The 71,567-nt window shown below is 36.1% G+C and overlaps 6 protein-coding genes, 3 long non-coding RNA genes and 1 pseudogene across 18 annotated transcripts; 4 read left to right on the top strand and 6 right to left on the bottom strand.

Annotated features, from left to right (window-relative positions):
* Window positions 1-15,457: 15,457 nt before the first annotated feature.
* On the bottom strand, window positions 15,458-19,813 carry LOC121788305. The gene is made up of 2 exons (XR_006047710.1): window positions 19,680-19,813; window positions 15,458-18,195 (listed from the first exon to the last, which is right to left on the bottom strand). It is a non-coding gene; the product is annotated as an uncharacterized LOC121788305 (long non-coding RNA).
* A 470-nt stretch (window positions 19,814-20,283) lies between these two features.
* LOC121788313 lies at window positions 20,284-21,162 on the top strand. The gene is made up of 2 exons (XR_006047714.1): window positions 20,284-20,418; window positions 20,537-21,162. It is a non-coding gene; the product is annotated as an uncharacterized LOC121788313 (long non-coding RNA).
* A 4,359-nt stretch (window positions 21,163-25,521) lies between these two features.
* On the bottom strand, window positions 25,522-27,485 carry LOC121788290 (annotated as a pseudogene).
* Window positions 27,486-31,282: 3,797 nt separating this feature from the next.
* On the top strand, window positions 31,283-34,428 carry LOC121769097 (guanosine nucleotide diphosphate dissociation inhibitor At5g09550-like). Its single transcript, XM_042165788.1, has 13 exons — window positions 31,283-31,391; window positions 31,741-31,803; window positions 31,884-31,967; window positions 32,076-32,183; window positions 32,257-32,429; window positions 32,632-32,743; window positions 32,857-32,937; window positions 33,019-33,081; window positions 33,226-33,324; window positions 33,407-33,531; window positions 33,610-33,820; window positions 33,893-33,967; window positions 34,054-34,428. The coding sequence occupies exons 1-13, from the start codon at window positions 31,305-31,307 to the stop codon at window positions 34,102-34,104; spliced, it is 1,332 nt and encodes a 443-aa protein (XP_042021722.1). The 5' UTR covers window positions 31,283-31,304; the 3' UTR covers window positions 34,105-34,428.
* A 976-nt stretch (window positions 34,429-35,404) lies between these two features.
* On the bottom strand, window positions 35,405-36,003 carry LOC121771796 (UDP-glycosyltransferase 91C1-like). Its single transcript, XM_042168684.1, has one exon. The coding sequence runs from the start codon at window positions 35,929-35,931 to the stop codon at window positions 35,422-35,424; it is 510 nt and encodes a 169-aa protein (XP_042024618.1). The 5' UTR covers window positions 35,932-36,003; the 3' UTR covers window positions 35,405-35,421.
* A 2,134-nt stretch (window positions 36,004-38,137) lies between these two features.
* LOC121788233 (GATA transcription factor 19-like) lies at window positions 38,138-42,096 on the top strand. Of its 8 annotated transcripts, none has more exons than XR_006047679.1 (10): window positions 38,139-38,621; window positions 38,863-38,946; window positions 39,056-39,189; window positions 39,551-39,649; window positions 39,881-39,995; window positions 40,148-40,219; window positions 40,386-40,448; window positions 40,563-41,273; window positions 41,820-41,862; window positions 41,934-42,096. XR_006047679.1 is itself a non-coding variant. In XM_042186999.1 (10 exons), the coding sequence occupies exons 1-9, from the start codon at window positions 38,406-38,408 to the stop codon at window positions 41,847-41,849; spliced, it is 894 nt and encodes a 297-aa protein (XP_042042933.1). In that variant the 5' UTR covers window positions 38,140-38,405; the 3' UTR covers window positions 41,850-41,862; window positions 41,934-42,096. The 8 variants fall into 8 exon arrangements, 3 of the variants coding, with proteins under 3 accessions (XP_042042938.1, XP_042042933.1, XP_042042932.1); XM_042186999.1 differs by having other exon boundaries at window positions 38,140-38,621; window positions 41,193-41,273; XR_006047680.1 differs by having other exon boundaries at window positions 38,138-38,621; window positions 40,148-40,204; window positions 41,820-42,096.
* Window positions 42,063-43,620, bottom strand: LOC121788274 (dynamin-related protein 3A-like). The gene is made up of 2 exons (XM_042187017.1): window positions 43,046-43,620; window positions 42,063-42,183 (listed from the first exon to the last, which is right to left on the bottom strand). The coding sequence occupies exons 1-2, from the start codon at window positions 43,406-43,408 to the stop codon at window positions 42,106-42,108; spliced, it is 441 nt and encodes a 146-aa protein (XP_042042951.1). The 5' UTR covers window positions 43,409-43,620; the 3' UTR covers window positions 42,063-42,105.
* A 1,760-nt stretch (window positions 43,621-45,380) lies between these two features.
* LOC121773767 (protein FLOURY 1-like) lies at window positions 45,381-45,875 on the bottom strand. The gene has a single exon (XM_042170687.1). It carries the CDS (start codon window positions 45,873-45,875, stop codon window positions 45,381-45,383), a length of 495 nt encoding a protein of 164 aa, XP_042026621.1.
* A 7,942-nt stretch (window positions 45,876-53,817) lies between these two features.
* LOC121788186 (MADS-box transcription factor 23-like) lies at window positions 53,818-63,977 on the top strand. Of its 3 annotated transcripts, XM_042186996.1 has the most exons (9): window positions 53,818-54,075; window positions 54,324-54,515; window positions 57,077-57,155; window positions 61,814-61,875; window positions 62,352-62,451; window positions 62,532-62,573; window positions 62,660-62,743; window positions 62,869-63,020; window positions 63,121-63,977. In XM_042186996.1, exons 2-8 carry the CDS (start codon window positions 54,334-54,336, stop codon window positions 63,016-63,018), a joined length of 699 nt encoding a protein of 232 aa, XP_042042930.1. In that variant the 5' UTR covers window positions 53,818-54,075; window positions 54,324-54,333; the 3' UTR covers window positions 63,019-63,020; window positions 63,121-63,977. The 3 variants fall into 3 exon arrangements, with proteins under 3 accessions (XP_042042930.1, XP_042042931.1, XP_042042929.1); XM_042186995.1 differs by having other exon boundaries at window positions 53,841-54,075; window positions 62,869-63,977; XM_042186997.1 differs by lacking the exon at window positions 62,532-62,573 and having other exon boundaries at window positions 53,837-54,075; window positions 62,869-63,977.
* On the bottom strand, window positions 59,510-66,263 carry LOC121788222. Its single transcript, XR_006047659.1, has 4 exons — window positions 65,682-66,263; window positions 63,630-65,604; window positions 62,304-62,403; window positions 59,510-59,736 (listed from the first exon to the last, which is right to left on the bottom strand). It is a non-coding gene; the product is annotated as an uncharacterized LOC121788222 (long non-coding RNA).
* Between the last annotated feature and the right edge of the window lie 5,304 nt (window positions 66,264-71,567).

The following is a 71,567-nucleotide window of genomic DNA, read 5'->3' as shown; positions in this document are numbered from 1 at the left end:
AGCAATGGCAGCAGCAACATTTGGAATAAGCAAAAGCACTGTTTCTCACATTTAGGCAGCAGCTGTTGAACAAGTTAGAAAGGGAGAGCCAATACATTTCAAGTCAAAGAAGAAATGAGTACTACATGATGATCGAAGTGGACAAGGATTTGGTTAAGGACATCTTAAAGTATCTACAACTGCCTGAAAATGATGCTGGTCCCCTTATAGAGTTTGCATCATTGAATGAATATTTCCAGACAGACAGCATTAGAAGTGTCTGCTTTTGTACATTTTGAAAAGAATGTGAAGTGACAGTGTTTTGTAAACTTTAGTATAGATGTAATGTCTCATCCTTTTGTAAACTTTGATATGGGTGTAGGGTCTCAACTTTTTCGTAAACTTTGGTATGAATGTAAGGTCTCAGCTTTTTGTAAATGTTAGCTTCATCAACTATTGTGCTACCTAATTGCAAACCTTAGTATGCTTTGAATTTGTTTCCTAATTGGGATAAGATTATGTTTCCTAATTAGAATAAGATCTCATGTGTACCTATTTATATGTGAGTAGAGCACATAATTCTAAGTTCTTAGATCGTGATCTTAGATCCAATCTGAAATCTGTAGCCATAATCTGAAAACACTCAGATTAAAAATTTTCTCCGTTCCTGCCCGTGGATGTAGCCAATTGGCGAACCACGTAAATTTTGTATCCCCTTATGTTCTTTCGTTTGTCGATTACAGAATTACTCTATTCTGTCACAACAAACTGGTATCAGAGCCTGGTTTTTGGACTAGGGTTTTGAATTCCGCATCTGTTAGGGTTTATGTGTTAATCGATCAAGATGTCTGCTCTAAACGTGAAGGTCGACAAATTCACCGGGAGAAATAGTTTTGGCTTATGGCAGATCAAGATGCGATCCCTGCTGAAGCAGCAGGGTTTGTGGGCGCCGCTCAAAACAAAAAAGGCAATGGAGGATGATGAGGAGTGGACAACCTTAGACGAAAAGGCACACTCGATCATCATGTTGTGCCTGTCTGACGATGTTATCATCGAAGTTGCTGATCAGGAGACTGTTGTTGCCCTTGAGACGAAGTTGGAAAGTCTATACATGACGAAGTCTCTAACCAACAAGTTGCTCCTGAAGCAACGTTTGTTTCGATTACGCATGCAGGAAGATATGCCCCTTCGGGATCATCTGGAAAATCTGAACAAAATTTTGCTGGATTTGCGTAATGTTGATGTTAAAGTAGAAGACGAGGATGCTACTTTTATTCTGCTAGTTTCTTTGCCTAAGTCGTACGAGAATTTCGTTGAGTCTTTTATGACTGGGAAAGAAACTCTATCTTTGGAGGATGTTCGATCTGCTCTTCACATCAGAGAGGATCGTCAACATGCAACGAGTTCAGCCAAGGAAAATCTGGCATCGGGATTATCTCTTATAGGTAAGGGACAGAAGAAATTCAGACAGAAGAAGCAGAACTCCAAAAGTTCAAAAGGTCCTAAAGCCCCCAAGTCATATGACATTTGCAGATATTGTAAAGAACCATGGCATTGGAAGGTTGATTGTCCAAAGATAGAGAATAAATTGGGTAAGAAAGAGGATGCTAACGGTTCTGCGACTGTGGCAGAGGCTGATGACGCAAACTCGAAAGAAGAACTGGCCTTGGTTGCGGATGAACAGCCATACTGTAATGATGTGTGGATTTTGGATTCTGGAGCATCATATCATCTCTATCCTCACATAGAGTATTTCACCACTTATGAGCAGATAGATGGAGGCAATGTTACCATGGCCAACAGTGCTGTCTGCAAGGTGGTTGGCATCGGCTCAATCAAGATTAGGACGCATGATGGGGTCTTATGCACCTTGAACGATGTTAGGCATGTTCCACAAATGACGAAGAATCTGATATCACTGAGTACTTTTAACAGTAAGGGTCTCAGTTTCAAAGGTGAATGTGGAGTAATGCGTATTCTGAAAGGTTCGAAGGTGGTTCTGACAGCTCTGAAACGAGGTACCTTGTATGTTCTGAGAGGTTCCATCGTGGCAAATTCTGTTGATATTGCATCATCTGAGGTTGCAACCAAGGATATGACCAAGCTGTGGCATATGAGGCTCGGTCATATGGGAGAACGTGGCATGAGAATCATGTCAAATCGTGATTTTCTTTCTGGGCATAAAGTGCATAAACTTAATTTCAGCGAACACTATGTATTTGGAAAGCTTCATCACAACAAGTTTCCAAAGAAGAGTGTTCATCGAACGAAGGGGACACTTGACTACATTCATATGGATTGTTGGGGTCCCTCACGTGTTGAATCTGTTGGAGGACACAAGTATTTTGTGTCGATGATTGATGACTATTCGAGGATGACTTGGGTGATTATGATAAAACATATAGGTGAAGCATTCAAGAAGTTCAAATAGTGGAAGACTCTGATTGAAAACCAGACAGTTAAGAAGATCAAGCGATTGAGAACAGATAATAGACTGGAATTTTGTTCGTCTGAGTTCAATGAGTTCTGCAGGAGTGAAGGGATCATTCGACATCACACCGTTAGACATACACCACAGTAGAATGGTGTGGCAGAACACATGAATCAGACATTGTTGGAGAGAGCAAGATGCATGCTCTTTCATGCTGGTTTGACTAGGAAGTTTTGGGCAGAGGCAGTAAACACGGCTTGTTATCTGATCAACTGTGGTCCTCACACTGGCATTGACTGTAAGATACCTTACGAGGTATGGTCAAATGATATGCCTGCAGATTATTCTTCGTTTAGAGTTTTTGGTTGTACTGTTTATTATCATGTCAGTGAGGGTAAACTAGAACCGAGAGCTAAGAAGAGTATATTTGTTGGTTATGGGAATGGAGTTAAGGGATACAGAATCTGGTCGCCTTAAGAGGATAGAATTATTCTCAGTAGGAATGTGGTGTTTGATGAAAATTCTATGCTTAACTCTACTGTGAAGTCTATTGCTGTAGAGGATTTGGAAGGTGTAGATAAACAGGTGGAGCTGCAAGTCACTCACGATGAGAGTGAATCACAACTCCAAGGTGGAGAAGATCAACACACTACTGCTGAAGCTACTATTGATACTACTAGTTCTGATGTTCATCCAGGAGCTCGTCAGAGAAGCATTGCTATTGACAGATCTAGGAGGACATGTGTGAAATCTCTGTTGAAGTACGGCTTTGAGGACATGATGGCATATGCACTACAAGTTGCCAGTGAGGTGGAAGATGAACCATCTACTGAAGAACACCTATAAGGAAGTTGTTTCGAGCAGTGAGCGTGCTAAATGGCTCGTTGCAATGGAAGAAGAGATGGAATCACTATGGAAGAATCTGACATGGGAGCTAGTCAAACGGCCTAAGGGAAGAAAGATTGTTACTTGCAAATGGATCTTCAAGAAGAAGGAAGGGACCACAGTAGATGAGGGTATTAGATACAAAACTCGGCTAGTTGCAATAAGGTTCACGCAGAAGGAGGGGGTTGACTACAATGAGATTTTCTCGCCAGTGGTCAGACACACTTCCATCAGAGTGTTACTAGCAATAGTTACACATTATGATCTGGAGCTTGAGCAACTAGACGTGAAGACAGCTTTTCGACACGGATTGCTTGAAGAAGATATTTACATGACTCAGCCAGAGGGATTCATGGTTCCTGGCAAGGAGGATTATGTTTGCAAGCTGAAGAAGTCCTTGTATGGACTAAAGCAGTCTCCGAGGCAATGGTATAAGAGATTTGACAGCTACATGGTCCAGCTGGGATACAGCAGGAGTCCGTATGATTGTTGTGTGTATCACAACAAAACTGATGATGATTCCGTAATCTATCTCGTTCTGTATGTAGATGATATGCTTATAGCTGCAAAGTCGAAGTCCGAAATTCAGAAGTTGAAAAGTCATCTCACTGCTGAATTTGATATGAAGGATTTGGGTGCTGCGAAGAAAATTCTGGGCAGGGAGATATTTAGGGAAAGAGCAAAAAAGAAGCTCTGTTTGTCACAGAAGAGCTACATTGAGAAGATTCTGTCAAGATTTGGCATGTCTGGAACTAAACATATTGATACTCCAAGTGCTACAAATATTCATCTGTCATCGGATAATGCACCGAAATCTGAAGTTGAGGAGGAGTACATGTCTCGAGTCCCGTACTCTAATGCCATAGGGAGTTTGATGTATACGATATGGTCTGTACTAGACCAGACATAGCACATGCTGTTAGTTTTGTCAGCAGGTTCATGGGACATCCGGGAAAGGAGCACTGGCAAGCAGTGAAGAGAATTTTTCGCTACTAGAGAGGTGTGTCTGATGTTAGTCTCATTTATGGAGGTGATACTCATTGTTCAGTGACTGGTTATTCTGATTATAACTATGTTGGAGATGTCGATAGTAGAAAATCTATGATCGGTTGTGTTTTCACTCTTGGTGGTTCTGTTGTTAGTTGGAAAGTAACTTTGCAGGCTGCTGTTACTTTGTCTACGACTGAAGCAGAGTATATAGCGTTGACAGGAGCTGCTGAAGAGGGAATATGGTTGAAAGGGCTAGTTGGTGATCTTGGTTTAAATCAAGATCAAGCTGTTGTGTTCTGCGATAGTCAGAGTGCTATTTGTTTACCCAAAGATCAAGTCCACCATGAGAGGACTAAACATATTGATGTGAGATATCATTTTCTGAAGAATGAGAAAAGAATAGAGGTGAAGAAAGTTGGCACTACTGATAATCCTGCTGATATGTTCACCAAGCCGGTCCCGCAGAGCAAGTTTCAACATTGTTTGGGCTTGCTTAATGTCATGAGCTGTTAGTTGCCCGTGGAGGGCAAATTTGAAGCAAGGATGAAGAAGTTTGTTTGTTTGTTTGGTATTATGATGATGCATTTGGAAGGAGGATTCAAGTCAAGGTGGAGATTTGTTAGTATGCCTTGAATTTGTTCCCTAATTGGGATAGGATTATGTTTCCTAATTAGAATAGGATCTCATGTGTGCCTATTTATATGTGACTAGAGCACATAATTCTGAAGTCTTAGATCGTGATCTTAGATCCAATCTAAAATTTGTTCTTCGGTCCTGTCCGTGGATGTAGCCAATTGGTGAACCACGTAAATTCTGTGTCCCCTTATGTTCTTTCATTTGTCGATTACACAATTACTCTATTCTGTCACAACATGGTGGCTTTAATTTAGACAACATTACAGCCTCAACTTAATCATACAGGTTTGCATGACATGCCCATTGACATTCTTAAGCTCAACAGATTCAACACATTCAACAACATGAACAAGTATTGAACAGATTATCAGATTCAACAGGCCCAAGCTTTTTTAAACAACCCCAGGCATTCATACTCAACAACAACATACTTACCTGATTTGGGTAGTGTCAACAACCCGGGCAAAAGTATCGCTAGAATTTCTTGCATAAATTTCTCTGAATTATAAGGCAGCAGTCTTTCAATTACAAGATCACCAGATTGAGGAATCTGCAACGAGATTCAAAGAAACACTCATTCAATAAAACAACAAAACTGAATACTCCATTGAAACAAGAAACTAAAATACCTTTGACGATGTGGACCAAAATGCCTTAGAGTCGTCAAACAGGAGTGCCGTCTCCGGAACCACACGTCAAAGTCTTCACACAATCGAAGTATCTCTGGCACCACCATGTCAGATTCATCACACGGACGAATCATCTTCGGCACTACCGCATTCGAGTCGTCGAACGGAAGAACGATCTCCAACACCTGCGTCTCAAAGTCGTCAAACATTGTCTCCTGCACCACCATTTCTGATTCATTCACTGAAACAACTGGATCGGACCTCAAACTTTCAAAATCAGAAATTGGGGCTACAATAGCTCTTCTGAAAAGAGATCGATTCACGTTATGACGGTATCTAAGTGGAGGGCTACGACTGTGGTAACAGGAGGGGGGAGTGTTAGGAACGATGGTGTCCGTCTCATACACCATTGAGAGAAGAGATGGGGGACGATATTGTTGCAATCACAAATTATCATATGCAATTAGCAAGCTGAGGTGGAGAGGAATAAGCCACGCCGACAAGTGAGTGCAATCGTCTAATAAGAGCTGGCGGAATTGAGCTGACTCAGCGAGAGTGTGTAGCTATCAATAGAAGGTAAAGGGTAGTCGTTATTCAGTCATGAAAATTGTGTGAATGTGTGCGTGAACACCTTGGGCTGAGGATCCAGGATCCGAAGTATTTTATCGGTTCTCTTTATCGTGTTGCTTTCGATATCATTTACTTATCACATTGTTTCTCTGATCTCATTATCAATCTACATTCAGTGTTTATCTCGTTCCATTGCTGCGTTCAATTGTTCATTGTGTTGATTGTGTGGTTGGTTGTTGTGTCGATTGGTTGTGCGTTGCGATCTTAGCTGGATCGGGCTGGAATCGCAACAAGTGGTATCCAAAGTTGTTCATCCTCGGACAGAACGGCGACGCAAGCTACAGAGGTGAAATCCTAGGGCGATGGAAGCTGAGAGGAGGAAAGGTTGATGGAGGAGGTTGAGAGGCGAATTAGGTAAAGGTTGATTGAGCTTGTCCAACGGCAGGAGAAGATCAATGCTCGATGGGACGAGATGTTGAAGGCAGTCACGTCTATAAAAGATCGATTACATGGGAGCGGTGGGGCAACTGCCATGGTAGATGTCGAATCTAACCGTGAATCACTTGTGGAAGAATATGATCTGATCGTTCAATTGCGGAGTCTAAAATAGGTATCACATATTCGAAGTTATATTGAAGCTTTTGATGAGCTAAATTCTAGGGCTGGTATAGAAGAGGATCAAGCATTGAGTATATTTTTGTTGGGGTTAGTAGATGAAATACGGGTACCGGTTTGTATGTTTGAACTAAAAACATTAGCTGATGATTATGCTCTCTAAGCTTCAAGAACTTATAATAACTGGTGTTTTCTAGTGTGTCCGTAAAGAGCGACATGAGGATGAAGTAGATTATTCTACGAAGAATCCAGCTCTTACAACTGAATGGAAATTGGATAGTTAAATGGAAGATGAAACATATGCAGATGAGGAGATTGACCCAGATGCTGAAATTGATGTATTTGAAGAGGAAGAAGCTGACTGGGATTATTAGACGATTGACCCAGTGTGTAGCAATTTCTGCAGTAGTTACATCAGTATCAGAAGCACTGCTTTGGGCCTGGTATATGATGATAGCAACAACAAACAGTGGCTGGATGGAAGCTGCAAAGAATGCCATGTGACTGTGGCTGCTAAGGTTAAGGAGATTGTTGTTGCGGTTGTTGTTCGGTAAAGACGAAGCTTTTGCAAATCGTAGCTAATAGGGTCTTCAACGGTGGCGGCATGGATGGGCCATTCATATGTATGCTCCACATGGGAATTTTTTGTTATATGATACTCCACACTCTGAGCGTAGCTCGTATGAGTTCACAGTCGTGCAACGATGCAACATGGCATCGCCAAGCGCTTTGGTGGAATTCACGGATGAGATCAACACTCGATTTTCATTGTTCCTTGAGGACAAGGAATTCTATGGGGGGAGTATTGACAGCAACTAAATGGAATATGCAATGGAAATCTTATGGAAAGAGTATGGATGTGGAGGGAGAGCCGATTATGTATGTGAATGATACTTTTGCAATTTATGAAGAGGAGCTTGGCAATTCCAGAAATTTGTTCTTATATTTTGGTGTTGATGCAAGGACTGGGAAGAGGCTCGATAATGGTAAGGTGAAGGGAAATGAATCGGAACAGTACGTTGCTGCATTTTCAAATTACAAGACTTGTTTACAAGCAAAGAAGCTTATGGAAACTGAATGTCTAGCAAATGCTAGCCAAAATGCCCAATTGAGGAAGCTTGCTACCATTTTGAGTGTGATAAGGAATCTAAAGAGGTTTGTTAGATTTCCTAAGCCAATGGTGAAGATGAAATTAGTATTAATTTGGTTTTGTGAGTTGTTGAGAGAAGCTGGTATGCTGGGAGTTTCTAGGATTAAAGTTGTCTGCCAAGGCGCTCATGCTTGGGGTTTGGAGCAAGGACTTCGAGTGAATGCATCTAAGGCTCTTCCTTCTTCAACAAAGGAGACGATGGCAGTTCGTGATGTTCTAAACTCATCACTTGATGAAGAGATAGTCCCTGATTCAAAAGTCTTGGTAAAGGGTGAAGAGGTTGGCAAGTACCACGATGCATATAAACTTACAAAAGGGCTTCTCGACAAGTTTGGTTCAGATGAGAGGGGGTGCTGGATACAACTGCCACTAAGGCTGGATTTCTGGAATACAAGTTGTTGCAGTAGATTACAGGTCAAGGCCGGTAATTGAGCCTATGATATTCCCCTTCTCAATGCAGGCTATTGATCACCTTAGTTATTCTGTTGGTAAGATTAAGCACTCGAACTTATCCTTGTGATTCCTTGAGGACATGGAGTCTTAAGGGGGGTGGATTGTTGCAGTCACAAATAATCATATGCAATGAGCAAGTTGAGGTGGAGAAGAATAAGCCACGTCGACAAGTGAGTGTAATCGTCTAATATGAGCTGGCGGAATTGAGCTGACTCAGCGGGAGTGTGTAGCTATAAATAGAAGGCAAAGGGCAGTTGTTATTCAATCAGGAAAATTGTGTGAATGTGTGTGTGAGCACCTTGGGCTGAGGATCCAGGATCCGAAGCATTTTATCAGTTCTCTTTGTCGTGTTGCTTTCGTTATCATTTACTTATCGCATTGTTTCTCTGATCCCATTATCAATCTACATTCAGTGTTTATCTCGTTCCATTGCTGCGTTCAATTGTTTGTTGTGTTGATTGTGTGGTTGGTTGTTGTGTCGATTGGTTGTGCGTTGCGATCTTGGCTAGATCGGGCTGGAATCGAAACAGATATGAACAAGAGAAGAACGATGATTTAGGCCCCAGATTTAGGGTTTTAGTTTTAATTTTGGGTTGGAATATGTTTCGTCTGATTTAGGTTTTAATTTTGGGTTGGAATATGTTTGGATAAAAAAATGACCTTAAAGCTCATTCCTAAAACATCTAGTCAGTTCACCTACTTTATTAGTCATTCTACTTAAAACACTAATCACTCATTCCTTAATCTTCGTGCCCAAAAGGAAATGTGCAACTAACCCGGGACGGAGGGAGTACTATTTTATAACTCCATATATGAATAGTCTCTCCAATCCTACTTGTCCAATTTTACTATTTTTGTTGGGTCCCTAATAATTGCCCCATCCTACTTAAAGTTATTACAATAAATGTGACACACATTTCACTTACTTTATTTCATTTTACTTAATAAAAATAAACAATTTCTTCAAAATCTGCATTTGTGAACTATGAGACGATTAATGGGATCGGATAGAGTAGTTATTAACGTAGTGCATCAAATTTTTGCGTCTTAAATTGCTTAAATTTTTACAGATCTTATTGTGATTGTTTGTTTGAAAATGTTTGTTTTTATGTGATTTATTTTATTTATGTGCAATTGTATTTTGTAGATTAAAATATTTTTGGTGGAAAAAAAATGAGTGTGTTTAATCAAGTGGGTCCCTACTAATATTTCTACCATATTTCTCCTTATTATTTTCGACCCCTTTTACTATTAGAGAAGACTTATTTTTCTTGGATTTAATAAATTTCCTTGTGAGTATTATCCAAATCAAATCTTCTCTATTTTTCTATACCCAAATTTTCTACACCCTCTCTTTTCTTGGAGGACATTAAAAAATCTCCTAATTTCTCGAGATAATTTTATTTTATGGATTTAATTAATATCTTGTGCATATCTTTTCTAATTAAATCTAATTAATTCGTACCATATTTTAGCAAAACATAACATATCTAATTCTTTCGTTATCCTATTTAAGTATATATAATGATATCTAATTCTTTCATTATCCTATTTAAGTATATATAATGAGTTCATATTAGAATTGATTTAGGTTGCCCCATTGGAGTCAGCTTTTGTATAGCTCAATTTATACCTACTGAAATAGTAATGCACTAAATATGCAAATCTAAGACCATCCAAGCACATAAATGATAATGGAAACAATCACCGCAACATTTCAAAATTAACATTAATTTAAATAAATGAAGGTTATGACATTAAAATTTTATTGCAATCATAACAAAACCTGAAATAAAAAAAATCAAACAAAACACTGAAATGGCCATGCTTGTGCCAAGTTATTCTTACTGAAGTACAGCTGACAATAACATATATAGTTCCTCATAGCGCTTGCATAGGAGATTGAGCTTTGGGAGCAAAAGTATTTTTGTAGAACCAATGTGTATTCGGAGTTGGATGAAATGGATTTACAAAAGACGGAGGAGAATGGGTAAACCACTAATAAGGTTATGGAAAGAATGGAATATGAGGATAGTGTGTTCCATACCACGGAAAGAAGTCAGTCGGAGGCCGAGTCGCCTCATGCGCGGCTACCTGGATGAGAAGGACTAGAACACAAACATGGAGCCAACGAGAATCCATTTTCATGATACTCATGTTTTTTTTTATTTTTGTAATACATGCACCATATGATTTTTAATATATATATATACAATGCAACTAGCTCTTACCAATAAAAAAACACTCTAGATTATTTATGATATTATTTATGATATCAAGATAGGTTTGATTTAATTAGGTTCTTCCACTCGTTGAAGCCTCATTCCACAATAGGGGTCACATTTTGACATTTTGGTCCGTTCCATAATAAAAGTCAAATTTCACTTACCATAAATGGTAAGTAGACCCTCACATTCCATCAACTTATTCCACTCACATTTTATTATAGAACTAATATATACAAGTGGGACATATAGTCGACTAACTTATTCAACCCACTTTTTTTTACATTTCTTAAAACATGTGTCACACCAAATGTGACTCATATATGTTAGCCAGCAGTAAGTTATAATTACTCTAACTATCCAGATATTTGTCCAAACTATACCTAGGCTAGGATTGATTATTATGCCCAAACAATTCATTCATGTAATTGTAAAATTGCATCTTTATTACTTAATTATTAATTATTAATATGATGCAATTATATCACAAGAAACATCAAACTGTAACTAATGATATAAAAATAAAAAAGGAATATAAGACTTGTGAATATTTTCTTAAACTTAAACACTAAATCAATGTGGATGGATTTAGAGTTTCTACATTTTATAGTATGTATGTATTGAATATACACTATTTACTAGTGTGGCAACTGGTAACTTGTCGTCCTTATTAGCAGTTGACTTTTACATTGTTGTTTTTTCTCATTTTATAAATTATGAATATAACAAATCAAAATTTAATTTATCAATATTCTCTTTAATTTTAAATAGATAATAAAATTATAATTAAAATTTTATTACGTATTTCAAAATTTAATGGCCTCAATCATAATTTATACTTACAAAAAAAATGTAATATATAGTGCTCATATGAAATATTTGTTAATGATGCCCACAAATGATGTACGTGCATAAATATATAGTATTGTATTAAATAAGATGACAATAAATTACCTCGATTGCCTCATTTGTATGGCAATGTTTTACTCGACTTAAGTCAAAGTCAAATCAAATCAAACAATAAATAAGAGTTTGATTGAATGTCACTATCTACACAAATCTCTACTTATAGATATATTTAAAAACGTGCTACATACAAGTAGATAGCCGATGATTAATTTTCTGACCAAATTCACTATTTGTATAATGTCACTAGTTTACACAACATCTCTACTTATAAATATATTTAAAACAAGCTAAATAACAATGTTAAATTTTCTGCCCAAATTCACTTTTTTATATTGAGAAAACATATTGCTATTTTACAACGCCACTATTTATCTAATGTTAATAGTGTACACAACATCTCGGCTTATAGATATATTTAAAAACGCGCTAAATAGTAGATAGTCGATGTTACACTCTTTACCGAAATTCACTCTTTATGTAGAGGAAACAATATCGCTATTTTACAACTTCATATATAAATACTCTCTTCGATCCTATTAATTTTCTCATTCTGCTATTTTTGTTGAGTCCCTAATAATTGCCTCATCCCACTCAGAATTATTACAATAAATCTAATATAAAAGTAACACACAAATTCCACTAACTTTATTCCATTTTTCTTAACAAAATTAAACAATTTTTTAAAATCTGCATCGGTCAATGAGAGAGCTTCAATCGCGTCGGACTTGAGTGTCCTAACTTGATAGAATGGGCATCGCGTTCCCACTCTCCAAGTACCCAGTCAAAGACATTTATAAGTTCCCTTATGAAAAGCCTTCCTACATACTATTGGTTAGTATAAGACAAGCCAGGATGTCAACCCCACAGAAAACCGTAAATGTAGAATATGAGGATTTGATCGCCGACGGTGATTGGTTGTGCAGCCACGCTTTACATTTTGGGTTGGTTGCTAACTAACTACTCTAGACGGGAACTTAATTAAAGGTAAACACGTTGGGCAAATAAACTAACTAGGCATGAAACATAAAGAAAGCAGTCTCACTTAGAAATAAATAAAGCAATAAACTAACCTAGGAAAACAAGTGAATTGGGCATGTACATGCGAGTAGATATGTAGTCACATGCATTTGCAGACATTGGAAGAAAATAAGGAAAAGTTAAACTAATCTATCTTAGAAAGAACAGACTGAAGCTCGCAGTATACCATGAGGTACGAAAGGAATAAAAGGCAAAAAAGGAAAGTACTACGCTGCAGTGGGCGGTGGGTGCAAAGTTACACGTCAAGCAGCGACTAATGTTGTCCTTTACATGCATAAATTAAGGAAAACCTACTTAACAGTAACACATGGGAAAACACAAATAAAAGCAAATAAAAATCTAAACACCTAAATTAACCAGAAAATAAAGAACACTGCATCAAGATCTTCGTCCCTTAAGCTATGCAGCTTGAAGAAGCGAAGCTCTAAACACGTAGTTAGATACCAAATGATGGCCAACTTAACAAAAGCAAAAGCAACTAACAGTAATCTAAGTTGTCTGGTGCAAGAAAAACATAAACTAACCTAAACATGCATGACAAAACGCGAAGTAAATGCTGAAACAAAAAAAATAACTACCAAACCTTCGAGCATTTAAAACTTAAATCGGTCATCTCACGAAATCTTTTAAGATCTACAACTAGAAAGCATCATAAAACAGTTAGCACGAAAACATAACAAAGAATTGAAACATAAACGCAAGTTGCATGAGCTTGCCAAAACTTGTAAACTTGAGTTCTTGAGGTCGGTCATGAAAGTGAAGAGAAAACTTGTAGATTACTTGAAAGCGAATAACAAAGCTTGTAAATCTAACTAGGAAAGCATGATGAAAGTTTAAAGCATATAAAGCAAGCTCGTAAATTAACTAAGATAACTAAACTACAGCTAAAACATTTTTCCTCAAGAGCACAAGTCGCTCTTATATAGCATTCATCCAATAGGTAAAGAGTCCGGATCACGTGCGTTGCACATGCAGTAGATAGCACAGTCTTCAAGAAGTCCACCCTTTTAGTTTATTGTTGGAATCGTTTTCTAAGTTGAGTGTATGTCCCAGGTTGGCCAACTTTCTTAGCTTGAGCATTTGGAACCACTTGACCATGCTAACATAAGTCCACCCTTTTAGTTTATTGTTGGAATCGTTTTCTAAGTTGAGTTTATGTCCCAGGTTGGCCAACTTTCTTGGCTTGAGCATTTGGAACCACTTGACTATCCTTTGTTAGTGTGCAAAACCCTTCAATCATCTTCTTCTCTAATCTGGACTGTACTCTCTACACGATGCGTTCACGCATCCTTCCTCTTTTGCACCAAAACCTTGCATCTAAACATGCAATTATCATCATTAGAATGCAAAATTTAACTAGAATATGTGGCACAATTCATCCTATCAGTCAACTATGAGACTATTAATGGGGATCGAAGGGAGTAGTTATTCATGTACTGCCTCGGACTTTTGCGTCTTAAATTGCTTGAATTTTTTTGGAGATCTTGTCGTGATTGTTTGTTTCAGAAAGTTTGTTTTTATGTGATTTATTTTATTTATGCTCATTTGTATTACATAGATTAAATAATTTTTGGTGAAAACAAAAAATGAGTGTGTTTAATCAAGTGGGTCCTGACATAATTTTTCTAGCTTATTTCTCCTTATTATTTTCGAGCCCCTTATATAATTGGAGAAGAATTATTTTTCTTAGATTTAATAAATTTTCTTGGGATAATTATACAAATTAAATCCAAATCAAATCATCCCATTTTTTCATATACAAAATTTTTTGACCCCTTCCTTTTCTTAGAGAACTTTCAAAAATCTTTTAATTCCTGGGAGATAGAATTATCTGGTGGATTTAATTAATACCTTGTGCCTATCTTAACATATCTAATTCTTTCTTTATCCTATTTGAATTAGGGTTTGAGTATATTCAAATATGATATAAATTAGCCATTATATTAATGAGTTCACATTAAAATTGATTTGGGTGCAAGGAATAACCAAAATAATAGAGCATCTCTTCCGTGCACTAAACGGTAAAGTGTTTAATGCTCGGACTAAAGGTCACAAGTCTTAATCCAACCAAGACGTGACCTTAAAATTTATGCCGATTTGCCAATGCAAAATAGAGCATCTCCCATTGCTGTATTGTTTTTAGTATGATGTGATCGGTGGAATCTCTCATTTCGCCTAGCAAAATAATTAGGAATCAATATTTCACATTTGTGATATTCAGAATAAGATTATGTTTAAATGATTCAGTCTATTTTGCGGTTTGGTACTTGGACACGTGGAGGGTGTCACGACTTTCGCTACTAGCTAAAGTTAAGGCGTACTATTGATAACTTCAACGAGGTTAGGAATTGGACAGATTTGAGTCTTACTCCTAAAGTTATCTTTCATGCACAAGCTGTCTTGTGTTTGAATTTATTTATAATGGTTATATAAATGTTTGAGTTAAAACTTGCCCTAGATAAAGCTATGCATGTTTGATATTGTTCGTTCAGTGGAAACAATCAGAACATATCTGTGAAAAAAAAAATGGTTAAGAGGGAAAGGAATTGAGAAGCACTGGCAGATCCAGAAATTTTATATTGAGGGTACGATAAATAGTTACACCGACTTTGAAGATTTAATATTCAATCTATCTTTTCTTTTGTTATCGATATAAAAGATAGATTACTTTTTAATATTATCACTAGAAAATGTTTCACTATTAGAAATGAAAGTTCATGGATATTTATATAAAAAAAATTATTTTAGTTCTGAAAAAGTTTTAAATATTAAAATAAAAATAAAACATATCATATTTTTTATATAATCCCAAATTTGAGCATCAAAATCATAAATAATAAAGATTTTCAATCATACATGTTTTATTGTGCAGTATAAAATAAATGAGAGAACAAATGTATATTATTATATTTAATCAAACATTAGATGAGAAACAGTAAACAATTAATCAAGATTATATCCAACAATACATTATTTACTGTGTATATAAAAAGGAGAGAACAAATAATACTATATTAGTGTGATATTTGATACATGGGTAGAAACTAAAAACAACTCAAGATAGAATAGGGCGTAGGGAGTAATTAATAAGGCAGAAAAGGAATTAACACCGAGAGGAATCGAACCTTGGCGAATGTTGTGTTAGAAGAGCATATTACCACTAGGACGCTGGCAGTTTTAGGGGTACACTCGTACCCCTTTGTTCTTAACTAAATCCGCCACTGTCGAGAAGTGTGGGTCTAACTCGAAAAATCTTTAAAAGTTTAGAAAATACTTCAACAGTGGTAAAATGGATCATTATTCTTGAGATTTAGAAAAAGAAAGTTCCCTAAGACAAACCTAAAAATATCTGCGAGGATCTCTAACCATATATAATTTTAGAGCATACTCAACCTCGGCCCAGATTAAGGCCCGTACTCAACCCCGGCCCGAATTAAGGCCCGAAGTTCCCTCCATGTCATCATTTCTCTAATTTTGAGGCTCAAGCCACAACTACTCTAACTTAGCAGCCCCAACTATTAAATTGCATTATTCATAACTACAACATATTATTCTCATAAAATAAAACAATTGAAAAATTAAAACACAAAAAATTCATCGTTTAGTTGAAAATAAAAAATAACAAATCCTAGAAATTAAAAATTAAAAGTTACAAATCCTGAAAATTAAAATTACAAATCCTATAAATTAAAAATTAAAAATTAAAAATCCTAAAAAATAAAAAGAATAGAGGTAGAATAAAGTGAAAAATTGGTAAAAGAATGTTGAACAAATGGTATATAAATAGGCAAACATACAAAATTAAAAAAAAAATTTGAGGGTTCGGGTCCGAACCGAACACCCCATAACAGGGACGGATCTAGGAATTCTTAGCAAGAGGGGCAAAAATATACATGGAGAAATTTTAAAATTAAAGAAGGGTCAATTAGTGAAAGATTAATACAAAAATCTCTATAATTGGTTATACATATATATAAACAATGAAATATGAGCAGGGGCATTTGCCCCATCTAGCTTAATGCTAGATCCGTCCCTGCCCCATAACCCTAGGCTGCGGCCCGGCCGCAGGACTCTGCCGCGTCTCCCGCGTCCTCAGGCGCGGCCTGGGCCATAACTCCCCCACCTCCAATGTGCAGGACGCGGGCCGAGACCCAGGTGCGGTTCGGCCCGACTGTGTTAGGGATGCCCTTACATCTCCTACTATATGCCCTAGTAATTTATAGTACAAGGTAGGAAATGTAGCACCAAATATACCACAATTTTGATACCATAAATTATGATTGATTAAAAGTCCATATTTAGCGCATTTTAAAACAGTTTTTAAATTTGTATAAAATCAAAACCTATAAATATTGCAGCGGAAGCTATTACATATATGCAAGTTCTAAACATGTTGCATCTAACTAAACTAGACACTCCATACTCAATAATCATTGATTTTCGAACCAACCAAATCATATAATAGCATTTTATGATCATTTAATTAACTCACAATATGAATCAAGCAACATCTCTCCTCTAACCAACAAAACCAACAGTATGCATAAGCATCAACCACAGAACCTTCTTGGATAATACGTATATCCACACAATTTTCAATAATTTACACAGTTATTAACGATTCACATAAAGCATCAAATAATTCCACATGGCATCCACACATCACATAACATCATATCACACCACATTACACCAATATCATATATTATAGCTCATCCATGGTCCTATTAACGTGCTCGAAATAACCATCAGGGCACCATTCGTGAATATTTCAATCAAAAATCATATACCATAGCCATATCACATTGATTTCACATATCACACCCATAGCCCCACCAACGTGCTCAGTTTAACTACTTGGATACACAGATAATTCATCAATTCAAATCAGCATCGACTGACAACATGTAATCAAGTTCATTATAGCACAAACATCATACCATTAAGCCCTCATCCACGTCCTTGGCGACACCATGGGTACACTAACAATAACATGCCCCCGTGTGAGGCCCAATCGATATCATATAATATTTCCACCGCGTGTGGGCCGATCGAATAAGTTGTAACATAGCACACTCATACATGTACCACCTGGCCTTATAGCTCATGGGGCAATTCATCATCACATATCATGAACCACCTGGCCTTATAGCCCCATGAGTGAACATGGTGCACCAGCATACTTATACTGCCTGGCTATATAGCTCATGGGGTAAATCATCGAATATCATAAATCGCCTGGCCTTATAGCCCCATGAGTAAATATGGTGCACGGAACATATCACTGCCACCGCGCGTGGCCCGATCGAATCAATCACATCACGTTCATGCCAACTATGCCCGACGACATCAACCAAGCACGTGGCATCACATATGTCATCATGCTCACTCGTAATTCCATATCATTCCCAGTCCGTTATTCAAGTTATTTCATTACCATATTTCCAAATTTTATACGTCATTTCCAACTATGTTACCATATCACAGATTGCATAAATAATCACACGAATCATAAGTTTACGATTATCACGTAGCACATAGCGTCACTCAATAGAATTAGGCTCTTAATTTTAAGTATATTACCTGATGGACTTATGAGCATAAGCCCTTTGCCACCTTAACATTCAAGTCACTGCAAATTCTTCTTCCATTTTACTGTTGCCGATAAGCTTCTCGCTTCGTTTACTACTCACACAAAAACTCATAATTATCCCATACCCACAAATTTATTCTATAAGCTTTAACAGAACTCTTGATTTCTATATTTCTTTCACTCTCAATCTTATTTATTCAAACATTATCCAATAGTCATCGTCAACATCATACGCTATATATTTTTACTCTAACTCATTTATTCTTCATATTTTCGTTATTATAATAATAGTCAAGAGTGACTGATGATTATTCATGACTTAACTCCAATTACGTTATAAATTCACTAAATATACTAAATGGCTAAGTAAATTCTAAAATTCGCTATACACACATTCAATAAAATTAAGTCTCCACATATTTCAACTTCATACTTATTTCACATCATTTAACTATCTAATTAAAATGGACAAGCTTCTGGCACTATTCATCCGGCACTATTCACAGCCAATATTAATAACTTTAATACATTCATAAAAAATACCATATTATTAATATTAATTCTCAAATTAATTATGCGCATTCCTTACATCATCATTTATGATGTTATATACATTCACTTCTCACCCATCTTGTCTCATTACACCTTTCAAATAAAATTACCAATATTCTATCACAATTCACTAATTACTATTCACAGCTTAAAGTTTTAAGTGAAATAACTAGTAAACATCCGTAGAAAATTTCCCATAAATTTATGTTAACATTTATATTTCTCTAAGATCCTCATTTCATGATCAAATCATCTAAATAAATTCCTTAACTACTCCAACCTTATTCCCTTTCATCTTTAATATTCTAGCCAATATCATAAAATATACCAAGTGCTCATTGAATTTCTAATAAACTTCATAACCTATCTTGGATCAAATCAAGAGAATTCATGTCTTTTTCTTTAATGCATACTTGCTTAATTTATATCCCAACTTACAAGTAATTAACAGAGCGATTCGTATGTATTACTACTATATTTCTACTAAAGCATCTCAATTGGAAGACTACGTTTTCGGCTATTGCATGTCCAATGTATGACAATTCATTAGGTTGGGAACTTTGTATCAGCACCTTCAATTATACTTATATTCAAATGGTGGAGGATCAATGAACTAACAATGTTCCTACACTAACATAATTTTGGAGTTTTATCTGGAATATAGCAAGTGAACATATATGGGTCAGGATTCACTCTTTTTATTTGCGTTGTTTATGGGTTTATAGGTTCTATATGAGATCAATTTATCCAATATAAAACAAAGTTCTCAATTTAGCTCTAGACCATTCTAGCTTCAAATTTAATGCCTCTTTCACCATATCTGAAACCCAATCAAACATACCCTTTATTCAATTTAAGCAAAATTAATCATATGGATATAATTCCAAGATTTCAGTCCAGGCACCGTGACGCTCCATCTCAAAATTCATATACATTGCTTATTATCTATAGCCTATAAATTAATTCCATAGTCCAATCAAGAAATTAGCACAAATAAACTAAGGGCTCAAATGAAAGATCTTACCGTGTGTATCCGAGAATGAAGACAATGGAGGAGACAAAGGCATCGGCCGGCCGCTGTGGCGTAGACTTCTCTTCTTTCTTCTTATTTCCTTGGAGTGCATCTATTCTGTAGTTGTATACGGAGAGAGAGCTGACATACGATAGAACGAAATGGAGAGTAAACGGAGAGAGCAGCTTCGTGGCATCAATGACGGCGATTAAACATCCAACAACGGTAGGACTACGGCGAAGATGGTCGGCGTTATGGCGTTGAAGGTACAAGATCGTGTGGTAGAGATGAAGAAGTCGAGAGGTCCCTCATTCCTTTCCTAATGCTCATTTATAGGTTGTTTCTGTCGGTGAAGAAATGGAGCAACATTCTAGAGAATTCTAGTTGTATTGTAAATTAGAATTAACTTTTACTAATATTTTGTGTACCACCTTTGAAATGCCCTTCAGAATATTTAGGGCGTGTTTGCTAATTGGGCAGATTTGACTATTGACTTTTGACTTTTGCATGAATTAATTCTGCCCAACCACTTGATATTGCAAATCTCTTCCGCTACCGTGGATCGAGAAATGAGCTCAACTTTACTATTTTATCCCTGAAAATTTCGAAGTGTACTGTCATTTTGAGGTGCAGTTCCTAGATTTATTACTTTCTTCTCTCTCTATCTGCTCATCGAGAGACCACCTACGTGACACAGGGGACCATCAACACTGTGCTTCAAAGTCATCCTCGTCATCTTGGATCGGAATAGGTAATGTTCTCTGCCGTTCCCTATTCACGTTTCTCTTTTGAGCTCTCATTGCTTTAGGCATGTGTTTGCGTTTCGGATTTGAGACAAACTCCCTTTTTTATGGAAGTTTTATTTTTAGATATTGGGGACTTTTTTGAGCATAATGACAGGGGAAAAACTTATGCGGGGAGCAAGAGCCAAGGTAATCGGCGCTCTCAAAAGAGGATGATGATTAAATCGGCAAGAAATTAGAGTGAGAACAGCGGGCTTCGCGGTGATTGAATGGAGATTAGGTGCAGAGGAGAATTTTCTTCTCTTTTTATGGTGTGTACTGAGAGAAATTTTGTTTGAGTGGAGAAGAAGAAAGAGAACGCGATGGGATTACTCCAGCGAAAATACCTCACCGTTTTTAAGCTCCGACGACCGCCTGCTGCTTGGTTAGTGGTGGAGCAATAGGGTCAATTCAACAGCGTGAGTTGTGCACAATTTTGGAGAGGAAATGAAGTTAGGTTTTTTTGGGCTTGCTGCCTCTCACCTCAACGGGGCTAGTGTGTGGAATTTGTAAAAACTGACCGGGATATATTTGTCCAACAACTTGCAGCATTGGGGTCAAATGAATCCTCTCTCCAATTCTGCAAATCATTTCGGGTTTACCAAACAAACACAAATAAATACATTCCAAAATTATTTCCTTCCAAATCAATTAGTCATAACCGAACACGCCGTTATCATTATTATGAGTATCAGTTTGTAGATTATTTCGTACACAATCCATGTGTTTAATTCTAATTCATTTTAGTCAACTAATATTTATTCAATTAAATTATGAAATTCTACAACATTTAACTAAATATCAAATAATAATTTTTTTTATATATGCTTATTTTCTTATCGAAACAGTTATTTCATCTAGGCTTATTTTTGGGATGTTACATCTCACCATACTTCTACACTAACAATTTTTTTTATTTATACTTCCTCTGTCCCATTTTAGGGGTCACTTTTGCGTACTCATTTTATAAAATAAATAGTTAAGGTAGAGAAATAGTAAAATAAGAGTTAGAATAATGTTGAGAATAGTTGCTTAAAAGTGACCGAAGACTCTTAAAGTGGGACGGATGGATTATTTTTTTTCTTTAATAATTATTCATTTTATAAGACTAATTAATACTTCCACCGTCTGCCATTAGGAGTCTCATTTTTTGGTGGCATGAATTTTAAGAAATGTAAGAAAAGTTAGTGGAGAAAAGTTAGTAGAATATGAGTCTCACTTGTATATATTGGTTTTAAATGAAATGTGAGTGGAATGAGTTAGTGGAAGGAGAGACTATATTACTATTTATGGCAAAAGTGAACCAGGACTCCTATTCGCAGACGGACTAAAATGGAAAAATAGGACTTCTATTTGCGGACGGGGGGAGTACTAGAAATAACAAAATTACTTCATTAGAAATTTTAAAAAACATTATAAGACTGTTTATCAGCAACCATCCAATTGGACTCAACCCAACCACCCACTTTTCAATATTTAATTAATTTCTATCTCTTCCACATCATCTTCCACATCATTAATATTCATCCAACCCAACCACACCATTTTTTATGGTTTATCAATGACCACCCAACCACATCATAATATATTTATTTTATATTATTTTTTAATAATAATAATATCAATACATGAAATATTTATTTTTGCAGAATAAAGTTTAAAAAAACACAATAAATGAAAAACTAAAAATTATAAAAACAAGCAAAATAAAAAATTGGAATTTTGGAAATCGGAGAATATATTATTCTCATCATTCTCCATGGTAAGCAACAAAGGAAACTAAAAAAGTATGAAATTGTATCAAACAAGAAGGATTATATGAGGAGAAAAAATGATATTTTTTTGTATGCAAAATTATAGCAAATGTGGTCTCTATTTATAGAGGATGATAAATGATGAATTTTGGTATATTTTTTATAATTTTTTAATATAATATATTAAAGATATATAAATATAAAAAAATATACATCAACCAATGAGATTGTGGCAGTGGGTGTGGAGGAGACCACGGTTTTGGAGAGAGAATGACCACTTCCATCAATATTTTTTCTTTTTAATTGATAATGAGGTGACGGTCAACCACCCAAGACCAGTAAACATGGTCTAAAGTAAAATGTACTCCCTCCAGTCCATGAAAAATATGACATATTATGAATGACACGAGTTTTAATGTGGAATTAGTAAAGTAAGAGATAAGGGAAAAAGTAAGAGAGAAGTAGTATTAATGGAATGTGGGGTCCATATTATTAGTAAGAGAAAAGGGAAAAAACTAAGAGAGAAGTAGTTAAAAACTTTCCTTTTTTTAAATGTGCTCTATTTTTCGTGGAGAACCAAAAATGACAAATGTGCTCTATTTTTCGTGGACGGAGGGAGTATTTGTTTTATAGAATTTTAAAATAAAAAATACTTAAAATTAGTCCTATTATTCACAAATTCACTTCTTAATGCCGAACTAGAGACCAAATTTGGACCATATGATCTTGAATTTGATGGATTAGATGATATGATGTAGTGAAAATTTTCGCTCTTCATTAGGTAGCTAAATTACTTCAACCGAACTTTCGTCATTCAATACATAATGAATTTACTTCAACTGAGAGGCATGTCATAACACATTATGAAGTACTCCATCTGTTCCATAGTAATAGAGTTATTTTGGTACGTTCCATAGTAATAGAATCATTTCTCTTTTTAATAAAAGTCAACACATTTATTCACACCTACTTACTCTCTCTTACTTTATTATCTCTTCATCTCTCTACCTTTTTTCATTTTTCACTTTATTCTCCATTTACTTAACTCACCTAACACAATTTTTCTTAATCTCCGTGCTGAAAAGAAACGCCTCAATTACTATGGAACGAAGGGAGTAATAAACTAGTGGAATGAAATAATAGCCTAGTTAATATAAAAATCTAAATAAACTAAATAATCTAGTTTATTGAAATAATAATCAAGTTGAATGGAGCAATAAACTAGTTAAATAAAGTAATATCCTCTCCGAATGAAGTAATATGTAAACTAAATAGCCTAGAAGAATGAATGAAGTAAAAACCTATTTGAATGAAGTAATAAAATAATTGAATGAAGTAATAGCATGACTGAATGAAGTAATAAGTTCATTACTAACGCTTGACGTTTAACACAGTTAACATTGTATTTCAATAAAATGTCATATTGACTTCATTACTAACGTTCATTTGGTTCATTATTTATTGAATATAGTTCATTACTACCGCTTAACGTTTAACACAGTTAATTGATGTATCATTACTGTAACATGTCAAAATTGCGTCATAGCATACGTTCATTTAGTTCATTATTTAGTGAATATAGTTCATTACTACCCCCTATGCGCATTTAGAGCATCTCCACCGTTTTCAGTCGCCTGCTGCTGCCCCTTACGGTCCAACTGCCGTCGCGACTCCTGCGCTTCCAATGGATAGTCAGTATCATTGTCACACTCCCCAACGTCGCTGCCAGTTGCAGCGTCGTAGCACTGCTGGACGCCGCTCGCCGTGCTGTAGCGTAGTTGTTCGCCTCCATCCTGCAGCCGCCTCTGCTGTCCGCCTAGCCATTCGTCACTGCCGCCGCTCAAGCATCCCTCCATCGTTCGCTATCTGCCGCCACTGCGGAGCTGGTCGACGCCACCGGCGTGCAGCACGATGAGAGGGCCGGAGACGTTCTTGCTGGTGTTGGTCTTTAAAATTGAATATTTTCCTAATACCACAAGATTGTAGTGAACTATATTGATCGAACTAAATTAACGTTCATATGAACAAATTGAATATTTTCCTAATACCACAAGATTGTAAAAATAAATGTATCAGATTTGGTCTCTAGTTCGGTCTTTAAAATTGATTCGACGATCACAACTCTACTTAAAATTGCATGATTAAATTTCCAAAAAGTTGCGTTAATTATACACTCATGTGTTTTAAATTTCTTTATTTACTAATTAAAAAATTGAAGATCAATTAAAATGAATTTAAAATATAATTTTTTATTTGAAAATTACCTCGACGTTAAGCCCGGAGTCGCAATACATATCGCTCCAGACTAAGGGGTGGGTAGGTACGGTATACCTTACCGAAACCATCATACCGTAAATTCGGTATGCGAAAAATATAACTTTACGTTACAAAGATTTTCGGTATACCTTATTATCGGTATAACAAATTTTCATACCGATACCATACCTCATTTCGATATACCCTACCGAAGTTCGGTATACCATATTTTTGCCGTATATCTGACTTTCAACATCAATGAAAATAGAATATTTGAGTTTTTAGTATACGTATTATTTATATTTTATAGTAATTTAAAAAATATTTAAATATGTTTTATTCATAATTATAATTATATTTCACTATAGATTTTATAATTTAAAAATATAAAAAAATATATTTATATAAAATTATATTTATATTTACGGTATATATCGAATTTCGGTATATACAGCGGTATATGAAAATTCATACCCTTACCTTACCGAAAATTCGGTATTTTTTCCAAGCCCTACTCCAGACCCCTCGCAATCCCATGTCTCACACCCCTCCAGAGATGCCAACCACGGTCCCGTACCCCCTCCCTGCACCTGAGCAGTCCGGCACCCCCAAATTTGTACGGTTGCTAATGCCCTTATCATACAACCAAGCCGGATTTCAATTGGAAGGCTTCAGAGTTGGACCTAATCATCAACAACCACAAAGATTAGAGAAAACAATCTATTTAGTCGTTTAAATCTTTTCAAAAGGAGCAAAACTAAGGGAAATTTGATTATCACACAATACACAGTAACTTAAATCACACAGTTATTTGATCAAGCATTAAGCATGTTACTAACAATTAAATCAACCAACATCCTTAACCAGGCATATTGATCCTAGAAAGATCAAGCATAAGGCAGCTTAAATCAAAGCAATGGAGAACTTGGGCATTTTGAAGCATCAATATATTAATTAAAGCCCCCGAGCAAAATACTACACAAAGCCACATTATATACGAACTTCACTAGCTCAAGAGCTTATCCTCAATTTTCACCGCATAGAGCTACCAAGTCGAACCGCTAGACGATCAAGGCCACATAAACAGCAGCAATTGATGTTTCAAGTAGATCAACATACCAAAATTACAACACTAGAAGCTCTTAATTCACTAGTGCAGAGCTAACAAGAAACACGATCACCTACAATTACAATTGTTAAGGTCTTACTTTACTATGCAGCCTTGACAACCTTATCATCACCTACAACATTAAGAATGGGGAGACTGCTAAGGAATTCATCAAGGCCCTCAAAAAACCCAATCCCTTCAATGTTATCATCCTCCCCGCGGCTTGGTCCATTCCCTTGGTTCGCTCTAGGAGCTGGCTCCTCAGCTTCGTTGCTGAATTCCACATTCAAATCCAACTTCTCGAAATTCTTAGCAACTCTGGCAGGCTGTTTTCTACCATTACTAGCTGGCACTCTTTTGCTCGACTCGACTGCTGTTTTGTTAGGGGTCTCCACCCCCTTTGGAGGTACCGAATCATCGACATTCTTCCCCTTATCCACATGTGCTTTCCTAGCACTTCTACCGAAACAATCTTTTCCTGTTCCTTTTCTCTGCATCCTTATTCCAATCATCATCATCAGACCCACTCGACTCCGAAACCTCAACAAAAACCTCATCTTCATCAAAATATATCCTAGGAGCCGGGCTCTTCCGCGGAGGCTTTCTAGTATTGAACATAGGTGAAAAGGGAGACCAAGATGAGGCAGCACCAGCACCCTTGTTTTTCTCCCAATTCTCCATAGAAAAGCCCATGGGTATAAAGCCCCAGCAGCAAAAGTACCCATCTTGTCCATCCACCACCGGCGGTGGCGACGGAATTACCACCGCCTGAAACGCTTTCTTACAGTTCTGGCACCGTAATGTACAATCAGCATACAGATTAGGATACTCATACATATAATAGCAATAAGGGCATGCAGTCCAGAGAGTCGATCCGTCATCATTTCCTTCCGCCTCCATTTCCTCCTCATCTTCATCTCGCTCGTCCTCTCCCACATTCAAATTGCGACTATTTCTCTCATCAACGCTAGAGTTATTTTGTGCAGGTGGAGAAGCAGCAGCATTTTCTGCAAACGGCGTCTCCTTACTCACCGCCTCATTACTACCCGAATTAAAATTCATGAAATTCTGGGTCGACCCGACGGCAACCGGGTCGACGCGAGTGCTTGCATGTACCTGAACTTGCGAAAAAGGAAGGGCGCTGCTTTGCTGCGGAGGCACGAGGCCGGTCGAGCTGCTGCCCACGTTGAAGATGAAGTTTTGGTTCAATGGCAGAAGGGGATTGCTATGCGGGTCAGGTTGAGGGTGCAAGTAGAAGGATATTTCTCTGTCGTAGAGGGATCTCCTCGTGGGATTGGAGAGCACGCTCCACGCATCGACGACGAGGCGGAAGGCCTGGTCGGCGAAGGGGAATTTATTATTCTGAGGGTTTAGGACGAAGGCGAGGCTGCGGTATTGGGAGGCCACGACCTCCAATTCGCGGCCCTGCTGCGGCGTGAGGCGGAGGATCGCGTACCAGTCCTCCTGGTTGTTCGCGATCCGGCGGTCTCCGGCGAGGAGGGTGTCGACGACGGCGAGGATTTGATCGGCGGGCGTGAGCGTGGGGTCGGAGTCGCGCGCGCGGGTGGCGAACGACTTGCTCCCCATCAGGTCACGCGCCGACAGAAGCTTCTCCGAGATTGTAAGCCACCGCAGGGCCTCCGCGCGCGTGGTGGTCGTCGGGAAAAATGGGTGCTCCATTTTTAGGTTTAAATTGGGAATTGCTGAATTTGTGTTAAAGGGAAGGGGAGAAGAGGGGTATGCTTTGGGAAGTGAGAGTTTAGTGCGAAAGTACAAGAAAGGGAATGGGTTTTTGGGGAAAGGTCGGGCTGACTGGATAGTGACGAGGGTAAAAAGGAGATTTCATTAGGTCTGATCTCAGCTGGATTGAGGAGGATGACGAGTGTAAAAAGCTGAGATTGGAGTCTGTGGAACCGCGATGGATTTTGTACTGCGTTTGAGTAAAATTCCATGGTTAATTCGAACCAATTATTAGGGCCTATTCAGTGTTTCGGATATAGTGAGAAATGAGCTCTTTTCTATACAAATATGGTCGTTCAGTATTTAAGTAATATATATGGACAGCCCGATCTGAAATGGAAGGCCCGCACTATTCCTTACAGTTTTTTAGAGAAATCAATTCTGGCGAGGGAGACAAGAATTGAGACATCATTGGGTGTCCCACCCAGAAATGAGAGCATTTTTTCGGATTTGCCCCTCACATTTTCATTTCCCCCCTTCTCTCTCTTGGTTTGAGGGGCATTTCCGTCTTTCAGCATACTACTCTAAATTAATGCACACCAATTTCTAAAACATTGAACGTGGGAGTGGTGTGTCATTTAGTGGTTGCAAGTGGGCCCAACCATTTCATTTCTAATCCATATCCATATCCATATCCATATCCATATCTTGAGAACCCACCTCTAAAACACTGAACTGACCCTTAGAGTGTCCACAATGATGACCTTTGAGTTGGCCGGCCACCATTTGTGGCTCTCTTGTGGCCCTCCGCAATGGTAAATGAACAAATTAACAATAACAACAAGGGCCACGAAATGTGGCCCTCTCCAAAAAAAATTTAATTTATTAGCTTTTTTAATGATATTTTTAAATTTAACTATATTAAATCTTATTACACTAATAATTTGGAAAATAAACATAATTTAATAAAGTTATGAATTAAAGACAAATTTTGATCGTACTATTGATAGAGGAAAATTCTACAACGATAATTTTAAAAAAACACAACATCAAAATATAAAAATGAAGTGTAAAATGAAGTGGAATCACCATCTCCACCTTGCATTTTTTGTAGGATGTTAATTAGGGATAGGAAGTGTAAAATGAAGTGGAAAAAATGAAAATGGAAGTGCATATTTATAAAAAAAATTCGAAATTAAAAAAAAAATAATTTTTCCGCGGCCCAGCTGCGTTTCGTGGCTCGCTGCAGTGGAGCCGCGGCTCACACGTCTCAGCCGCGTGAAGGCTGCGGTCGCGGCTCTCTCGTGGCTCTCGGCCCTCAGCCGCAAAACGTGGCTCTCTGCAGTGGGGGGCCGCGCACCGAGCCGCGGGCCGCGGCTCCCCCACTGTGGACACTCTTAGGCCATCCACAGTGGGAATAGCCCAGCCATAGCCTAGCCACAAACTCCTCCTGCCACATCATCAACACTAAAAATCCTCCTGCCACATCATCAAAACAAGCAAATAGCCCAGCCATAGCCTAGCCATAGCCTAGCCACATCACTCAAAATTATATAAAACAAATAATTAACAATCACACAAAATACGGAATTAAATTTATGACACGGATACGGGAAAATTCAATAATAATATTAAAATTTTAAAAAGTACATTAATTAAAAAAACACACTTGATTAAAATTAAAATAACATTACAACATCCTCATTAATGAGTTTGTCCCACATCGAAAGTGGAATATAAAACATTCAAGGATGTCTCTATAAAAGAGAAACAACCAAGAATGAGTTTGTCCCACATCGAAAGTGAAACATAAAACATTCAAGGATGTCTCTATAAAATAGAAACAACCAAGAATGAGTTTGTCCCACATCGAAAGTGGAACATAAAACATTCAAGAAAATCTCTATAAAAGAGAAACAACCAAGAATTAGTTTGTCCCACATCGAAAGTGGAACATAAAACATTCACGGATGTCTCTATAAAATAGAAATAACCAAGAATGAGTTTCATAAAAAAAACATTAATTAAAAAAAATTAAAAAATCCGCTGGGCAATGCGCTAGGCGATCCGGAGTCTGCAATGGCACCAAGAGGATCGCCCAGCCCCCACACATCGCCTAGCGCTAGGCGATTTTTTTTCTGGAAATCGGCTCGGCGGTTACAATGGTTCGCCTAGCGGACCGCCTAGCGTCGGGGCTATGCTAGGCGGTGCGCTTGGCGCCATTATGGATTGCCTTATAGATATTCAAAAATCCTCATGTTATGTCTATTTATTTCAATATCATACTGGATTCTGTTGATAAAATTATAGTATTTTATATTAAATACTCCCTCCGTCCCTCAAAATTTGTCACCTATTTCCATTTTCGTCTGTCCTTAAAAAGTTGTCACCTTTCACTTTTACTATTTTTAGTAGTGGACCATACATTCCACTAACTCATTCACACTCATATTTTATTATAAAATCAATATATAAAAGTAGGACTCTCACGTGCCACCAACTTTTTCAACTCACTTTCTATTACATTTCTTAAAACTCGTGTCGGGTCAAATAGTGACGAATTATTAAGGATGGAGAAAGTATATATTATGTTCAATTCATAAAATTGAATAGGAATCATACATATTAATTCTAGATTAATAGTCTTTATCATAAAATAAATTCGCCCCTAGATATATATATACACACATGCACCGATGCACGTGCGGAATTACTCTAAGCTTTACTCGGAAAATTCATAATATGCGTGAAATAAGTCATAGGTTACCTCCTCCTCTTCAAATGATATACTATTACACATACTATGAACGTGAATAAATAAATTACTCCATTTTTTTCATTCATACTTTTTCTTCTTAGGATATCCCACTTAAAGTGATAATTTTTCAAAATAAAAATATTATTTTTTCTAATTTATTCTTTCTTCACTAACACTAAAATTAGTATACCCAGGAAAAAAAAATACTCCTTTCGTCCCAAGATAAGCGAGTCATATTTTCTTTTGGAATGTCCTACTATAAGTGAGTCATTTCTCTTTTTAGCAAAAATCATCTCTTTTACTTTATTATTCTCTACTTTATTCTCTCTTTACTTCTCTACTTTTTTCTCTCATAATTTCCTCTCTCTATTTTAACTCTTTAAATATCAATTCCTTAAATCATGTGCCCAAAAGAAATGTTTCGCTTATCTTGGGACGGAGAAAGTAGTACGGAGTATTAACTAGTACTAGTAGTAATTTCATTTTGCATTAGCTTTTTTATTCGTCTCAGTGATATTGTTTTTTCCTATGGCGGGGCCATGGGCTTTATTATATCCGGAACAATTTTGTAGAGGGACCGCGTGAGATTTAGGAGGTTTTGTTTTATGTGTTACATGTAGAGAGAAAATATAATTTTTATATTAATGTGAGAGAGAACTTTTTTAAAAATTAAAAATGTGATTTTGTGAGACAAACTAAAAAGGAAAGTGTGATATCTATTATGGGATGAAGGGAGTAATATTAAACATTATAAAGGTTATTGGGATAATATTTCATACTATTTAATATTATCAGTATAAATATTTGTACATTTTATTTTAAAAATAACAAATGGCATATCCGAATCCGAGGCGTAACTTTCTTAGATAAATTTTTTTTATTAGTCAATATAGAAATTAGCAAATAATCTGTAGCCCAATACATATTAGTATAAATTCAATACTCATGATATTATATAATTATGAAGTGTTTATATTTTAGTGTAGCAGCAAACAATATGTAGTCATACGAAATGAGTGCAGTAGCACTGTAGCAGCACATGTAAATTCTGTTTGTGAGTTTGTGTAGAGAGAGATCTACAAATGAATACTAATACTTACTAGTAATTCCAATGACTGGAGTTACTCTTGACATAACGGTTTTATGGTTAAAAAACAAATTTAATGTATACGGTTCAAGATTTTCAGTGGCCATCAACTGCGGATCTTCATTTGCTTGTTAATATTACTCTTTCCTCCCTTACATTATTCTTCCATTTCTTCTTCAGATCTCTTCTGCCTTGTTTTTTGTGTGTGCGACATGGATGAAGAGTACGACGTCATTGTTCTCGGCACTGGTCTTAAAGAATGCATTCTCAGTGGCCTTCTCTCCGTCGATGGCTTAAAAGTATCTTCTTCTCACTCGGATTATTGCTTTATATCTGCTGCATTATATTATTTGCCAATTTCCTATTCTAACCATCTCAGACACACTGTTGTTATTGTCTGATCAAATATTTCATCCAAAACATACATCAAATTTGTAGGTTATTGCTTGATCATCTTGTCACACAATGGAAAGCTCTTTTAGTTTTCTTGAATTTTTAAAATAAACCCTGCTTTCTGTTGTAATTTGTTCGTTCGGGGACATTCAAATGGCACGATAGGTGAAGAACAAAAGGAAGTACAGTACACTTTAATAAACAACTAAATTTTACATTTTTGTTGAGTTCCATTCTTTTGGTTTTAACAAACAGGTACTACACATGGACAAAAATGACTATTATGGAGGAGAGTCCAGCTCTCTCAATTTGATTCAGGTCACACAATCTCCCATTCATGTGACCAAATGTTTTTGTTATATAGTTTGGATGTTGATTTCATATCTCTTTTTCTGTAGCTCTGGAAGCGCTTCAGGGGAGAGGAGCAACCGCCTGAGAATTTAGGCACAAGTAGAGAGTATAACGTTGATATGATCCCAAAGGTATAACAGAGTCCAAGATAGAAACTGTAATGCTTAAGCCATTTGTTTCATAACTTATGTTGTTTGTTTACTATTGGTAAAAATGAGATTTTGATGTGATTATTGTAGTTCATGATGGCAAATGGAACTTTGGTGCGCATCTTGATTCATACGGATGTCACCAAGTACCTCAACTTCAAGGCCGTAGATGGTAGTTTTGTCTACAACAAAGGAAAGGTGTGATGAATTTTTGTTAACTTTCTGTATTTTTGCCTTATTCGTTCAACCTTGACTTGAAATTATGCTGCAGATCCACAAGGTACCGGCAACTGATGTTGAGGCACTGAAATCCCCACTTATGGGGCTGTTTGAGAAGAGGCGTGCGCGCAAGTTCTTTGTTTTTGTTCAAGACTTTGATGAGAGTGATCCCAAGACTCATCACGGGATGGATTTGGAGACAATTACAGCAAAAGAACTTATCTCGTTTGTTTCTCACACTTATGCCTCACTCTATCACACAGCCATTTACACCAAGTTGTTAATAAGGAATCAACTGATATTGGCACCTGTCCTAACCTATGAGTTTCTTGTGACGTTGGAAATGGAACGAAAATGCATCATAGTTGTGTGCAGCCTTTTCTGATTTGAACTCTTGACTGACAGCCTCATGTGCTCTAATATGCAGTAAGTATGAACTGGAAGATGACACGATTGAATTTATAGGCCATGCTCTGGCTCTGCATTTTAGCGATGAATACCTGGACAAGCCGGCAGTGACTTTTGTGAAGAGAATGAAGGTAGAGAGATTCAATAAAGTTGCAGTCTACATTCTTCTGATGTACAATACTATGATAAAATAAGTATCACAGTGTTTCTAAACTGAAAACTACTACTTTCTTCTCTACAACAGCTGTATGCAGAGTCTTTGGCAAGATTTCAGTCCGGATCTCCTTACCTCTATCCTATGTACGGATTGGGAGAGTTGCCTCAGGTTTGCTTCCTTTTGCATATCAATTCACATGTATACTGTTGTTATCATGGTTTTGACTTGCTATAATGCTCTAATAAACAGGCATTTGCTCGTCTAAGCGCAGTTTATGGTGGGACTTACATGCTAAGCAAGCCAGACTGCAAGGTGTTAATCTCTCAGTTCTTCTACTTTCTGAATACCTTGTCTATCCAATGCATTTTGTCCTCCAAGAACTACTCATTGTTACATAGTAGCTCCTTTCATGTCTTCTTCTGTGACGAGACGTGCTAATTATCTTTCAATCTGCAGGTGGAGTATGATGATGGAGTTGCAATTGGAGTTACATCTGAAGGAGAAACAGCTAAGTGCAAGAAAGTTGTCTGCGACCCCTCATATTTACCCGATAAGGTAACATTCTGTGGCTGCTTTGTGATCAGCAAAGACATACATATGATTTGGAGATAGTTTTCAAAATAAATTCTGATTTCAGGTTGAGAAGGTAGGGAAGGTTGCGCGTGCTGTCGTTATAATGAGCCACCCAATCCCAGACACTCAAGAGTCGCACTCAACTCAAGTCATCATTCCACAGAAGCAGCTGGGACGCAAATCAGACATGTATGTTTTCTAACCAATTTACCTTTTTTCTGATTAATGTAGGAGAGCATTTACTTGTGTATCTCTTATTTGTCTTAGGTATCTATTCTGCTGCTCGTACTATCACAACGTGGCACCACAAGGAAAATACATAGCTTTCGTTTTGACAGAAGCTGAGACTGACGACCCGGAGGCTGAGCTGAAGCCCGGGGTCGACCTTCTCGGACCAGTTGATGAGATATTCTATGAAACCTATGACAGATACAAACCTACAAATGACTGTGATTCTGACCACTGTTATATTTCTATGGTACGCGTCTCATTCTTCCCTGTTCCACTCTTTGTAACATCATGATCACATTTTCATGTTATGGCATTGCAGAGTTATGACCCATCCACACACTTTGAGTCCACTGTGGAAGATGTTTTGGCTATGTACACAAAGATAACTGGAAAGGTGAGTGTGACAGTAAGTTGTCAAAATTATAAAAGAATAGTATAACTAATTCTAATATGATTTCAATCTCCTATGAATTGGATTAGGTTCTTGATTTGTCAGTAGACCTTAGTGCAGCAAGTGCTGGTGAACAATGACGTATCTAATGCGAGTCGTGAATTGGTTCCAATGGTTGACAGCAGATGAAACTAGTACATGCATGCTCCTCCTCAGCTTCATACATACAAGTTCAAGTTTACAGATTCTTCAAGTTTTTGCTTTGGTTTTGCACTTTATATTAGCTGCTAATAAGAAGATAACTTTCTGCTAAGTGATTTTTCATGTGTAATGGAACAAGCCCTTTGCATTATAGCCATGGAAGGAAATGGGGTGTGTTCCAAGTTCCAACTCAACTTACTAATTATATGTGGCTTTAATTTCTATGCTAATGCTTGTAAGAAAATTGAGTATTGAAATAAACTAGTCAGAATGTTTACTTTATGCATTTTATTAGGTTCAATCTAGTTTCTAGTTTCCGATTTTCCTTGGAAATTCTTTGAGAGAGACCAGTTTAATATTGCCAAAAGCTTAAAAAGGTTGTAGTTGTTGATACAGAGATGGATTTCAAAAGAAATGCATAACAACTTGTAGATCTTAGCATTTCACTGAGAGATCTTCTTACACTTGCTTCTGTATAGTGATGTTTATGAGATGGTCCATAAATTTGTTTACATAATTATCTTGAAGCTCATGATCGCCAAAGACACTTTGCAGCTCTGCTCCCTTGAGCCTCTACTGCTTGCCTTGTTCTTCTACAAGAACTCATCGTATGGATTCAGCAACCACGCCCCGACTAAACGTACCATCCTCGTTCCTGGGGACCTCGTATCCAACTTGGTTTTCCACTAACAGCTTAGCAGTGAGTCCTTGGTCTGCTACCATGGGGAGAAGAATTAGTGGGTGGCCATGAGCAAGAGATTCGATACTTGTTCCCCAGAAGGAGTGGAAAAAACATCCCCCTATCGCTGGATGGGCGAGTATCTGTTGCTGAGGTGCCCAACCAAGAACAACCAGACCCTGGCTTAGTGTGCGGCTGACAAAACCTGGAGGCAGTAAATCCCGAGCATCCACGCCTTGTGGCTTCCTTAGAATCCATAGGAAAGGTAATCTTGAAAGCTCAACTGAATATGCTAATTCGTGTATTTGCTCGAGGGGCATCTTTGGCTCTCTCCCGTCCAGCCATTTGCATGTGTTGGAGCGTTCTTGGTCTCTTCAGTTTTTGGAGGAAGCAGGCCAATAGGTAAAACCGGCTTCTGAAATGTTTTTCGAATTAGATTTAAGTAGTTGCTCTCAAACTCTTCGCAGCTTCTCACCAATACGAAGCTGCTTCCCTCAACGACCTTCGCCAAACGTTGGCCAGTGGACACGCCTGATGCATCAGGGACGTGTATATTGTGCACCATCCATGCTTCATACTACTTGGTGTTGGGAGAAGGCATCCAATCAGGTGGCTGTGCGCAGCACTCTGGACTCGGATGTTGCTTTCCTTCCTTGAGCTCAGCCAGTTGCCCCAGGTGAGCCAATGTAGCAGCTGCATACACGCTGAAAAACGCAGTGCTTACGCCGTATTTAGCAGCAACATCTAAGATTCGGTATGCAGCAAACTCAAGGAATATCAAATCTGGCTTGACCTTGTCAACCAGATGCTCAAATGGCTCAGCTAACATGTCGTATGCTTTCTTGAGGAGCGGTGTTTGGACTTGCTGGATATCCATAGTTGCCTCACAATCCACCGGTAGTCCATCCACCGGATGCATTTGGATTTGGATCTCCACAAGCTCCAGAAGAGGTGATGAAATGGCAGGTAATCTCTGCAGGTTTCTTGGGGTGGAAACATATGAAACAAAGACGCCTTTTGCTGCTAGTAGCTTCGATAACTCGAAGAAGGGTATCATGTGCCCAAATGCCAGCCATGGAAACATCATTATATGGTAATGGTCTTCAAACTGTACTCTGCAGTTGTTATATAGGAGAAACACACTTCACGTGAATCAAGATTTTAGGAGTTACTTGTGCTGCTGTTCAAACACTTGCGTGAATGAAGATGATTGGAATTTTAAATTCTGTAGGTAGATTTGGTGTCTGATTCTTGATGATGATAACAACTTTGAATTTCACGTGCTTTCTTTGTTAATTTTTGCTATCTAGACATTATTTCGTATCCAGATTTTGTTGCATTACTGCATAATACTAATCAATATGCAATGAAATTGATGTTATAGTTTTGTCTCACCTGCCCTCATTTAGTTAATTTTTACTACTAAACTTTGAGAATTTGAGAATCCACCCCATGTTGTTGACTTATGGGTATTTTTCGAGCTTTTATATCAATGAACTAAGAACACACAAGTAAATCAAATAGCTCTAAAATTACAACATTTTTGCAAGAGTACAGATGTAGTTGTAGTAAAAAAGTGTCGAACCACAAGGAGGTGTATGATTATTTAACAAGGTTTGACAAGATTAATAAACTAAATTTAAAAACTAAAGTATGAAAATAGAGAAACTCAAGAGATAAAGAACAATTGCTCCTAACAACATTCGGATGAATCACTATTGTATTGATTTTATATTCAAGTTCAAAACCTGTTAAGAACGAAGTATCAATTTTACACTCTAAAAGTACTGAACATACTTAAAGAATGATAGTACTAGTGCTAGCTGAACACATAGCCAAAAGTACTTACTCATTAGACTATTATTCCCTCGGAAGCACAGTAAATACTAGACTAACTTCTCAAAGCCAACAAAAATCATGGTTAGTTGAACGCTTAACACATAACATCTTCTCATCAAACTAAACTCCCACGGAAGCGTAGTACGTATCAATTCAACTTTGAAGACTTTTTTACATCAAAATTCACTTATGCATTTTTCTCCGAACAAGGTAATATTCATAAGTTTTTTATTTATGTTATCATCCAATTTCCAAGTTAAAGAGGCCAAACTATTTAGTTATCTCAAACAATAAAAAATTTATATTATACCGAAAAGGAAAATGCAAAATCTGGTTCAAACTAAAACAGTTACTAAATTTTACATCTTGGATTGTTTTTGGCTAAAATTTATAGTTGATGTCTTGATGATCATGATATAATATTCTGGACGTTTCTATGGTCTCGTGGAACCAAACAAATACTACTATTTAAGTTTGAGAAATGTACATGATAACACAAATATTTATCATTCACAGTTATTTGAAAGGAGAAATTTCGGAATTTGGGATCATGTTCGCTGACCTTTTAGAATTTAGGATTAATTTTGTTGACCTTTCAGAATATGGTATCGAAACACACGAATTTTTCGGAATAAAGGTTTTTTATTTTTTTCTCTTATTTTTCTTATTATTTTCCTCACAAGAATTATGAATTAACCAAACTACCCCACATAAGATTTGAAATAGCAATTCTGGAACGCTTTGAAACTGCAATTCTGAAACTTCCACCAGACCACCACCGATCCACCACCCCACAAAATTTATGAACAGATTTCTTGGCTTGAACTGGCTCTTCTGCAAGCAGTTGAGGAATACAGTGATAAACAGTTAAACTAATGTACAAGCGAGGTTGATCAAGTCGCAAAATATGCTTTGCCAACAACTTATTCATCTTGAACATGACATGTTAGTGCAGTACGTCTCAAAAACAAGTCGCAGAACATCATCACAGATTCACAGATAATTTTGTCTTGTTCTCTGTAATATACGCCCATAATAGCTTCACTATCTATACGCAATGCTTTACCCTTATGCATGAATTAGAACAAGTTAAGCTAGCAGCTCATGAGATCAAAACCTCCGTCCTTGGCAATTCTCTGTTTTGAGTGGTCGGTGGATATATGGTGGAAGTATCAACTGAGTTTCAAAATTATCAAATTCACAGAATTGGGGTTTTAAATCTTATGTGGGGTAATTTGGGTAATTCATAAATTTTGTGAGGGAAATAATATGTAAAAGAAGACAAAAGAAAAAGGCAAAAACTCTTGTTCTGAAAAATTCGTGTGCCTCGATCCCATATTCCAAAAGATCAACAAAATTAATCCTAAATTCTAATATTCCGAAAAGTCAACGAAATTAATCCTAAATTCTAAAAGGTCGGCGAATATGATCCCTTGTTCCGGAATTTCTCATTTGGAAGTAGGTTGCAAATCAGAGTTCATCACCAACCATTGCAACGAGCAGAATCATTAGACATTATACAAACCAACCGTGATATGTTAAAAAGAGAGGAAGATTAGTTATTGGCAAAGTTAATCAATGATTCAGTAATCACCCGCTAATTACCACCAAGTATTCACAAACTTCCTCTGCACAAATTCTCCCGCCGTCTCTTTGGGCCTAGGGTTTTCAAATTCGCTCCCCTTTCTTTTCTGGCGGATTACGTGCACTCGCGCGAAGGGGATGCCGTTTCAGTATGCGAGCATGCCTATAAGAGTGCATGAGAACGGCGGGGGATTTGACATCAGCTCCCGCGATGTGGCGATGGTCAGTACGGAGGAGATTTCCTCGCCGGTTAGTAGTCAGTCCTTGCTGCTGCTGCCGACAGCCAGGACTAGTGAGCTCACCATTTCTTTCCAAGGCCAACTCTACGTGTTTCCTGCTGTTACTCCGGAAAAGGTTCTTTTAATTTCGAATAACCTTTACTTGATTGCTTAGCAGATTTTACATAGAGAGAGTATCAATTATTGAAGTTGTATTTCTACCGTTTTAAGTGTGTATACTGTTTCACTGTGTTTGTTCTGGAATTTCTACCGGGTTGTTGATACATAAAAGGTTTATGAATCTAAAGCAACGGGTAAATTGAAGATATGATGAAACGTTTTTAACCGAAGTTAATAAAGTACTACTTTACTTTTAGGTGGAAGCAGTGCTGTTGCTCCTGGAAGGTCGGGAGATGCCAACCAGCATTCCCAGTTCTGAACTATTACAATTAAGTGATAAGGTACTGGTCATATACTATAGGCATTGTCGTATAGCTTCCTGAAGATTTTTGATGCTGTGCTTTTAAGTCACAAGCATGAATTTGTGTGATGTGTGAACTGGGCCGATAGGGTGTAGATGATGATTCGGACCAGCCTACAGTTTCTCGGAGGACTGCATCATTAGAGAGGTTTCGTGAGAAGCGGAAAGAGAGATGCTTTGATAAGAAGATTAGGTACTCCTGCCGGAAAGAAGTTGCTCAGAGGTAATTTTAGTTTTCAACTAATCTCACTTTTGTGTAAAGCTACTACTGAATCATTATGAGAATGGTAACATAAAAATTTCCAGACAAGTATATGATGGAATGGTAGCTGTTGTAGGTGTATTTTAATGGTACATATCTCCTGACAAAAATTTCATTTAACTCATCACCACATATAGCCATGTAGGTCATAATGAATAATATGGTGCCTATATGGTACATTGACTTGTATAGGAATATTGCCAATTATTTGTATTGTGTAGCATGTTGTTACTGCTGCCTGCATTTTCTTTTGATTCTTCAAGATTAACATAATTCATTCTTCAATAGTTTATTCTTTTTTCTCTCATTTAATATCTGCTAGGATGCTTCGGAAAAATGGCCAATTTGCTTCTGTTAAGGATATGTCCAAAATATCTGATGATAACTGGGATTCTGGCAACAGCACTCAACCAGAACCAGTGTGAGTATGGAGCTTGCCCTAACTTGCTAGTAACTGTAAACTTAGTTTGATTCTGATATCTGCTTAGTCACCTACAGATAATGAGGTTATCTTCTCACCTCTGTCTCCTCAGCCTCACATAACTTAAATCTAGCCTGATAAATTTCAATAGGCCTGAGTCAGTGATGAATGAATTTACTTCTTTTTCCCCTCATTCTTGTTCTATATGAGACTCTTCTTTCCTGGAACTAGTGTGCATAGATGTCACCATTGTGGAGTTTGGGAAACTTCAACTCCAGCAATGCGTCGGGGTCCAGAAGGTCCAAGAACTCTATGCAATGCTTGTGGATTAATGTGGGCAAACAAGGTGCTAATTTTTGTGACCCTGTGACACTCATATATCTTTTAAAAGTTAATTTTCTTGAATCCGTATAGTTGTTTTGGAAATTTTCCCATGCTATATTGTACAGCACTTCTCATTATCTTACATTGGTTTTAATGGCTTTATTGGCTTTCTAGGGTACTCTGAGAGATCTTGCAAAGGGAGGTGAACATATGTTCGAACAAAATGAACCAGTATGTGATGTGTTTGTGAGTTCCTAACTTCCTAGTTTTTCAATTTGCTTTTCCACAGTAGTTTGCATAAGGGAAACTTTATTATCTGTTATTTTTGGTCGTTTTGCAACACCCTAGTTCAACACTAATTTTTTTAGATCTATTGCTTACTATATAAACATCTTGTTCATTCATCTGACAGGAACCTCTAGAATGCAGTCCTCATGCTAATGAAACAACTAATTCATACTGCAACCAGTATGAGGTAGTAAAAATATCGTAAATTCCTAATGCTCCTTTTTAATATAACCCTCGTTGCTTCTGTTCATTCTGGAAATTCCCACAAATTTCATGTATATAATCTGTATAATTTTTGCAGGAAACATATCTGATGCCCCATCTAGAAATGTGCCAAAAAGTTATTCCGTTAGTTTTGCCTGCTTGCTCCAAATATGTTTAGATTAACATTTGGACAATTTGCTGGACATAGAACTAAATCCTTCTTGAGTTATTCAGAGCCAAGCAATTCCTAGAGCACAACGAGGTTTCATTAGCATATAGTATCCTAAATGAGTACATGATACGAAGGCTTCCTCAATAATAATCAATTTAAAATAAAATTCACAATGAACTCTGACTGGAGTGTATACTGATATGTATATTTTGCTCTCTACAGCAAAAGGACCAAGCTAATGACAAATTAACTATGTTGTCAGCACTACAAGATGATTACCCCTTAAGTAACTCAACATAATCGGCCTTCATATAGTTAGCGAATTTTAGTTGTTGCTTGTCTGTAGCAGGTAAGAAACAAAAAGGCTACACAGTTCTACTGCAGTCCTGATGACTACGGCCTCAGAAGCTAGAAAAACATAGTAATCTTACTGAGTTGCTTGTTTGGTTTATGTTTGACGGGTGGCATTTGCAATTTAATGTTCAGGTCACTTCAGTTGGTTGATGATAGCATGTTCATGATTGATCCAACTGCATCATCTTCTAAAATTTTCAGGAGTTGAATGGTATTACTGAAAGAATTGCTGACGATTCAGCAATTGAAATAGAGCATCCATCCGCAAATCTTGGTGAGCAGGTGATTGTTCTCATTTCTCATTTTCTTAACTTTGCAAAAGTACCTTGGTGCTGCATTCTAATATTATGTGACTCTAGTTTTTCCGAGTCTTTAGGAGAAAGGACCTAGCTGTATATATATTTTAATTCTAATACACTTTGCTCATTCGTTTGGTGCATCTAATTGGAGGAGGTGATGGTGATTATACGTGCCGTTTGCATACATATATTGTCACGAATATTTAACAGTGAATGGAAGGAACCTGATTGTGATTTGTCTAAGCCACGACCATGGAATGGTGAATTTGACTTAATTGCATATTCATTTGGTTGTCAAGTGGGTTATTACTTCAACAAATAGTCGACAAATACTGGTCAACCATAACCAGTATGAGCTTATGGAGTATTATCACTATTATGTATTCCATCACTTAAGAATTTCCTCTAATCTATAAACACATGTTCAAAGTTCCCATGTCTCCGTCACGGTAGATGGCATTTTGGGGGATTGTCTTTTACTGGAGAGCATCCTTATTTTCATCTGATTGATGCATCTTATGGTTAGCAGGACTGGAGCCAAATTCAAGATCCCAGCTAACTCTGATGAACTGGTCCGTTCTTGGTGGAACTCAGTAACAGAAAGATAGACTTCCTCCATGACCTGAATAGTTATTGTGTGCAGGTTGATGTTGATCAACATGTAGGTGCCTATGGCCTGGGCGGAACCATGCCATTTTCGATCCACTGAGGGGTGACATTATCATGTACAAAGTTATGCTGATTGTAGAGAGATTGCAGATGATTAACATGAAAGTGAAACACTTGGAAAAAGCTAATTTGCTTCAGTACTGAGCTTATCCCAAAACATAATTTCCACCACAGAATAACAAATGATAAGAGAAATGTTGATTGATATCCTCCATCGTGCAATCCTTAAAAATTACAACATGTCAAGGCAGAGATTATTCAGATGCAGATATCAAAGAAAAATGGGACAAGTTGACAAACAAACGAATGACTAGGGTAAAATTACAAAGACTCAGGACTACTATACAGAGTGTTATATTAAAGCTCGTCAGAAAAATAGCATTTTGCAACCAACCCTTGTTCTAGAAAGAAAGGTTACCACTATTGGACTAGAGTCCACCAAACAGCTCCATATAATCGCTATAGCAGCAGCTCCTCCTTTTATTAGAAGCTTTTTGTACAAAGCAAATACTTGTATGTCTACAACCGTCACTTGTATAATAGGAGGGATATCAAAAAATATAAGCGGTCAATTTAGTTATTCTTAATTGAACATAATGAACACATTTGGCAATCGCCCGTGATTATCGCATAGCAAGTCACTTAATGGCACATGTTGGTTTTGCAGCATTCCTCAAGAACCTAAAAATCGGGTGTTGGATATAGACCGGACATCGAGCTGCGTCCACTACCATTGGTTTCTGGATAATAAGGTGAGTGCAGCTCACCAGAATTCGATGACCTGCGTGACTTGGAGTTTTTTGGCGATGATGGTGGCACTAACATGTAAACTCAAGCTTGAATCGGTCCTGAATACATATTTATGCATGACACTTTTGGGCCATATTATGTCCTAAATTTTTTCAAGATCTCCGTATCTTAAGTTCAAATCAACTTGCCAACACGCCCCAAGTCTAATCCATCTACCAACAAACTATTTTCATTTTCTATAACTTATCTCTTCCATCTTCACTAAAGTTGCTTTTTCAATATCTAAGCACAGTTATGTTGCAGTGCTTGATAAAATACAATATATAAGAAATTTACCTGAATCTCCCTCCGGATATCATTGAAATCAAAGAACTTCCTCCCATTCAAATGCAAAAACTCCCCCCACTCGTCTTCAGTTCCGTCGCCTTTACTTTTGTTATGCAGCAGCGGTCGGCGCGTGCAGATATCATTGCCACGCGGGAGGAAATCGCGTCCAACAAGCGCCTCCAACACACTGGATTTGCCGCTGCTCTGGCTTCCCACCACAGCCACCTGCGGAAGCTCGATCGTTGACTGGCTTCCGAGCTGCGAGAAGATGTCTTGCAGTTTATTCACTATTGGTATGACTGAGTGTCCTAGCGCCGCCGCCGTACCAGTAGCGTTGCTCGCCGCCGCCGACGACGATTGCTCTTCCGCCATGGAGTTGGCTGATTTTAGTGATTGAAAGGTCAATTATCGAGTTTAATAATTGCGTGAATTATCTAAATCTTTGGACTAAGATCTGGTGTGTGGGATCCCGCCAGTGCTTTGTTGAAAACCCTAGATAGGCGCGAGCGGGTGATAGGAGGTGGATGAGAGAGAGAGCGTTTGAAATTTGAATGTTAGTTTTAGAGAGATACAGGAGGATGTGTCACCTGAAGTTAGTAATCAAAGTACTCCATATATGTCTACAGATTTCTTTTTAAGAAACTTTTACCGGATGTTTTAAGAATCGGACCACCGAGCGAACCAGCAAAGCTACAGGTTCACGGCTCAACTGGTCGGATTGGTCCAACCACTGGTCGGATCGTTTTACTACAGCATATATAATTAAATATATATTATATTCGTCCTATAAGAATATGTATTCTTTCCTTTTTAGTCCATCCCACAAGAATATAGATTTTTCTATTTTGGAGATGGAGCTCATTTTCCACTTACAATACTCTAATTATTTTTTCTTCCTACCTCTCTCTTACTTTTTCAATTTTACATTAAAACTCGTTCCGAACCCAAAGTGCATATTCTTTTGGGACGGATGGAGTATTATATAAATATATCAAATTTATTATATAATAAAATGTAGTTTTGATCAAATTCATATATGGAGTACATTTTTATACTATAATTTAGTGAAAAATAAAATATTATTAAACTTAATTGAGGATAAGTATAATTATATAAGTATAGTATATGTATAATATTTTAAAACTTATATTTAATTAAATATATACATGACAATATTTAAATTTACTGTGATAAATTACTATTTAAGTTTATTAAATAACAAATATAATTAACAGACTTTATTTACAATTAATCAATTTATAAAAATAATAACTAATCATAGAATGAATGAAAATTTATTCATTGGTTATAAGAATAAATAAAGTTATTATAATATCACAACAATTAAAGTGGTAGAGTGGTAATGCAAGCCCTAACATCGGGGTTTCCCGCACGGCTATAGTCACATTCTTCGTGCCTTTTTTACTACCTGCGAGGAAGAAGTCCATACTTGCATCCAACGCAATATGATTGAAGAAATTTGGGCACGTAATTATTGAAGTGTATTTGTACTTTTTTTTTGTTTCTTGTTGTATTTTTTCGGTATTTTAATATGACGGAGATTTTTATATTATACTCCATCCGTTCCATAATAATGGAGGCGTTTCTTTTCGGCACGAAAATTAAGAAAATTGTGTTATGTGAGGTAAGTAAAAGGAGAATAAAGTGGAAAATGAAAAAGGTAGAGAGGCGAATAGAGAATAAAGTAGGTGTGGAGAAATGTGTTACTTTTACTAAAAATGGAAATGACTATATTACTATGGAACATACCAAAATGACAAAATGACTCTATTACTATGGAACGAAGGGAGTATTATTTTGGTATTTTAATTTATTTGATTTGGTAACTTAACAAAATCTAGTACAAAAATAAAAGAATGGTGGTGAAATGGAAAATGGGATGAGCGGATTTTTATAGGGCACTATTACAGGTGTTTGGAATAAAGGATAAAATGTTGATTTTACAGGAGGATAATGGAGATTAGCAAATTTACAGGGTAGAATATGTTTCACTATTGTGAATGCTCTTACATTTATTTTGAGGTGGCCGACGAAAGTTCGAACTTGAGATTTCATTTATTTTCTTTTAAAAACTTTGATGCTAAAATTTATACGAATTAGTAAGAGAAGTGATTATATTGATGATGTGTAGAATATGGTTCGGATTGCTGTTACATAGTACTATATGATCTATTGATCTGGAATTCTGGATAAGTGGCTTGTGGTGTGAAATATACGGTGTTGATTTTCCCTAATGGCAATAGACAAAAGCAAGCCCATGAACACAAAATTATGACTAGATTTTTCCATTTATATTACTAATTGGTATCTTCAAAAATTACTATTAATACATTGTTGTTGAAGTGAAATAAGAGATAGCTCTGGTGTGCTGCCGCAGCAAACGGAGCTCGGCTTCGCGCCTCCACAGCACCCACTCCAACGACTGAATCACCTCCTCATCGTGAACGTCTCTGGCCTCGCACAGTCGACGGTGCTGATTGTATCCCATCTGGATCGAGTTCTTCTCGCGTTGCAGTCGCTGAATCATACCCATGGCTTCCTCCGCCGCCGTAGCAGAAGCCGCCCTTTCTCTCTCCACCTCCGCAACGGCTGCATCCGCTCTCCGCCGCTCCATCTTCACCAGTTTTCTCAATGCCCACACCTCTGATCCACATTTCCCCCCTCTCTCCAATACAAAATCATACCTTCCCCCCGATTTTCGTTTCGATTTCGCATCAACCACCTTTTTTGATCTACTAACACGACTACTCTTAGTTGGAGAAGATAACGATTTCAAGCCAAAGGCAAGCAGCAGAAAGAGAGCCCAAATCTGAGACATTTCTCGAAAATTTCCCAGCACAAAAAATCCGAATCCAAGATGATAATAAACAGAGGATAGATGTCTTAAACATATCACATAATCCATCGGGAATTATACGAGAGAGAAACAGAGGTAGGGAGATTTGTAGAGTGGAGACTTGCACATACAATATTGTAACGGTGAAAACGAAATTAAATTTATTGACTCTCACGACTTAATTACATGATTTAATTTAGGTAAATTGCAAATTTGGGTAGAATTAAGTGGGCTAGATTTTATGTGATTGAGCGTTTTGTGTGAGTCAATTTTGTTAAATTCATTGAATTTCTCTTCAAATGTGGTATGTTAACTAAGTTCATTGAACTTTACCTTCAAATATGGAGTACTATAAAAAAAACTATGTTATTGAAACATTATTGTTGATAAATATATTAATGAGACTTGAAAAGCCATGTGATCATACACTTTGTTCAAAAATAAATTACTAAAATCTCAAATTTATTAAAATTATTAATATATTTTTGTCAATTAGTTACACCTTGTAGATTTTGCATTTAACTGTATTAATTTAAAATCTTGTTGTAATTGATTATTATACTCCCGAAAAATATAAATTTTTTAAATGATATGATTTTAAAACATAATTGATAAAGCAACAGAGATATAAAGAAAAATGTGTTAGTAAAAATAGGTCTCACTTCAATACAGGGAGAAATTTCCTTTAAGTAGAACATTTCAATATAAATTTACTTAGTGGAGTACTACTAATTTGTAGATTAAGTGTGCAGGTAACATCAATGAACAACTTGGACTTAGATTGGTGAACATCTAAGCGTAGGTTCTTGTCATATCTTGGAGTAATATTTTATTACTTGTTTCTCTTTTGTATCCGGTCTGTTTCTGAGAGATTGACCATCTTACCATTCGATCGAAAAAAGGTCTCAATGATTTAGTTAATCATTGGTGATCTGATCCCTACAAAGAGTTTCAACCCAATTAGGGGTTCGAGAAGAAACACTTATTTTAGAGACTTGGCACTGGACTCGAGCTAAGTTGCTACCCAAATTCTCCTTCTTACCGGAACGAATGAATGATGAGTGGAATGAAGTTAGAGTTTGGAGAGAACCCAAGAATCAACAAAGGGACATGAGGTCATGATGGGGAGCTGGAAAGCTATAGAAGAATCCAAGAAAATGACCGAGAGGTAAGCTAAGTTCTCGTTCTTGTGCTTGACCTTGCTTTTTGTAACTGCTCGTGTCTTGAACTTGGGATCTATCTTTTTGGTGGCTTTAGCCTTGGGTGTCTCTCTAGGTGTCGTGCTCTATTCGCTAGCTCTTCTCTTTTTTTTTCTCTTGTTGGTTTTAAACTCGTTGTTTCTGTATTTGCGTTTTCAACAGCCTAGTTAGGATTTCAAAAGCCTAATCCTCAATTTTTAAGTTGTTGGGAATTATTAATGTACTGTAGACTTTAGCAAAATGTAATCGAACCACTGCATCGTCCTAAGGCCATCCACAACGCTGTTCCTATACCGTTCCTAAACCGTTCCTTAAACTACTATTTACGGGCCCCACTGTACTTTTTTACTCCATTCCTTAACTAAGGAACGGAACCTGCAACCCTCCGTTACTTAACCGTTCCTTAAATTACTATTCATTCAATTTCATTTTTTATTTTTATTTCCAACTCAATTCAATTAAACAAAGCACACTTTAATAAAAAACAAACACACTTTATTAAAAAACACACAACATTAAAACAAAGTTACAACTTAAACTTAAAAAAAATAAAAAGCACACAATTAAAATCCTAAAAAAATAAAATTACACAATTTTAATAATTTCATCCGCCAAAGTTTGCCAAAATGTGCTCAATTAGATCCTGTTGGAGTTGGGTGTGGGCGCTAGAGTCGCGTGTCCTTGCACGAATAGATAACCGTTCTTGTATAGACGGATGCGCTCCACTTCGAGGCGGACTACTTGCGGTTGAGCTTCCGGGGGATTCGGGGTCGAACCAATTTCCCGCCTCGGGTCCTTCGTCTTGGACAATCATGTTGTGCAAGATTATGCACGTATACATGATGTCGACCATGTTCTCCATGAACCACGTACGAGCCGGGGCTTTGATGATGTTGAAGCGCGCTTGGAGAACCCCGAACGCCCTCTCCACATCCTTGCGAGCAGCCTCCTGCTTCTGCGCAAAAAGAGCCTGCTTTGGGTTCGTAGACCCACTGCACGTCTTCACGAAGGTAGGCCACTTCGGGTAGATGCCATCGGCGAGATAGTACCCCATTTCATAAAAGCCGGTTGTTGGCGACGAAGTTGATGGCCGGCGCTTTACCATCCAAAACTTCGGTCAAGAGGTCGGACTGGTGGAGCACGTTTACGTCGTTGTTCGACCCGGGGACCCCGAAGTACGCGTGCCAGATCCAAAGGTGATAGTCGGCAACAGCCTCGAGTATAACGGTTGGGTGGGTGCCTTTGTGGCCGCTCGTGTAGGACCCCTTCCACGCAACCGGGCAATTCTTCCATTGCCAATGCATGCAATTGACGCTGCCGAGCATCCCGGGGAATCCGTGCACTGTTTCGTGAAGGTCGAGCAGGAACTGACAATCGGTCGTGCTTGGCCTCCGGAGAAATTCGTCGGTGAAGGCTGCCCGGACGCCTTTGCAGAATTTGAGCAAACACATTCGCCCAGTGCTGTCTCCGATGTGGAGGTATTCGTCGAACATGTCGGCCGTTTGTCCAGTCGCAAGCTGGCGGATTGCTGCAGTACATTTCTGCAGCGTCGTGTGGCTGGGATGGCCGACCGCGTCGAACCCTTCCTGGAAGAACTCTTCCCGGGCTGCCAAAGTATTCGCGATGTGGAGAAATAACGGTTTCCCCATGCGGAAACGGTGACAGAAGTACATATCTCCCCAAACCGGGTTATCGCAGAAGTAGTCGCGTACTAACCTTGCGGCGGCTTCCTCCCGGTTACGATGGATGTACGTACGAGAGCGTCGTTGGGGCGGCGCGGCTTCTTCCGCCTCTCGTCGTCGATCTTCTTCAAGTGATTGTTCCAATATTTGACGCATTTGTTCAAAAGGATCCATTAATTTGATTAAATTTGGGAGAAGAAAAACAGAGTTGATTTGAGATGAAAATTGGGGTGGACATAGAGAGGATTTGAGAGGAATAGATGTGTGTTTGTGAGTGAAATGAATATGAAATAGGATTATTTATAGAGTAAATAAATTATAAAAAAAATAAAAAAAATTACAAAACGGCTAAAAAAACGGTAACAATACCGTTGCAATTTTGTTTTTTAAAAAAATGAATTATTGCCTCACGTGACGAAACCCACTCGCGGAGCAGCGAGTGGGCGTCACGCGTCGAATGGGAGGCCGCCACGTCGCCTCGGCGTGTGGCGGAACGTGTCGTGCTGCGGGCCGCGGCAACGACACCCCGCACGGCATGGGCACGGTTTGGCGACGACACGGCGGCTGCAACGCGTGCCGCCACGGAACCGTTCCTCCGGAACGGCCTAGGCACCGCAACGACACAGCGTTGCGGGTGCTCTAATCACCCCTTAAAATCATAGGCGCCAAATTCTGAAACTTAGGACTCTCGAAGTAACAATTAATTATTCTGTCAACGAAATAAAGTGCTTTAGTTCTTAAGTTTTTTGCAACTTGCACCCGATCTTCATCATTATCTTTAAGAGTAGTGATTTAGAGACATAATGTCTCTAAGCCATAATACCCTTATGGCATTTTGACATAGATATATTTTTTATTATGACTAGTTTACCCAATATCATAATAAATGGATACAAATCTATTTAAGGAATATTAAATCAAATTAAATATCTTTATCTAAATGCATATTTATTGATATGATTAGAGATAAACCTCGAAACTTTTTATATGTTTACATATCATTTTTTCATGTTAATTTTATACTATATTATTTATTTAAAAATCATGAATTTAGATTATAAATTAGTTACTATAGTATTAATTATCAAAATACATACTAAATTATTACTATTTAATAATAAAATAATTTGATAACTTCATATATTATTATTTTTACAAATAATTTTTTATCTAATCAGTTGATAATTTAATTATGAGTTATTTTCTTTTTTTATGTTATACTTTCACAGCCGGTTTTATTATTTTTTTTGTTAAATTTCTTATTCAAATTTGAATTGTATGATTAAATAATAGTAGTAGTTATTATGATGAATCATTTGTTTGCGTTATCTTTTGTATTTTTGTATTAATTTTCTTAGCTTTTATCACATGTAATATTTTTTTTTATATTTTGATTGACAACTACTAGTTAGACTTCGACTCTATAAAATTATGCTTAGAAAATTAACTTTATAACGTTTCAAAAAGTAAAAATTCTTGTATTTTTTAACAAATTATTTATTAGTATTAAAAAATTATTAAAATTATAAGTCATAAAAACGGCTACATGTATATATACTTAATTTCTAAGTGTTATCATCCAACGAAACGGTAATAGTACTCACATCAAATTATGTTATTAGTAGTATTAAATAATTATTAAAATTTAAAGTCATAAAAATGAGTACATGCATATAGATACTCAATTTCTTAGTGTTATCGTCCAACTAAATAGTAGTAATAGTCATTTGCATCAAATTATTTTATTAGTATTAAAATTCTAACTCATAAAAATGACTACATGCATATACATACTTAGTTTCTTAGTGTTATCGTCCAACGAAATAGTAATAGTCATTCTCATCAAATTATTTTATTAGTAATATTAAATAATTGTTAAAATTCTAAGTCATAAAAATGACTACATGCATATACATACTTAATTTGTTAGTGTTATCGTCCAACGAAATAGTAATCGTCATTCTCATCAAATTATTTTATTAGTAATATTAAATAATTTTTAAAATTCTAAGTCATTAAAATGACTACATGCATATACATACTTAATTTCTTAGTGTTATCGTCCAACGAAATAGTAATCGTCATTCGCATCAAATTATTTTATTAGTATTAAATAATTATTAAAATTATAAGTCATAAAAATAATTAAATGTGTATATGCACTTAATTTCTAATTGTTATCGTCCATCGAAATAGTAATAGTCATTCTCATCAAATTATTTTATTAGTATTAAATAATTATTAAAATTCTGAATCGTAAAAATGATTACATGCATATACATACTTAATTTCTTAGTGTTGTCGTCCAACGAAATAATAATAGTCATTCACATACAATTATTTTTTTTCTATAAATAATGTGTAAAATTCTAAATTTTAAAATAGTAGTAGTATAAATATGTTATATACTTAATTTCTACTTGTTATCATCTAGTGAAATGATAATAGTCATTTGCATCAAATTATTTTATTAGTAATTATTAAACTTTGAAGTCATAAAACGACTACATGTGTATATATACTAAATTTCTTAGTGTTATTACCCAGCGAAATAGGAATATTCATTCGCATCCAAGTATTTTATTATTAAATAATCGTTAAAGTTCTATATTGTAAAAGACTAGTATAACGAAATAGTAATAGTCATTCCCATCAAATTATTTTATTAGCATTAAATTATTATTTAAATTCTGAATCATAAAAATGACTACATGCATATATACTTAGTTTCTTAGTGTTATCGTCCAACGAAATAGTAATAGTCATTCACGTCCAATTATTTTTTTTGTTATTAATAATGTTTAAAATTCTAAATTTTAAAATACTAGTAGTAAATAGATGTATGTATAGATACTTAATTTTTTACTTGTTATGATCTCATGAAAGAAAGGGTTGCGCATGAAAAATGAAAATTTTTAATTGTGAAATATGACTATTAAATTTCTATAGCTAAATTATTTTAGCTATAGAAATTATTACTTAATTAAATTATTTTGACACTATCTAACAATTTAATTCTAGTATACAAATTTAAATTGTTGTTCCCTAACATTTTGTCCATTAATAAATTAAAACATGTATAAATTTCAAATCTTAATTTTGATGCTCTAAGAACTCAAGCAATTAAATGGATTTATTAATTTTATACATATAAATTATAGATTCAATAATGTTTTGTAATGATAAAATTAAGATTGATTGTTAAATCTATTTAGTACCTATAAGTTTAGAATTTAAAAAATATAATTTTATAATGTATTATTTAAATAAAGTTTAAATTCATTATTTAAAATTATATTTTTTTTAAAATCGTGACTTAGCATCATTGGAGTATTTAATACACTTCATACAATTTGAGTATAATTTGCTTAAATCAAGCCATCCATAAAAATACACACAACTTTCCTAAGCAAGTAATTCTTAAATATAAAAAAATGTTTTTATATGCACAAGGGTAGTATGGTATATGTACAAAACATTTATTTAAATAAAAATATAAAACAATCTAAAATGACTACTTTAACCTCATTATGTCTTAGACATTATGTCTCCAAAACATTTTTCTATCTTTAAAAATACATTCTAGCTAGCTACTTCCTTAAATATGCCATATATGTCTAATTGCCAATCATAATTTGATGTCCCCAACAGCTATCTGAGGTTTTTAATTAATTTTGATTAGATCTCTTATTTGAATAGTCTATAATATGGGAACTAAATACGTTTGGCATACATGTTAATCTATAAATTATTATTTCAAACTCGTTTACTTTTTAATCCGTGTGTCCAAAGGAAACTAATTTGAAAACTACGTAAAGTCTCAATATATAGTTACGTTGTAAGTTAAAACAAGATCTTATTATGAAATTTAATAGAATATACATAAAAATAATTGCAATTAGTTTTTTGGAATTTTTATTTTCTATCCAACCATTGGAATTTCGAAGTACCAAGGTACATGGTGTATGTTTTTAAATTGAAGAGGGAAAAGCACTATCATCCATGAAGAAAATGGTGAAAGATTCTTTGCAGTGAGACGACAATTAAAATACATATAAATATAAATATCCACAGGGACAGATATTATCATATAAATATCTACAAGGACAGTTTAATAGTGGGATTAAAAAAATTAAATTGAGTGTAAAAGTTTTCTAATGCTGTACAGCTCATTATATGTAAGCCAATTTAAGAAAGATTTTGTACAGCCTTGTTGATTTTATCTGGATTGTTTAACATGTTACATATTTGTAATTACTGGATTAAGAAACTGCAACAAAATAAAATAATTCGGATTTGGATTCCCCCAGGCATAGGTATGCACCACTATCTACATAGAATGATTTATATGGGGAAGTTGTGCACATTATTATAGTCCCATGCCATGTATCATAAATTTATGTCATTTACTTTGGTGAATAATTTGGAATGGGTGAACTCTATATTAATCAACCGTCTTCAATATTTACTTCTTAATTGAATTAGACTTTCGATTAATTTAATTAATTTTTTTTGCCATATACATGATATTGATAAAGAGTTACTCTTGGTAATATAATCCGATTATTCTCTTATACCAAGTATAAACTCTCGATTTACCTTATATTTTTATCATCGAAAAAAATCAGAACTATCTATTAATTTTGATAATTAATTGAGAAATAATCTAAACAAAACAACACGAAATTGAAAAAAAAACACAAATCATTGATTTTGTAAATTAGTGAAATGATGATCACTACACTATGTCAACCTAGTCGGTGGTACAGACGATTTTTAAAGAATACTAGTAAATTGATTTTTCTCCAGTCATTAATTTGAAAATTCGAGTCACAGTATAAAGAAAATAAGAAAAATCATTTAGATCCATTTGCCACCTGTCAGTGATCTATAGGCTAGACACTTATTATATGTAAATCCTTTCCCAAACAACCCAAGCAGTCAGAAAAGAACTCAATTATCATTGTACGAGGAAACCAACTTTCTCGAGTAGTACAATTTTATGCTACTCCCTCTCACTGGCCAACATTTGTTTATGCACCTTCTTTCTATATTGAGATGGTCCATGCCCTAACTTGCCATTTCTTATACTACTAAACCACAAATCCACAATTAGTTTAATACCTTTGTGATTTTCTATCCAAAACCACCCCAACAATTTTGGCGAATTAAATTAAGCAGCTCCAGGTTTTGGAACAGTGGTTTTGCCATACCGCTTTCCTCACGCTTTACAATACCATTACCACCTTCTTCCAAAATAGAACTCTCTCTTTCGTTAATCTCCGCTTCAACCTCGAATTAGTAAGTCCTATAAATTCAACTCTCTCTTTATTTCTACTTCTTATTGCTCTCCTCTCTTTTGCTCAAATGTTATTCTGTTGGATAAATCAATGACCGATTTTCTCCTAAATATCTTCATTCTCTCCGTTGGTCCCGATCTCGGCTCCATATAGCCTTTGATCGCCGATTAACCTTAGACCGAGAGCATAGAGATTAGCGAAAATTAGGAAAACCCTAATTTTTTTTAATCTGTTTTTTTGGGGTTGCAGAGAAGAGAAAATGGGGAGAGGGAAGATTGTAATTCGTAGGATCGATAATTCGACGAATAGGCAAGTGACTTTCTCAAAGAGAAGGAATGGATTGCTTAAGAAAGCAAAAGAATTATCAATCCTTTGTGATGCGGAGATTGGGTTGATTATCTTCTCCAGCACTGGAAAGCTCCATGATTTTGCAAGCACCAGGTTTTCTTATCTTCCACCTACAACTAATTGCACTTTTTTTCCTTTTATATTTCTCGATTTTTTTTATCAAACTAAGTTGTGTGCGTGAAACATTTAATACAACTTTTTTCAGAAAACTAATAATAACAAGTACAATTCCTAATAATCTTTTAGTTGCGACTTTTTATGATGGTGTAAGCGATTATGTGTGCTTGTTTTGTTCGATGCTAATCTGTATATTACGCCTAAGATAAACTGAATCTGGGAATCTGTATATGATGTCCATGTGCTATTTATGGAGTATATCATAAACAACAATTATATATTCATGTGAGATTAAATAATTTAAAGTACTAATTTTCGATCAAGTAAAAGAAGGAGGTTTTAATAAGTACAGAAATTACAGTTTCTCCTGAGAGATCAGGTGCATATATATATCACGCATGCAGATAACATTAATCTTTCCTATTTTAGAATTTGTATGAATCGTTTCTTTAACAATCATCAACTAGCTACAACTTGTCATTTCAGTATATTGTCGGACGCTATACGTATATGTGTATACATATATATTGTGAGAGAATGAAATACAAAATTAACATATACTATAATATATCTAGAAAGCAGAGAATCTCTTGCATGATAGAAAACAAATGGCAGTTTTGAACAGAATTTGATTATAACAAAGTTCTTATGCTACGATCTGCGCTCTAGGGAAAAACTTACTAGAAAGTTAAAAAATTTATGTAATTTTAAAATGGGACATTTATGATGCTGTAATATGATCCGTACGTATCATGCGCAACTATTGATAAAACGAATCGATTTGTTTGACTCGCTTTTAAAACTATATAGTATTTGTAATCATTAATATTAAATTTGGTACTTGTAATTTTAAACATCATTTGAAATATCCAACGCTAATTTTACAAAAAAAATGGTGTTACTTGCTCTACTTGATAATATTCATACTGACATTCGTAATTGCTTTTGATATACTTCCTCCGTCCCTTAAGTTTTGTCACATTTTTTCATTTCCGTCCGTTCCACAAAATTTGTCACATTTCACTTTTTTACCATTTTTTACAGTGGACCCTAATATTTCACTAACTCGTTCGAAATCACATTTTATTATAAAACTAGTATATAAAAGTAGGACTCACTCTCCACTAACTTTTTTCAACTCACTTTCTATTACATTTCTTAAAACTCGTGCTCATTCAAAGTGTGACAAAATTTGAGGGAGTGAGGGAGTAGTATTTATTTCGAAACGGTAATTACATACTTATTTACATTTGATATTGGTGGGCATAGGTTTATCAATATATAGGTTTAATTATATTTCATAATATTGTTAAATTTCATTTCATAATTAAATCAAACATCGGACTCAAATTTTATGATAAAAAATTAAACAAAATGTTTTAATTGTTCATAGTTGTGTTAATTTAATTGTGCAGATTGTATCACTAGTTCTTCTCTAATTTCACTAGTATATTTGTTAACTGAATTATAAATTAATGTGTTTTTTTTATATAAATAATTCATTATTACTCATTTTTCTGATCATACGCTTGTCATTATTTTAAACATAACTATGCTATATAAAAACGAGTCTTGTTCATATTTGCCAGCTAACCACTTAAAAATTATGAAAAAAATAATGCAAGAAACAGTTTATTTTCTCCCCATGATTATACGTTATTTATATATAGCATAAACACACACTATTATAGGATTACATGTGAATCATTATTTCATATAAACGAGTCATGCTCATGGTTGCCAACTAACCACTCAATTTGTGTATGTTATATTCTAAGTGTGTTTGGTTCGATGGACGTGACTGATAAATGTGATTGATATGATAGAGTAATTAAGATTGAATTATTTGGATTACTTAATTAGTCTTGTGTTCGAATTTTTTGGTGTAGGGCTAATTAAAGGTTTATTATACTATAATTAAAAAAAAAAAGGATTCCTTTTGTTAATCGTGCAAATATGTAAAAAACTAAAAACAAATGATACTGTTATTGAAAATATTTTGGAGTTTTGCATTAGCAAGATGGTTAAATAGATCAATCCAAAATTTTGGGGTAATAGATAGCCATCCATCTAGTCACTGTAAATTTATCTCTAAACAATTCAACTGCATGTTTTATATAGTGCCTTTCTTTACAGCGTGTTTTAAATTTTTAGAAGTTACTTAAAATTTAATTTTAGGTATATCTCGTGTCAAAATAATGTAATAATGAATTTATTTTGCTACTCACTAAATTTTCACTTATCTTAAAGAGTAAATTACATTTAAAATCCTAAATCCTAAACCAATTAAATGCTTGAATCACCAAACAATTAATCAAAATGAGACTGCATGCTCCTTTTTCACTTCAGTTTCAGAATGGTGTTTATAAAATCCACACTTGCATCCGGCAAGCCAAGTCATCTTTTTTGTCAAATATTAATGTTTTACAATTTAAAGTGTAATTGGATATTATAAATATGAGCACGTGCATTGATAACATGATGGGCATTGTGATAATTAAGATATTTGTACATCAACTTGTTTACCATTTGAGCAGCATGAAATCTATAATCGAACGATACAACAAAGTCAAGGAGGAGCATTACAATCTGATGAATCCCACTTCAGAGATCAAGGTAATCTTTATCAATCATCCCTATTTAATACTGGATATGGAAATATTATTGCTTAAAATGTGTGTCCACTTTTAATTACCAATACTCTTGCTTTTAAAATCTAGGTCGACAACGTAATGCCTCTCCTTCAGAGATCATAAATCTAGGACAACGTTAATGCCTTTCCCTCAGCGAGAGATAGAGTCCCAGTAAATATTATTTGCTTAAAATGTGTGTCCACTTTTAATTACCAATACTAAACTGTGCATGCTTCATTCATAGTAATTGGAAGGTTTATATATAAAAGGCTGTCCAATTGGATATCGGGTATTTGAGTTTTACCCCATCCGATCCGAATATTGTCAGGTATCAATTACCGATACCTGCAAAACCGGACACCGGGCAATCAAATCTTAGAAAATTCGACAGATTGGATAACCCAATTAAAAATAGTGAATATACTATTATGTACATGTTCATTTCCACTAATTGCAAAACGATTATAGATAATAGATGAATTCATAAAACATAAACAACTTGTATATGGAATACAGTGGAAAACAAGAAGTTCCCCAACTTCATGAAACGCTGAGGCAGGCGGATATGCAGAAAGAGTGAGAGGCAAATGGTGAGAACAATGGTCGATTTGGCCTCTCTTCTCTCCCATTCCAGATTCCACCATCTCTGCTAATCCCTCCTCTCTCTCCATAGTCCCACCCATTTCTCGATTTTGACTTCTCTTCCCTCAATACACGCCGATTTCGAGTTTTTCAGGATTAGATACCCGAGCGGATACCCAAAACTATATCGGATTCGGGGTTGGGTGGAGGATTTTAGGGTTTTCATGTTCGGATACCTAATTTTTCGGTCAGATACCCGATTAGACAACAGTAACGGTCACGGATGTAAACCTAGTGTAGAGGGAATATAACCCACATAATCAAATTATGAATGAATTATTTGAACGTAGAATATAGTATATATAGTTCCAGAGTAGGGTTAAAATGAATATTTTTTTTATTTGTGAGAACGTTTTGCATCTACAAGTTGCACTGAATTTATAAGTCCCATTCACTAAACTTATACAGATTCACTAAATCTGGTTATGGTAGAGTTTAAGCGCAAATTATACAGTGCAAGTATTCTCACGTACTCACCGAAAACAGATTTTTTAAAACTCTTTCCTTTAGTTCTACCTGCAAAACCAAAACTGATAGGAGAATCTTTATTTTTATATAATCCACGACTGATATATTAGTGATGCCATTATCAAGCTCATAAGAACTATGTAAATTGCAGTAACTCACCAATGCAGTCCATTATTCTTTTTTTGGGAAGTCATTATGACACAAATTATAGTCCATTTTTCTAATTCGTATTATCCTTAAATATTTGCGCAGACAATAAATAGAGCAACTTGTATATATGTAAAGTACATATCAAAAGAATACGAGTATGAAATATCTTTTCTTAATATGCTGGAAATGAAATGTGATTAAATTGGTGGGACCAAACTACATTTCAAAATAATACAGTATGACATAGTATATTTTCATAATATGTACAGAAATAAAATGTGATTAAATAGATGGTGCCGAGAGAGTACACTAAAGTCCTTGTAAATTAATTTGTTGCCCGGCTACCGAGAGAGGATATTTTCTTAATCTGTAGTATAAAATCATATTGAATGATCGAACGTTTGCAAGTTTGCTTATACGTGCATGTCAATTTTTTTCTTATTTTGTCTCAGACTAAGCTAACCTAAAAACTCTATAATTATTTTTTTAACAGTATCATAATTGTTAATTTTATAACTAAACACCAAATATATTTAATTGTTTACATGGTCGCCATTTGAAACAATATATTATTAAAACTCTTAAATCTTGTCCCACATAATCGATTTGGTGATGATCCTAATTCATCTATATAAGTATGGATAACTCTTCCCCTTATAAGACATTTTAAGGAGTGAGTGACTTATTTATAATATGGTATCAGCGCATGTCCAAGTCGTCGATAAATTTTATCTCTTTACCTCTTCTTTTGTCAACACACGTGATGGAAATCCGACGTGTCAATAGTTCTTCACATCTTGTAATTTGGATCTTAACCCATCAAACAGACCGACATATATGATTTTGATTATAGAGGCATTGACTACCAAAAAAAACTTTCTTCTAAGAATAAAAGAGTCGCAATTATTTACATTGAAAATTAAAAAAACCAACAACCACGTTTTAGGTTGCGAAATTGTCCCTAAGTTAGAATAACTTGTCTTACTCTTTTGCTTTTATAAGAAGCTTCCGTTCGCGTATCCTAATTTTGGTTGAGACACCAATAATTAAGATGGTTTTTTAAGCGTTAGAGGTATATTTAAAATAAATTAACATCCTTAATTGCATTGAAAAATGTCCCTGGCCAATTTTTTTATTTTTTTATAGTGATTCTCGTTGGCAGAATAAATAGTTAAGCCAGGAATCTGATTCCATTTAAACAAGCCATGGGGATCTCCAACACTTCACTTCCATTTATTCTTCAAGAAAGCTTTGCGTAGGGTAAGAACCTGTTGAAAGGCCTTAATGAACATAGCAGCCCTTGTCTGAAAAAAAAACACAGACACATGACATGCGCATTAAGTAATACTATAACAAAAGTTCGTTATCACATTTTAAAGCTCATGTATATTTCAATAGGTAGCTACTACTTAGGATAGTCCACTTTCAAATAAGTATCCCATAATTGCTTTTTCACATTTGCCCTGAGTAAGGACTCATCTGTAATAGAAAGAGCTTTCGCCTTTCGGGTTCAATCTCCACTGCCCATGGCCGATCCAAAAGGTTGTCAAGATTACGTCTATGACTTTTGGAAGAGCATAAACTGGGTCTTTAACATCTTTAGTGTTTACGTGTGAGGGAGAAGTTATAATTTAAGATTCACAGAAGAGCTATTACTGGACTATGGCTGCTCCTCAAATAGCTTAAAGTCATTTCAGTTGGTAGTTTTAGTAGCCAAGTTATTAGTTTGAGTACATGGAACACATACTTATTCAGTAAACATAGAAGGCCCAAGTAAGGACCACATACTATGGAGATGAGACCTGAAGGGTAGAGATTAGGGCGACTGAGGCTCCTAGGAGTTGTTTGGCACCCACATCCCGCAAAAATTGGGATCGGTTATTAACATTGGCAGATTCATGTTTACTTGTAAATAAAGCCATGTCTAATCTTATACTATCTAGTTCAGTTGCCTTTTTCTCAAACTTCCGACCCTTGACAATGTATCACAACATTATCCATCTCATTTTCACTCCTATAACTAATTTGACCCAAGATAAACCGCATTTTGGCATATGCTTTACTTCCCCGTCCATAAAAAATAGGCTCGTTTATGGATGGCACGGGTTTTAATGAGAAATCGGTAATAGAAAGAGAGATGGTAGAAAAAAGTAGGTAAATTAAGAGAGAGAGGAGAAAATTCAAGTTAAGTATGAGAGATAGGGGAAAAAGTGGATAACGTATGAGAGATAAACTTTCTATTTTTATAAAGACTAAAGTCTAATTTTGGTCCCTTACATTTGCCCTAAAATTCTTTTTGGTCCCTTACATTAAGTTTGTGACATTTTGGTCCATAACATATTATTTTGGTACTTTTTGGTCCCAAACAAGGTCATAAACTTAATGTATGAGAGTCGAATTTTTTTATGGAAAATGTACGTGACCAAAATTGGACTTTAGTCCTAAATTATAATTAAGTTATTAAATTGATCAAACATGTTGACTGTTAATTTTAACAGAAAATGGTTATTTTGGACCAAAACAATATGTTTGAGATCAAAAAGTACCAAAACAATATGTTAGGGACCAAAATATCACAAACTTAATGTAAGGGACCAAAAAGAATTTTAGAGCAAATGTAAGGAACCAAAATTAGACTTGAGTCTTTTATAAATGAGATTATTTTTTGTGGACACCCTAAAATAACAAAACGAAACTATTTTTCATGGACTGATGGAGTATTATACCATCTCACTATTATCTAGTCTAAATTCTAATGAATTGAACATCACTATACCTCAAAGCCAAGCTATTTTAAGTCAAGTCATTCAGCTGAGGTTTAAGACGATGAACTTGTAGTTGTTTTCCTTATACAAATATTAGAATAACGCACTCCTGCCTCACTTTCCTCTTTATTTTGTTCCTACTGTATACGGCATACCTCACCACGAATCCACATATGAAAGATAGGTTTCCTAAAATCCACCTCGTGGTGTTAAGAGACTATATTATATTAGAAAATGAAAATGAAAATGAAAATGTAAGAGGACGAGAAAGTATTCCCAATGTTCCACGTTCCAAAAGCAGCTAGGCTGCACTCCTATTTCTTGGTGGAGTGACAATGAAAAGATTATACTCCATTCATGAGAAAATGTAAGATACAGCTAAATAATGATAACCGTCCATAAATTAACAACCAAACAGTATAATAATTCCGGCACAAATAATGATGACAACATTTTTTCTGAATCAGAGAAGATTTCCATGCATCCCATTTCAACATATCTCCAACTAATGTGAATTTCACGATAGCCTGGTTAAATTTCTGTAGCAATTAGACTTATAGACCATAACATTTTGGTGGTAAGTAAGACCTAATCCTACTTTGTCAATTTTGGATAGGTATGGCAAAGGGAAGCGGAAAACTTGAGGAAACAACTACAGTATTTGCAAGAAAGCCATAGGTAACCCCACCAGATTTGTTATGTATAGTAATTTGATTGAAATTCCTCTCCCAATACCTTTTACAGCTTGAAACAAAGTTACTGTTGATAAAGAGATATGAGGAAAGTAACTGAAAGCAAATGATATTGTAGAACATATGTACTGCCCTATACATTGGGGCTTAAAGCATCTACAGATTGTTCTTTGCAATCGTCTTATAGGCATAGTGCATCATCTCAGTCAAACGCTAGATAATTTTGCAAAGTGTGTCTTGTTATAGAAACTCGAGACATGGATAAGGCAGTAAACATGTGGAAGATACATATGCACACATTGTTATAGGAACGCGAGAAATGGAGAATGCATTACAAATGTGTATACATGCACGTGTATAAATGAAATTCAGTTAGTGGGACTATAGGCACCCGGACTCCAAAATAAGTAATACCTCTCATCTTTCACCTGAAATGACTTGCCTCTGTTATTGCGGTTGCAGGAAACTTTTGGGAGAGGAACTTGCTGGATTGAACATTAGAGACCTCCAAAATCTGGAAAATCAACTAGAAACGAGCTTGAAAGGTGTCCGTGTGAAAAAGGCAAGTAAAAATCATGTCTAGCATAACTATATGGACAGGTTCTCAAATAAGTATTTATTTTTCATTTATATCTCACACAGGAACAAACTCTGACCACTCAAATCAACGACTTAAATCAGAAGGTCCACTTTTGAGACAATGAGCAAGTTATAGTTTCTATTGAATATAACGTTTAAAATTGGGGATAACATCATTAATCATGTTACAGGGAAACGCCATTCATCAAGAGAATATGGAACTTTACAGGAAGATGAATATTATTGTCAAGGAGAATGAGGAATTGCGGAAAAAGGTATTGTCAGACTACGACTAAGACTCAAACGTGTATGATGAATAAAATTTAGGCCAGAAGTTAACTGTAAAAGTATATCTGACTATCTGAGTCACAAATTCACGATTAAAGCAAGTTTGATGCAGGTTTACGGTCCGGGAAGCACAAGTGAAGAAAACAGGGTTCCCCACAATACACACAAAATCAACGATGGATATTCTTTTATACCTATAAATCTTGAGCTGAGCCATCCACAAAAGCAAACAAATGGTGCATCAAAAGATGCAATGAATTAGGGGTTAGCTCCATTTAACCTTAATTCACACATATGTTAGGCACTAAGAACGGTTTCCCCTTGCTTGTTTTATCAAATGACTATAAAATTGACTCTTGAACAGGCTTCAACTGCAGCAATGACACGCTGGCAGCACATGCAATGTGTTTAGCAGTTCTAAGTCAAGTCATCTGACAATCCTACTGAACAACTCAGATGGACTTGATATTTTGTGGTTCACAATGTGCCTGCAAACGGATGGCCATCCTGTTCATTACCTGTGGAAAGACTAGAGATTTTTATGTACATAGTCCCATGATTGTTGTAATAATGGCAGAAGGAAGAAGCAAGGAATGTTTAAGGTTAACTCGAACTAATATCGTGGTAATTGATGTCGCCAGCAGTAGTCCCTACTAATTCTTGTTAGATAAGATAATGCTAATACACTGGAGACATGTCATTATAGGATGCTTCAGTAAATGTGAAAGTTAAAATCGCCATTATTGGGGGTTGGGAAGGTAACAGTATAGTACTAGTCCGTCAAACCATAATATATACTAGGAATTATTTATTTTCAGTTGATGGCATGCAACAAACTTAAACCGTAGGTCCTGCAAAAACTCAACAACTTACCACAGAAACTGGTTTATTAATAGTACATTATGCGTGTGGATGCTTGTGCTGATGTATATGAGGTCCATATCCCGTTTCATAAAGATCCGACATTTGGTGGCATCAACCTCATTGTTGAATCACCAGACCACTTCACTATACAGATTTAATATATTCATTACCAAACCTTAAAAAAATGGTAAACTGCTAATCTGCACAAAGTCACATTTATGCTTGATGCTTGTGCTGATGTATATGAGGTCCATATCCTGTTTCATAAATATCCGACATTTGGTGGCATCAGCCTCATTGCCGAATCACCAGATCACTTCACTATACAGATTTAATATATTCATTACCAAACCTTAAGAAAATGGTAAACTGCTAATCTGCACAAAGTCACATTTATGCTTGACAGTTTAGCATTAGCTGCTAATAAAACCAATCAAGTAAAATACCAAAGATCTTGCATGTAATAAGCATAAAGTTTGGAGCCCATCTGGGTAAAGAACCAGCAGCCTGTAATTAAATACTACTATATATATTACCAGTTCATCTGCATACCTATTAACCTAAAATAGGTGCATCAAAGAGCAGGAGGTGTTAGAGTTATTAATAAATACAAAAAGGTTGTGATTGAAATGAAGGACACATGGATATCTTTTGCAAATTCAAAGTAGCAGATAGATAGATAGTTGTTCAGATATATATGGTTTTGAACTTATTACCCTCATTTCAAACTAGTTTTACAATGATTTGGGTCCACTTTAATACTATAATTTTTCATCTCCCATCCAAAAGCAATGTTTCAAACAAAACAGGAGAACTCATCCCAAAAAAGACTAGCCTGTTAGGAGAGAGAGCCGTAACAAGTAACCACGGGCAAGTGCATATTCCATGGCAATAACAAAAGGAGTTATACGTGATGCCTAAGTGTAATAATGGATCACCATACTGTATTGCACACCCAAGACAATTTTGTTTATCATAGGAAGGCTCCATTATCTACTACTAACTACAATGCTATGAATTAATTTCAAGACCTCTATTGAGACAAAGTGTAGTCAAATATTTATCCAGTTACCTTCTTTCACAGGTATTATAGAGTCATATACCACAAACCATTTTTATCAATGCTCACTCCATCCCATCACTTTATTCTCAACAGATTAAGTGAACCTGAAAGTCAAACATTAACTAACAAGATAATCACCTAGACTCTGAGACTCTCAGTGTATCTAATTTCTCCCCTTTAGAATTAAGCCAATATAAGACTTAATCACCTAGTTTTCAATTAACTGTGGCCTGATTGGGGTATAAAGGCATGCTTATATTAAAATTTTCATCCCCTATTGAAGCACGCAAGACCACTACTGAAGATGCAAATACCACAGTTTTCAGCATACTTTTGCAAGTTGTTAGAATTACACATTATTACAACAAACATCTATCAAATTACATAATTCCAATAACAGATACAAACAAAAAGCGAAACATCGAAATGCCGACACATGTGACTTTTTATTCCACTTGACATCTAAAAAGTTTAACTTGTAACATGTAGAGAAAAACTCCAAAACTTCTGTCATCAAACATAAAGTAAAAGATTACTAAGATTACCACAAAAGAGTTACTGAATTTGAAACTACTTAGTTAACTCATCTAAACTACTACCATTTACGATATTAGAGTCACCACCAATAACATAATCCTAGGTGAAAACAAGCACAGTTCAATCAGAATCAAAGAGAGGCAGAATCACAAATAATACATTCACAATATTCAACAATTATATTAAACTACATTCACAGTATCACAAATAAACCCTTGGCCATGAGAAGCTGAAGATGAATTGAAAACAAACGTTTCTGGTGAATTTGGTAAAAGAAAAAGGATTTGTAAACTGAACCGCCCTTATGTATAGTGAAAACAGTCCCCATTGCTTCAATAATCATATACCCTTCGTAATTTGACAGGGTTGGAACCACGCCAAGAACTGGAACCATAAAATCAAACACCATCAATTAACACTACGAGTTCAACATAATCTATATTTCTACTCTATTTTTTTACCTTTATAGATTGTGGAACAGAAGATTTTGACACCATAGTTTTGACAGGCTAAATATCAAATACAAATCAGAAAAGATTAATGCCAGAAACTATACCTGGGAAATAAAAAAACAACTAAAAAAAGAGAAACCAAAACGGGACGAAAACATCACAGATTGTATTCCAAAATATAAGAAAGCGAATATAATGTAGTGCATGTACGTTCAAAATAAGCCAAGCTAAACTCTCCAATAACAGATATGAAAGTAATTATCCATTCAAATATACAGAAAAAAAACACAATCACAAAAGCGAAAGCAAAGGCCACCAGAGAGAGAATAAAAGACCTTTGAAGCTGCGAAAGGAGAAAGCAGACGAGAACCATCCGTTTCATCGAGATGCTATCAACACCTAAAGAGCGATGGCGAATGAAGATCTCGAAGCATAATCGCGGTTTCCCGATAAAGGGCAAATGTTGAGGTAAAGGCTTTAGGCAGAAGTGATTGAACTCGTAAAGATGAAGAGAGAGAAGAAAATATCTACAAATATGAACTACGTATCGAGTTTTCGTTAAATCACGGATTCGGTGCTTCCGGTGTTTATGTGCGTCATCAACTTGCGGATTTTTTAATTGATTATAGAAAGACATAGATTTTTTAATTGATTTAATCTTATTTAGAGTTTGGGGTAAGTAAGACCATCCACAATAGGAATAGCCCAGCAATAGCTCAGCCACTGCCACATCAGCAGCACTAAAAATCCTCCTGCCATATCATTAAAACAAGCAAATAGCCCAGCAATAGCCCAGCCATAGCCTAGCCACATAATATCCACATCACTATTAACAAATATATACAAAATGAAATAATTAACAATCACACAATATGCGAAATTTAATTTTCGCATATATAGTGTTTCGGAAAAAAAAATTAATTTTCGCGTTATTTAATTTTCGCATATATAGTGTTTCGGAAAAAAAATTTAATTTTCGCATATATAGTGTACTCGTTAAAACAAGTGGTGCGAATGAAAATGACGAGCAAAGCGCGTATATATAGTGTTTCGGAAAAAAAAAAATTAATTTTCGCGCTGGGCGGTGCGCTGGGCGATCCGGGAGCTGCAATAGCGCCGAACGGACCGCCCAGCGCCACGCCACCGCCCAGCGCTGCGCGGTTTCTCTCTCCAGTCAGCGGCTGGACGGCTGCAATAGACCGCCCAGCGAACCGCCCAGCGCCGGCGCTCGGCTAGGCGGTCGCTGGGCGGTTATTGTGGATGGTCTAAGTACAACGCATTTTGATTAATTGATTGAGATTTACACTTAACTGTGATTCAAGTTCTTATTCATTTACATTGTTTTTAATTAATTAGCATAAATCAAATGCAGTCATGCCCAGATCAGGACGAAGAGCTCAAGCAACATTTGTTGATTATGCATACGTAATGGGGTGAGATCCGTACGATACAGGAACTCGGATTATTCCGAAGAACGATTTGACTAAGCCTCCTACTGATACTTACCATTTATCCATCATTGAGCACGTCCGCCTAATGACCAAGATGATCGATCGAGAAGTTTGAGGAAAAATTGGGATTTTAAATGTGATTTTAGATTTAAATTAATGTATTTTCTATTCTTAAGTACTATTATATGAAATAATTTCCTTTTTTAGTGATGATTGTGAAATTGAGTTGGGGCTGAAAATGAAGCTGAAATTAAAGTTAGATGCATTGTATATGTTGGGGCTAAAAAAGAAAATACTGACGTTACAGCTGAAAAATGAGGTTGGAATTTGTTTTCTTGGCGCATAATGAATACCCTAAATGTAAAATATGAAGAAATAGCTAGTGACAAGTTTGAAAATAATGCAAAAGTAATTCAAACAAAATTAAATGTTTATCCAAAGATCTTTTATGATTTTATTTTTATGAAGTAATGAAAAATTACAAATACTATGGGTACAAAGATTTTATTTTTTTCAGTTCACTCTTATAATTATATTATAGTATTGGAAAATTTGGAGTGAAGTGGTTCACTTAGGAAAAGTGATTAAAGAGTACTTAACAGTAGATTTTATAATATGAGAATCACATATTTTTTACCAAAAAATACGAAAATAAGTCATAATTAATGGGACAATAATAGAAATTAGTTCAAGACTTTCGATATTTTCTAATTTTTTTTAGAATAACAAAAATTGGTAATACAATAATTTGCAAATGCGTTACTTGCAAATTTGTAAACAAACTTTCAATATCTATTTTTTTTAAAAAAAATAGAATATAAATACATGAACTTTGTATTTTTTCTACAAAATTTTCAAATGTTAAAAATTAAAAGCTGGTTTGGCAAATTAAAACTTAATCAAAATGGTGTATTTTTCAATTAACTAAAAAAAATTAGAAAATAAATTTCATGTCATTAATTCTAAGTACTCACCTATCTGAGCACTGTCGTATCTTTGCTCTCTCCCATCTTTTTTTCCAAACCATCATTACAATAGAAACCAAAGATAGAACATAGAACTGTAGAAGAATGGGAATATTAGCAAAATTTCTTAGGTAAATATTATTGAAAATGTAAAAATGTCATGTATATAATATGATATGTACAAAACCTTACCTAACACATGCTATAAGTGTTGCTAAGTAGGTACATGAATGATCATGGGAGATAGACAGGATAGTATTGGCTGACACTAAAATGTACATTGAGATATCTTATAGTAGGTTCAAAGGATCACATTATTCTATACAAAATGGATAGTAGAAAGGGCGTTATTGCATTGATCACATTATTATGCATCAAATATGGACAACATAAAATAATCATGTGGATGGAGGTAGTATTTCTTAAAACCCGTGATGGGTTAAAAGTGAGACGAAGGAAGTAAAAAAAAGCAGACATATAAGAAACTCAATTTATTTGAAGGGAACTAACATCTCTGAATCACACAGAAGCCTACGTAGCCTTGGCCACTGCTTTGCCCCTGCTTCGGCCGCAACGACTCTCATATCAGCGCCCATACCTTGGTACTGCTCCGGTTTTCCCAATACGCCGCCGGCCGCATAGTATACCATCTCGATCTGTCTCCCTGCACCATTTGTCCCCGACCTCACCATCTCAGAGTATCCCTCTCACTTGTGCTACACCATGATCATGGGAGGCACGACGCCTTGCGTAATCATGTTGTACATAGGCTGTTGGTCTCGGTATACCCTCTGAACCGCGTAATAGCCCTGAGTTGGGGGTCCGTTGGCTGGTCTTATCATCTGTGTGGGGTATGCGCTGGCAGGTGCCAAAATCATATAAACTTGCTCTTTATTGATGTTGCTTGCTGGATTCACTCCGATGGGAACCTACTTATCTTCCCAATAGCCAGGCACCGCCACCTGAGGTATCTTCTCCGGGTGTTTATCGGTGTCGTTGCTTTTCCTCGTGTACATTCCTTCTTCTTCTTCTTCTTCTTCTTCTTCTTCTTCTTCTTCTTCTCTTCTTCTTCTTCTTCTTCTTCTTCTTCAATACTCAGCCTCTGGAGATCCTGAATACTCTCCACCACCGGCTGAGGCGCGGCATTTGCCATCTCAAATCCAAATAGAAAATCAACGCTATTCACCGGTGGCACATGCACATTATTTAGCGCGTCCACAAACCGTTCTTTGTCCGTCTTGCGACCCGAAGGATTCAGGGTCGGATTCTGGTTCGAAAATACAAAAAGCCGCAGCCTAGCTGGCTTTGGTGAAATTTTGCACAGCCGATACTTGTGAGTTGTGCATCATGTGCTCCAAATCATCATCATTCGTTACCGAAATCAACGCATCTAGATCCTCGCCAGGCAATTGAAACTTAAGGGGATAGTATCGCAATCACAGAGCGCAATGAGCTTGGTGAGTGAAAACATGCAACCAAACGCATGTAGAAGAAGAATGAAACAAACATTGTATCTAGGATTGTCTTCAACTCAAATTATATTTTCCGTGATGATCAATACAGCAAGATTCAACTACCTATACTTCTCATTGGAACAATCTAGAATCTTACCCTAATCTAATTAGCATGATGTTAATCATGCTTTACATTCTTAATCAAACTAACACTGTAAAACATGTTTCCTCTTTAAACCACGCAACACCACGTCGCGCCAAGTACAACGGTGGTCCTCCACCTTAGCTGGTATACTTGACTCAATCATAACTGTAGCTCGTGTGAGCTCTCTGATTGGTTCTTTTGGTGTACCAGCCTTTGTCCTCTCTTTTGGCTTATCTATCACCTTGACTCGTGTGGAGTTGATCACTTGTTTATCACGTGCATCTTGCTTCGTTGCCATACACTGATCTCCACGGTTAGTAATTTCAGCATTGCATGCAGCAGCTTGATCAACAGCTTGATCAACTTGACGGTCCAGTGACTTGAGATGCATTGCAGCTTGATCAGCTTGACGGATTGCAGCTTGATCAACTTGACGGTCAAGTGATTTGAGATGCATTGCAGCTTGATCAACTTGACGGATTGCAGCTTGATCAGCTTGACGGTCCCGTGACTTAAGATGCATTGCAGCTTGATCAGCTTGACGGATTGCAGCTTGATCAACTTGACGGTCTAGTGACTTGAGATCATGCATTGCAGCTTGATCAGCTTGACTATTACTTCTAACACACCCCCTCAATCCGAGGGAGGCTAATGATACCACTCCTAATCTTTCTCTTAGCTTCACGAAGGGTTGATGACTCAATGGCTTGGTAAAATTTCTGCAACCTGATTAGCAGTGGGGACATGCCTCAACTCAATTTCCTTTGCAAGAACTTTGTCACGCACAAAGTGTATATCAAGCTCAATATGCTTTGTCCTTGCATGAAGTACAGGATTTGATGACAAAGCTATTGCACTGAGATTATCCACCCAAATCACTGGACTCCTTTCCTTTTAATCTTCAATTCACCAAGTAGGGATGATAACCATGACACTTCTGCAGCGGCTTGAGCTAGGCTTCTATACTCTGCCTCTGTACTAGACCTAGCCACCATAGTTTGTTTCTTCACACACGAAGAAACAAGGTTTCTTCCATGATATGCACAAATGCCCGTGGTAGACCTTCTGTCATCCAAATCAGAGGCCCAGTCTGAATCTGAGAATGCTGATATTTCACTAGTTGACTTCTTGATCTGAATTCCATAATCTAAGGTCCCTGAGAGATACCTTAAGATTCTCTTAACAGATCTCCAGTTGGTATCTAGAGGCTCAGCCATATACTGACTCACTTTGTTCACAGCAAAGTTAGTATCCGACCTAGTGATTGTTGTATATCGCAAGGCGCCAACAACACTTCTGTAAAGTCTTGAATCTGTGACTGACTGTCCAGAGTGCTTGCTCAACTCAGAACTTGAAACCATGGGAGTAGGACATCCCTTAGCACCTGTCATGTTAGCTTTCTTTAAGAGATATTTGATGTAGTTAGATTGACAGAGATGTAGTCCCCCATCAGCAGTCCTTACAACTTCAACTCCTAGAAACAAGCTCACCTCCCCAAGATCTTTTAAAGAAAAGTGAGAATTCAACTGAGAGATGATATGTTGGATAGAGACTTGAGAATTCCCTGTAATAAGCATATCATCAACATAGATAAGAAGATAGATGACCTCACCACCCCTCTGTCTAATAAACATAGAAACATCAGACTTTGATTGTGATAATCCAAGCTTGAGAAGAACTGAGTGCACAGTGAAAAACCATGCTCTAGAGGCCTGCTTCAAGCCATAAAGTTCTTTGTTGAGTTTACAAACCAGATGAGGTCCACCTTGTTCAAATCCAGGAGGTTGCTTCATATAATGTCTTCTTTGATATCACCATTCAAGAAAGCATTGTTGACATCAAGATGAATTATTACCCAACCAAGAGAGACTGCCAAACTT

This window comes from Salvia splendens, chromosome 2 (assembly GCF_004379255.2).
Source record: "Salvia splendens isolate huo1 chromosome 2, SspV2, whole genome shotgun sequence".
Lineage (NCBI taxonomy): Eukaryota > Viridiplantae > Streptophyta > Magnoliopsida > Lamiales > Lamiaceae > Salvia > Salvia splendens.
The sequence above is the reverse complement of the archived record's forward strand: the minus strand, read 5'-3'. Positions and strand labels throughout refer to the sequence as shown.

Excerpts from the sequence above, each read along its gene's own strand:
- LOC121788274 (XM_042187017.1), bottom strand. The coding sequence starts at position 43,408 with ATGGCGGAAGAGCAATCGTCGTCGGCGGCGGCGAGCAACGCTACTGGT. Across the intron at positions 42,184-43,045 it reads ATATCCGGAGGGAGATTCAG|GATTGCACGATGGAGGATAT; the intron begins GTAAATTTCTTA and ends GTAATTTTTAAG.
- LOC121769097 (XM_042165788.1), top strand. The coding sequence starts at position 31,305 with ATGGATGAAGAGTACGACGTCATTGTTCTCGGCACTGGTCTTAAAGAA. Across the intron at positions 31,804-31,883 it reads GCTCTCTCAATTTGATTCAG|CTCTGGAAGCGCTTCAGGGG; the intron begins GTCACACAATCT and ends CTTTTTCTGTAG. Across the intron at positions 33,082-33,225 it reads TAAGCAAGCCAGACTGCAAG|GTGGAGTATGATGATGGAGT; the intron begins GTGTTAATCTCT and ends TTCAATCTGCAG.
- LOC121788186 (XM_042186996.1), top strand. The coding sequence starts at position 54,334 with ATGGGGAGAGGGAAGATTGTAATTCGTAGGATCGATAATTCGACGAAT. Across the intron at positions 54,516-57,076 it reads CATGATTTTGCAAGCACCAG|CATGAAATCTATAATCGAAC; the intron begins GTTTTCTTATCT and ends CCATTTGAGCAG. Across the intron at positions 62,574-62,659 it reads TCAACGACTTAAATCAGAAG|GGAAACGCCATTCATCAAGA; the intron begins GTCCACTTTTGA and ends ATCATGTTACAG.
- LOC121771796 (XM_042168684.1), bottom strand. The coding sequence starts at position 35,931 with ATGATGTTTCCATGGCTGGCATTTGGGCACATGATACCCTTCTTCGAG.
- LOC121788233 (XM_042186999.1), top strand. The coding sequence starts at position 38,406 with ATGCCGTTTCAGTATGCGAGCATGCCTATAAGAGTGCATGAGAACGGC. Across the intron at positions 38,947-39,055 it reads TATTACAATTAAGTGATAAG|GGTGTAGATGATGATTCGGA; the intron begins GTACTGGTCATA and ends CTGGGCCGATAG. Across the intron at positions 41,274-41,819 it reads CCGCAAATCTTGGTGAGCAG|GACTGGAGCCAAATTCAAGA; the intron begins GTGATTGTTCTC and ends TATGGTTAGCAG.
- LOC121773767 (XM_042170687.1), bottom strand. The coding sequence starts at position 45,875 with ATGTCTCAGATTTGGGCTCTCTTTCTGCTGCTTGCCTTTGGCTTGAAA.